Here is a 72089-nt window from a genome sequence, read left to right as displayed (position 1 = left end):
GTAGGTGGGATGTGATCCATTGCAGGTGTTACAGGAAGGAGGGGTGGCGAGGTGGGGTTGGGATAGTTTTTGAGGAAATGGGAAGCATTGCAATGGGGACAGGTAGGGTGGATTTTTAGTCAGAGGTCTGGTGGTCATTATACATTAAGCGGCACTGGCAGCGGTAGGACTGGGGAGGGGAATTGCAGGATTCAGCTGGTTGGCACCAGTGAACAATCAGGGCGCCCTGGGTGAGGAGGTGTTCAATGGAGGGGGCAGACTGAAAAGACCCAATTGAGATAAGTGGCACAGGAGGCATTGTGGATACACCTGGCAGAGTGGATTACAAGGTCTACATCTACATCTACATACAAACTCCGCAATCCACCATACAGTGCGTGGCGGAGGGTACCTCGTTCCAAAACTAGCATCTTCTCTCCATGTTCCACTCAAGAGTCATGGTGAGAGTTTAGTTCAGTGAGCACCTCATCCTCTGTGACCACTGGGTGAGCTTGGTGATCACAGTTGTGTAGGTTGGGGGCAACAAGGAGGCTGCAGCTGGTGAGGAGGGAAAGAGGAGGCAAAGGGTTTCAGGGATGCTTGGGGGCCAAACATGACTTGTCTGAGTATACAGAGGGGGTCCATATGAAAGGAAGCGACTTGATGAGGACTGAGACCATGTGGCGAATTAGTTGGGAGATGGGAGCACCTGGGGGATACTTTTGTATCTCCATGATGAGGGTACAGGTGTTTAGGTTGACAGGACAAGGGTGTGGAGGGCGGGAGCCAGGGTATGTGGTAGGAGGAGGAGTGGTATCCAAAGAGACAATGCTGGGAAGGGTGGTGACTTTTTGTTGGAAGTGGCAGGAGCAGAGTCGGCATTGACATGCTTCTGGGGTCTTTTGTAGAGGATAGGCTGGGGGAAGGGAAGAGGGATGGGGAAGAGAGGTAGGTGGCAGGCTGCAGATCCTGTAGGCATGGTGGAGTTGCTGGAAGGTGCGATCGACTCTGTGGTGGCAATTGTGGCCTGGTGTGATGTTATGTGGGAGGGGTAGGCAGATGGTAAAGTGATGAGGGGGGTGGGAGGGAGGAAGCCAACAACCTGATGGGTTGCATCAGAGGCGGCAGCAGAAACGTATGTGAGTGCATGAGCAGAAGTGGGAGCTGTTGGGTGTGAGGAGGCTGGGGGAAGTGAGTAGATTTGGGTGTAAACATCAGGGGAGGAGATGGGAGGTGAGTGGGGGCAGGTGAGGCGAGGTAAGTGGGGTTGGCAAGGGCCGACGCTCCAGGAAGTGATAGTGGATGTGGGGGAGGGGGAGGTGTAGATGACAGTGGACTGGGAAGGCTCATGATGGACAGCGATGGATGGACAGACGGATGGCGAAGGATGGCCAAATGGACGGAGACGGACGGACGGCGGCAGATGGATGGACGGACAGATGGACAGTGACAGACAGATAGCAGGGAGCGACCGACAGACAGCAAGCCGTAATGGACAGACAGTGGGCAGTGACGGACGGACAGCAGGCAGCAACGGATGAACAGTGGGTGGCAGCAGTGGCGGCGGCGAGCACCGGGCGGCGTCGGCGAGCACCTGGCGGCGGCGGCGAGTTCCGCGCGGTGGCGGTGAGCTCTGGGCGACGACTGACAGACAGACAGGCAGACGGACGGGTGACAATAGCAGCAGACGGCGGACGGAGTACGTCGGCGGCTGACGGACGGACGGACAACAGTGGCAGGTGGCGACATCAGTGGCAGACGGCAGGGGGCTCTTCCAAAAACGTCAACTGCACCCTGAGACTATCCCAGGCGGCTGAATGTTTCGATTTTTATGTTGTGGGACTCCATCCCACAGGATTTCTCCATCTTATACGTCATATAAAAGGGAGGATACTACATTTCGCAAGGGAATTTTGAGATATACTGACGAAAGAACATCGCTGTTTCACATTTTTTAAATTGAGGATTATATGGCAGGGTGTAGCTGTAGTTAATCTGTCACACCACCTCGTGCTATAGTCAGCAGCAGAGGCAGCCAGAAGTGAAGCTTAGGAATTCTGTTGGGAGCCATGGTTTTGCAGCTGGCCGGTTCTTCAGGTAGACAATACACTCATAGATGGCCGTGGGCTAGACTGGAGGTGACTGATGGTGACTGATCATTTTTCTTTTTTCATGTTGAGACGCCATGTTCAGGTAAGTTAATGAGTGTTACATTCAAAAAAATTGTACAATATATTTCCCATATTTCTGTTGGCTAAAATGCGACTTGGGACTCATACAGAGATACAGGCGTGTTTCATTGCCAAATCATGTTGCTACAGGAGTCCTGTATATTTCAATCTTTTTTTTTTTTTTTTTTTTTTTTGGTCATCAGTCTACTGACTGGTTTGATGCGGCCCGCCACGAATTCCTTTCCTGTGGTAACCTCTTCATCTCAGTAGCACTTGCAACCTACGTCCTCAATTATTTGCTTGACGTATTCCAATCTCTGTCTTCCTCTACAGTTTTGCCCTCTACAGCTCCCTCTAGTACCATGGAAGTCATTCCCTCATGTCTTAGCAGATGTCCTATCATCCTGTCCCTTCTCCTTATCAGTGTTTTCCACATATTCCTTTCCTCTCCGATTCTGCGTAGAACCTCCTCATTCCTTATCAGTCCACCTAATTTTCAACATTCGTCTATAGCACCACATCTCAAATGCTTCGATTCTCTTCTGTTCCGGTTTTCCCACAGTCCATGTTTCACTACCATACAATGCTGTACTCCAGACGTATATCCTCTGAAATTTCTTCCTCCAATTAAGGCCGGTATTTGATATTGGTAGATTTCTCTTGGCCAGAAATGCCTTTTTTGCCATAGCGAGTCTGCTTTTGATGTCCTCCTTGCTCCGTCCGTCATTGGTTATTTTACTGCCTAGATAGCAGAATTCTTTAACTTCACTGACTTCGTGACCATCAATCCTAATGTTAAGTTTCTCGCTGTTCTCATTTCTGCTACTTCTCATTACCTTCGTCTTTCTCCGATTTACTCTCAAACCATACTGTGTACTCATTAGACTGTTCATTTCGTTCAGCAGATCATTTAATTCTTCTTCACTTTCACTCAGGATAGCAATGTCATCAGCGAATCGTATCATTGATATCCTTTCACTTTGTATTTTAATTCCACTCCTGAACCTTTCTTCTATTTCCATCATTGCTTCCTCGATGTACAGATTGAAGAGTAAGGGCGAAAGGCTACAGCCTTGTCTTACACCCTTCTTAATACGAGCACTTCGTTCTTGATCGTCCACTCTTATTATTCCCTCTTGGTTGTTGTACATATTGTATATGACCTGTCTCTCCCTATAGCTTACCCCTACTTTTTTCAGAATCTCCAACAGCTTGCACCATTTTATGTTGTAGAACGTTTTTTCCAGGTCGACAAATCCTATGAAAGTGTCTTGATTTTTCTTTAGCCTTGCTTCCATTATTAGCCGTAACGCCAGAATTGCCTCTGTCGTTCCTTTACTTTTCCTAAAGCCAAACTGATCGTCACCTAGCGCATTCTCATTTTTCTTTTCCATTTTTTTGTATATTATTTTTGTAAGCAGCTTCGATGCGTGAGCTGTTAAGCTGATTGTGCGATAATTCTCGCACTTGTCAGCTCTTGCCGTCTTCGGAATTGTGTAGATGATGCTTTTCCGAAAGTCAGATGGTTTGTCGCCAGACTCATGTATTCTACACACCAACGTGAATAGTCGTTTTGTTGCCACTTCCCCCAATGATTTTAGAAATTCTGATGGAATGTTATTTATCCCTTCTGCCTTATTTGACCGTAAGTCCTCCAAAGCTCTTTTAAATTCCGATTCTAATACTGGATCCCCTATCTCTTCTAAATCGACTCCTGTTTCTTCTTCTATCATATCAGACAAATCTTCACCCTCATAGAGGCTTTCAATGTATTCTTTCCACCTATCTGCTCTCTCCTCTGAATTTAACAGTGGAATTCCCGTTACACTCTTAATGTTACCACCGTTGCTTTTAATGTCACCAAAGGTTGTTTTGACTTTCCTGTATGCTGAGTCTGTCCTTCCGACAATCATATCTTTTTCGATGTCTTCAGATTTTTCCTGCAGCCATTTCGTCTTAGCTTCCCTGCACTTCCTATTTATTTCATTCCTCAGCGACTTGTATTTCTGTATTCCTAATTTTCCCGGAACATGTTTGTACTTCCTCCTTTCATCAATCAACTGAAGTATTTCTTCTGTTACCCATGGTTTCTTCGCAGCTACCTTCTTTGTACCTATGTTTTCCTTCCCTTTTTAGAGATGTCCATTCCTCTTCAACTGTACTGTCTACTACGCTATTCCTTATTGCTGTATCTATAGCGTTAGAGAACTTCAAATGTATCTCGTCATTCCTTAGTACTTCCGTATCCCACTTCTTTGCGTATTGATTCTTCCTGACTAATGTCTTGAACTTCAGCCTACTCTTCATCGCTACTACATTGTGATCTGAGTCTATATCTGCTCCTGGGTACGCCTTACAGTCCAGTATCTGATTTCGGAATCTCTGTCTGACCATGATGTAATCTAATTGAAATCTTCCCGTATCTCCCGGCCTTTTCCAAGTATACCTCCTCCTCTTGTGATTCTTGAACAGGGTATTCGCTATTACTAGCTGAAACTTCTTACAGGACTCAATTAGTCTTTCTCCTCTTTCATTCCTCGTCCCAAGCCCATATTCTCCTGTAACCTTTTCTTCTACTCCTTCCCCTACAACTGCATTCCAGTCGCCCATGATTATTAGATTTTCGTCCCCCTTTACATACTGCATTACCCTTTCAATATCCTCATACACTTTCTCTATCTGTTCATCTTCATCTTCATCGTCGGCATGTATACCTGAACTATCGTTGTCGGTGTTGGTCTGCTGTCGATTCTGATTAGAACAACCCGGTCACTGAACTGTTCACAGTAACACACCCTCTGCGCTACCTTCCTATTCATAACGAATCCTACACCTGTTATACCATTTTCTGCTGCTGTTGATATTACCTGATACTCATCTGACCAGAAATACTTGTCTTCCTTCCACTTCACTTCACTGACCCCTACTATATCTAGATTAAGCCTTTGCATTTCCCTTTTCAGATTTTCTAATTTCCCTACCACGTTCAAGCTTCTGACATTCCACGCCCCGACTCGTAGAATGTTATCCTTTCGTTGATTATTCAATCTTTTTCTCATGATAACCTCCCCCTTGGCAGTCCCCTCCCGGAGATCCGAATGGACGACTATTCCGGAATCTTTTGCCAATGGAGAGATCATCATGACACTCCTTAAATTACAGGCCACATGTCCTGTGGATACACGTTACGTGTCTTTAATGCAGTGGTTTCCATTGCCTTCTGCATCCTCATGTCGTTGATCATTGCTGATTCTTCCGCCTTTAGGGGCAATTTCCCACCCCTAGGACAAGAGAGTGACCTGAACCTCTATCCGCTCCTCTGCCCTCTTTGACAAGGCCGTTGGCAGAATGAGGCTGACTTCTTATGCCGGAAATCTTCGGCCGCCAATGCTGATTCAATTTTACCAATCTTTTTTCCCTCCAACTCAGCCTCCAGATCGAATATGAGCGTGTTTGGCGTGCCAGGCTCCACTTTAAACTCCAAACCTATGCTCTACCCATCAATTTCGTCCATCTCGTTGCTTCCTTCTCTCCCATCGTCCCTCCTATGTCACAATCCACAATACCATCTCCCATACTTCCCATCCCACTGCCTGTTGCCCCAAGGCTCTGATCTTTCTCCTCTCCTCTATCTCTTACCTGCTGCAGATATGCCCAAACAACCCCCACCTGTTCACCTCCTCCAATTTACTGATGACACCGCCTTCCTGGCCCTTTAGCCTTCAATGTTCCCAATGTACCCTCCAAACCCACCTCGACCATTTCACCGTCTGGTGGCTCCTTATCAACCCTTCCAGATCATCAACATAGATCGTACCACCCGCTCCCTCCAGCTCCACGATTTTTACCTCATCACTGATGATCGTCCCATCCACCACACTGCTAACCTGAACCACCTTGGCCTCACCCTCGACCGTCACTTCACCTGGACTCCCCATCTCCTTACAATCCAACACAAAGCCCACAATAGACTCCACATCCTGAAACTCCTGTCGGCCAGACATGGGAACTGTATCGTTCCACCATCCTTTACACCTACAAACTCTTGATCTGCCCCATCCTTTTTTATGCTGACGTCACTTGGATTTCTGACGCTCCCAGATTCTACAAGGTCCTCCAAGTCCTTGAATGACATGCACTTTGCCTCGCATTCCATATCTGCCTCCCATTCCGCACATGGATCCTCTATGACCCCTTCACCTTCCCACATCTTTTGCTTTTTCTCGAACACATTCGCAGCCTGTACATCGTCCGCCAACTCAATTCCCCCCCCCCCCCCCCCCCCACCCACCTCCTGGTGTCTTCTATCCTCTCAATCCCTGACCTATTGCTGCACGTTTACCATTGTGTACCAACCTCCCTCCATCTCCACACCTTCCACCTCCTTTCCCATCGCAACTGCCAGCACCTACCCCTCCTGGATGATGAGCTATGTCCTGATATCTACCCCTCCTATCAACTCTATTCTCACTTTCCCTCCTACTCCTGCTCAGGGCTCCGTCTTCCCTCCTCTTCACTTCCCCTGAGTGGTTTTTTCCTGCCTCCTCTGCCCCTCTCCCTTTTCAGTGCACCACTTCTGTGTCTCTGGGCTTCCTCCTATCTTACCTTCCCTCTCCATCTACCACCCCATGTGTCTCTTGCTTCCTACGCCCTCTTCTTTTCTTTTCCTCCCACCCCCTGCAGTCCCCCTCACAGTACCTTCGTCACCCCTCTGTTTTCCCTCCTTTCAGGCCTCCTCTCCCAGGGCAGGTCCCTACAAGCTGTTTGTATTCTACATGTGTGTTCCATCGCTTACAGTGTTTTTTTTTAAGTGTCCCACTGTGGCCAACTTTTAACTTGTGCGTATGACTCCACTATACTATGTGCTCCACGACTCACCACCTGTGGTCTTTTAACATTATGTCGACTGTTTTAACTGTGTATATTTTAACCCCCATTTTCTCCACTTATTATGTTTTTATGTCACCTTTTCACTCCCTTTTTATGTATCGTTTCTTCTTTCTCTTTAACCATAGTGTCACTCAGATGAAAAGCAGCTGCTGCCAGCCCTACCACTGCCAATATGGGGTAGGGGAATGAAATCACAATAAATAAAAATGAGAAACGGGCGCAGTGCATTCAGTAAGATCTTCGAGTCCATCCTCTCCTGCTGTGTTCTTCACCATCTAACCAGCACCACCTCCTTTCCCTTACCCACTGCGGCTTTGGCCCTCCTTCTCAGCCGCCGAGGAGCCATTCAGTAAGGGAGCTGCCCAGATTGTCTCATAAATCGTTTATATGGAGTTGACAATTGATGGTTGCAGAGACGACATCACAGTGACAGACAGTCTCCGGAACCAGTTATGTTGGCCACTGATCCATCGTATATATGGCTCGTGATAGCCCTTTCAGCATCAACTAAGGCCTGAAGATGGCGCTTTGAAGCGCCAAATTTGGTAGTAGTAGCAGTAGTATGGTATTCTTACGGCAGGTCTTGTCATGGGTAAAGCGCCTTCCACTTTTGTCTGTCCATAGCCAGTCTTTTCATTTCTGAATATTTGCCTCCTTTGATTTGTCCAGCATTTGATATCTTCTTTTTCCTCTTCCCCTTTTCCCCTCCTACCATTCCTTCTATTCATTCCTTCAATAAATAGTCCTTCATCAAAAAATGTCCAATCAAGTTGCATTTTCTCTTTCTGCTGACTTTCAGCATGTTTCTTTCTTCTCGAACTCTTCTTAATACTTCTTCATTTCTTACTGGGTCTTCCCATTTCACTTTTTCCATTTTTCTCCATATCCACATCTCTAGTGCCTCCAAACGTCTTTCATTTTCCTTCCTCAATGTCCATGTCTCCGCACCATACAGTTCAACTCTCCATATGTAACATTTGGCAAGTCTTTTCCTCAGATCGTAGTTTAGTGGTCTGCAGAGTAATTTTTGTTTCCTCTTGAATCATTCTTTTGCCATTGCAATTCTTTACCTAATTTCTGTTGACCAATACACATCATCCATTATTCCACTGCCCATCCGCTCCCCCTATTTTCATATGAAATTTTCTCCCCTTTCCTCCAGTTACCATGCTTTTCGTTTTCTTGTTGTTAATCTTCATTCCGTATTGTTCTAATTTTGTGTCTAGATCATCTAACATTTGTTCCATCTCTCTTGCATGTTCTGCCATCAAAAACATGTCATCTACAAATCTTATACATTTCACTCTCAGACTCCCAATATAAACTCCTCTCCTTCCATCAAAACTTTCATTAATAATTTACTCCTGATAGATATTGAACAGTGCTGGTGATAAACAACAATCTTGTCTTAACCTCTTCCCAGTTCATTTTCTTCACTCATCACGTCTCCTATTCTTACTCTTGCTCTCTGGTTCAAACATAAATTTCTAATTAAGCGTGCATCCCTCCAGTCAACTCCATGTTTCCTTAGGCTTTCCATCAGTTTGTCCCACCTGACAAAGTCAAAAGCCTTCTCAGGGTCAATGAACACAACATACACATTCCTTTTCTTCTCCATGTACCTCTCCCCTATCACTCTCAGTAGCCCAGTACCATCTCTAGTTCCCATTCCACACCTGAAACCAAATTGTTCATCTCCTATTACGCAATTCAGCTTTCCATATAGCCTTCTGTTGAGCATCCACAGCAAGACTCACTGTTCTTTGTTCTTCACACTTTTTGCTGTTCTTTTTCTTTTCTATAGATGTTAAGATAATTTCTGTAAAGTCCTTTGATCATTTTTCTGTCATGTATATTTGATTACACAATTCAGTCCACTCTCTTTTCCATTCTTTCCCCAATGACTTTAACAGTTCTGGAGGAATCTCATCACTTCCCATTGCCTTTCCACTCTTCGTCTCCTTCATGGATGCTTCAATTCACTATTTAGTATTGCATTTCCTTTGTCATTATCTGCTACTTTATCTCCTTCTTCTATCCCAAGCTGTAGATCGCTTGGTCGGCTGTCTGCAGCGTATATCCATTCCATATATTCTTCCCATCTTCTCATTATTTCTTGGGGTTCATTCACCATTTTACCGTCTGCTGCCTCTACTTCCTTTAGTCTCTTGTTGTTTCTCTTTTCCCTCAATGTCAAATTCATTGCTTCTTTGTACATCAAATAACGTTTTTATTCTTTCTCTAATTTCTCTGTCTCGTCACAGTTTTCCGTCAGCCATTTCTACTTTGCTCTCTCTGTCTCCCTTTTTGATTCATTATTTAACCTCCTGTAGTTGCGCTTCCCTTCTTCTGTGTTTACAGTTTTTCATTTCCTACGGTAATCCACCTTGATTGTCATATCTGATGTTACCCATTGTTTCTTTACTTTTTTCCTCTCCTTGACTCAAATCGTTTCCTTAGAGTATTATTAGTTCTATATTTCAGAATACTTCAAGCATATGAATATTGAGAAGCAGTTTTCCTTTTTAATCTCATTTTTAAAACGATCCCATCTTCCTTCTGTGCATTCCGTTTCATGTCCTTGTGTCATGATTTCACAATATGCATTCTCTAATTTTTCACAATTGCCTTTGTCTTTCAGTTTCTCAAAGTTAATGTGTTCTCTCTTCTCTCCCATTCCAGGTTCTTTTCAATTTAACTAGAACCTCGGCTACTCCTAATATATGATCTGAATAAATATCTGCCCCTTTTGACACTCTTTGCAAAACAGGTAGCTACACAATAAATAAGATCATCAGGACGGCTGTAGGCGTTTCATTTTCTTACAATAGTGAACGGCCGTGGTCCCCCAGACCTGCAGTCAAAAGGATGGACATACAAAAAGTCAGGGAATAACTCCCATGGTGCTGGAAGGAGCGGTAGAGGGTAAACACTGTAGAGGAAGACACAGATTGGAAAACATTCAGCAAATAACTGATGACATAGGTTGCAAGTGCTACTCTGAGATGGAAAAGTTGGCAGAAGAGAGGAATTCATGGCAGGCCTGATCAGACCAGTTGGAACACTGATGAGCAAAACAAAAGAGTGCTCATAGAGGGAGACACTGTGATATGATAAGCAATGTGTGTTTGTTTGTATTCGTCATGTCAACTCTTTCGGGTGTCTGCAATGTACCGCCCCCAATAACGTTCACTGTACTTGTCCCACGAACTCTGGCACCGCGACGCAAACACGATAACCTCGACGGGGAATCAACGCGGTGCCGTAAAGCCGTCTGCCCCACAGGTCTCACTGGTTCTGCAGCCGGGAATTTATGATCGCAACGAATTTGACGATGTCTGTCGATGGCTTCCGCGAAACCCTGACGGTCAACAACGTCTGGAAGGACACGCGGAAAAACACACAGACGGATACTACGACAGTAAACAAGCGCTTATAAACAAACAGTTAATAGGCCACAACACAACAAGTAATTCTACGAATCAGAAATATCACTGGGCCAAACAAATTTCACTTAACATTGTGGCAAAACTTCTGTATACCTTGCTGCTTTCAAAGGCAATTTTCGGTTTGTAGGAAGCGTGAGTGGCGTAGCAATTCGAAGGAAGCTGCGATTTCGTTAATACTTCCATGGTCTTCGGAAACTAACTTTTATCTTCAATGGGCCTAACGTAATGCAGTAACAGAAGGATGGTTGTCACAACCTGGTGTAAAGGAAGGAGAGAAGGAAAATTTTCTATATCTGCATGACTACTTTTCAATTCACGCTTAATGCCAGATCTTTTCTGTCACTCAGAACTTTCGGTGCAAGACCAGATTTCTCTTATTTCATTGTAATGATATTTTCTTCCTTTGTAGACGGGCGTCAAAAAATGTTTTCGTATTCGGAGGTGAAAGTTGATGACTGAAATTTAGTGAAAATATCTCGCTGCAACGAAAAACGTCTCTGCTTTAATGGTTGCCCCTCCAACTAGCGCATCATATGCGTGATACTTTTTTCACTATTTCATGAACATACAAAACGGACTGGCCTTCTTTGAACTTTTCCCATTTCCTCTGTCAGTCCTGTCTGGTAAAGATTCCATATCGCACAGCGACGCCCCAGAAGAGGATGGACAGGCCTAGTGTACGCATTCTCTTTAGTAGACCTGTTGCAGCTTCTATATATTGTGGGCAGAAAAACGCGGCCTTTGGTTCGCTTCCCCGCAACATGACCCATGTGGTCGTTCCAATAGAACTTTTTCGTAATTGTAATCCTTAATGTATTTAGTTGTACTGAATTTGCACGATATCTAATGTAACCTAAATGGAACGTATTCGTTTTAGTACTGATGTGGATCAACTGCCACACCTTATTGCTTAGAACCAATTTCCGCTTTTCTAGCTATACACCATACAGATATCATGTCTAAATGATTCTCCGATGGTTTTGATCAACTAATGATTTTACTTGACGGTTTATATGCAAAAAATCTAAGAGAGCTGCTCAGATTGTCTCGTAGATCCTTTGTGTGGATTAGGAATATCAGAAGGCGTATAACACTTCTCGGCAACGCCAGATGTCACTTCTACCCGATGATTTTCCGTCGATAAATAGGTACTGTGAACTTTCTGAAGGAAATAATGAATCCAGTCGCACAAATGAACGATACCAGAAAGCACGCAATTTGTTTACAAGTCGCTTGGGTAGTTGAAAGCCTTCTGAAGATCTATATAGTTGAAAATGGAATCAATTTGAAATCCCATGCCGATGTATTCAGAATCGGAGCTCGCTGTTTATCGATAGATCGTTTTGTTCGATGTAATTCATGATGTTTGAACACAGTGCATGTTCCACAACCATACTGCATATCAACATTAGTAAGTTGGGTCTGTAACTCAGTGGATTCCTTCTATTTCCTTTCTTTGAGTATTGGTATGACCTGTGCAACTTTCCTGTCTTTGGGAGTTCGGATCTTTCTACGAGCCAGCCGTTGTACACGCTTGCTAAGCGTGGAGTTGTTATATCAGCATATTCTCAAAGGAACTTTTTAAAGGATATCATCTTTACACCAGTGAATATTATAAGTTTTTATTACACACTATTGCAATTTCGGCTTTAGACCATTATCAAGTGCTGATATTACGGCTTTAAGCCATGTCAGCATAATGTAAGCTGACACGTTTGTATGTCTTTTTTTTTTTTTTTTTTTTCTTTATTGTATTTCAATTCCCCATCGGGGCGGGCTGGCAGCAGCATATGCGCTGCTCTTCAGCCGAAAGACATAGAACAAAACAAGAGAAGACATTTAAAAACAGCAAAGGAGAGAAGAAGGCGAACATAGATATAAAAAGGGAGAACATCATGGAAGGCAATATACAAAAAACGGGGTGACTGTAAAATGGAGATAAAAAACAATTTAAAAGTAGCACACACAAAAAGCCACACACTGCGACGATTAAAAGAACACAAGGCACAGTATGACTGGAGCATAAAGGTGGTGACGGATGGCATAGCACACAGCGTAACACTGACGGCGAACCTCAAGGCAGTACACAATTAAAATCACACCTCTTGACGCACACGGGAAACAGCACGAAACACAACACTGACGTGGCACACTGATGATGAGCAATACAGAGGATCTGCCAGGTTCAAGGAGATGAGGGAGACCTGAAGAAGGGAGGGAGGGGAAGAGATGGGGGAGGGGAATGGGGGGCGCTCGGAAGAGGGCCAGGTAGGGAGGGATGTGGGAAGGAGAGAGGCAAGTATGGGGTGCAGGGTCTCAGGGGAGGGGGGGGATGGAGGAAAATCCGCTCTGGGAGAAGGAAGAAAGAGGAGAAGAGGGCCCTGGGGAGGGGGGGGGAACAAGGCCGGGTTATAGTTGGAAGGAAGGGTATATGTCACGGCGAAGTTCGTCATCTGGGAGGGGAAGGCGTTGGAAATTGCCCTGATGAAGGAGATGGAGGGTGTGGAGGTGGAGAGAGGGAGGGATACAGCGATAGAGGCGCGGCAACGGGCGGGGGGTGGAGAGGAAGGAGGAAACCAGAGGGTGGGGGGGATCAAGCCTGCGAACAATGTAAAGGATGCGGAGATGTTGGAGGAACAAGAGGAGGTGGGGGAAGGGGATCAGTTCATACAGGAGCCGTGTGGGGGAAGGAAGGCGGATACGGAAGGCAAGGCGGAGCGCATGGCGTTCAAGGATTTGGAGAGCCTTGTAAAAGCGGGTGGGGGCGGAGATCCAGGCGACGCTGGCATAACAGAGGATAGGACGGATGAGGGATTTGTAGGTGTGGAGGATGGTAGAAGGATGCAATCCCCATGTCCGGCCGGACAGGAGTTTCAGCAGGCGGAGGCGGGAATGGGCTTTCTGCTGGATGGTCAGGAGATGAGGGGTCCAGCTGAGGTGTCGGTCAAGGGTGAGGCCAAGGTATTTCAGGGTGGGGGTGAGTTGGATAGGACGACCATAAAGGGTGAGGTAGAAATCTTGGAGGCGAAAGGAGCGAGTGGTACGGCCCATGATGATTGCCTGGGTTTTGGAGGGGTTGAGACGGAGGAGCCACTGATTACACCAAGTGGTGAACTGGTTAAGGTGGGTTTGGAGGGTACGTTGAGACCGTTGAAGGGTAGGATAGAGAGCCAGGAAGGCGGTGTCATCAGCATATTGGAGAAGGTGAACTGGTGGGGGTGGCTTGGGCATATCAGCTGTATACAAGAGATAAAGGAGAGGGGAGAGGACAGAACCCTGGGGGACGCCAGCCATGGGATAAAAGATATGGGAGTTGGTGTTGTGGAGGGTGACATAGGAAGGACGGTGCGAGAGGAAGGAAGCGACCAGACGGACAAAATTGATAGGCAGGGCGTAGGTTTGGAGTTTAAAGAGGAGACCGGGATGCCATACACGGTCATAGGCATTTTGGAGGTCAAGGGAAACAAAAATGGCGGAGCGACGTGAGTTGAGCTGGAGGGACAGAAGGTGAACAAGGTTGAGGAGTTGGTCGTCAGCAGAGAAGGAGGGTCGGAAGCCACACTGGGTAAGGGGGAGGAGGTGGTGTTGAGCAAGGTGCCGATGGATACGGTGGGAGAGGATGGATTCAAGGACCTTACTGAAGACGGAGGTGAGGCAGATGGGACGATAGGAAGAGGCGGCAGAAGGGGGTTTGTTGGGTTTGAGGAAGAGGAGGACGCGGGAGGTCTTCCACAGGTCAGGGTAGAAGCCAGTAGAGAGGATGACATTATAGAGATGGGCGAGGACAGTTAGGAAGGAATAGGGGCTTTCTCGAAGGTGACGGTAGGTGACACAGTCGTTACCAGGGGCCGTGTTGCGTTTGGACTGGAGGAGAAGTTTAATGTCTTGTGCTGTGATGGGAGTGTTGACGTCGGAGGGGGGCAACTGCCCCAAGTACTGGAGACTAGGAGCAAGTGGAGCGACTGAGGTATCAGCACATGCCATGACGGTGGGGAAAAGAGAATAATCAAAGTGGGGATCATCGGGGATGGAGAAGACCTCGGAAAGGTGGGAAGCGAAGTGGTTGGCCTTACTGAGGTTGTCAGGAAGGGGGCGATCGTTATGGAGAAGGGGGTAGTGGGGAGCGGAAAGGGAACCAGTAAGACGATGGAAGGCAGACCAGTACTTGGAGGAGTTGATAGGGAGGGTGGCATTGAGTCGTGTGCAGGTCTGGCGCCAGTCCCGGCGTTTCGTTGCTGTAATAAGGTTCCGTACGTGTCGCTGTATTTGCCGGTGGCGTTGGAGTGTATCCCTGTCACGAGTGCGGAGGAAGGAGCGATAGAGGCGGCGGGATTCACGGAGGAGGAGGACAGCCCGCGGAGGGAGAGTGGGACGGTGTGGGTGGATGGTTTTAGTAGGAACATGGGCCTCCACGGCGTCAGTAATTACCGTCTGAAGGAAGGACGAGGCGCGGATGATGTCGTCAGGATGGCGATAGGTAAGAGGGTGGCTTTCGACCTGGGTGGAGATGGAGTCCCGGTAGGCATCCCAGTTGGCACGGCGATAGTCATGGACGACCTTGGGAGGGGGTGCAGGTTGCGGGGCCGGAGGGGGGCGGTTGGCAGACGTTATGGTGAGAAGGACAGGGAGGTGATCGCTACCTGTGGGGTCAAGGACGGCAACAGTGAGACGCCCAAGGAGGTTGGCGGAGGCAATGACAACATCGGGGGTGGTGTGACTTTCGGGTCGGGTGTGCTGGGGAATGGGAACAAGGTCACCCTGGATTGTGGAGAGGAACTTATGCCACCGCCGAAGGGCAGCAGGAGTGCGGCTATGGACGTTGAGGTCGGCGGCAATCACATAGGTGGAGAAGGTGCGGTCAATGTGTGAGATGAAGTCATAAGGAAGAGGAGCAGTGGAGCGGACATAGATGGTGGCACAGGTAATGGTGATGGAGGGGAAGAAGACGCTAAGGATAAGGTGTTCAGTGGGGTCATTGAGGAGAGGTTGTGGCCGGACGGGGATATGCTTAAGGTGGCCAATCGCGACTCCACCCTGCGCACGAGGACCAGGAGCATCAGTGCGGTGGAGGATATAGGGGGAGGTGCGGATAGAATGGTGGGGCTGGAGAAAGGTTTCGTTCAAGAGGAAGGTGTCGACCTGGTGGTGGGAGAGGGTGTGCATGAGGAGGTATTTGTTGGAGCGGAAGGAGCGAATGTTCTGGAAGAGGATGCGAGACTCGTGCCGCGCCATGACGGGAAGGAGGGGGGGGAAGAGAGGGAAGGGAAGAGACTTAAACTAGGGTGTCGAGGCGGGTGAAGGTGAAGTGGGCTTGGTTGTGGGAGTAAGTGGCGAAAGTGTTCAGGTGGAAAACAGAGCGAGCAGCAAGGGATATTTGTTGGAAGGTGTGCGGGCGCTGAAAAGGGTGAATGTTTTGGAGTACAACGGTAATGAACCGGATGATGTCCTCGGCCGTGGGGGGTGGACGGAGGGAATTGTTAGGATGGACAGGAGGATCGACAGGACGAACTGGGACTGTAAGTTCAGGGGTGGCTGGAGGGGGTTTAGCTTTACACTTGTGGGAGTATGTGGGATGGGGGCCATTGCAGGTATTACAGGAAGGAGGAGCAGCGAGGTTGGGGCAGTTCTTGAGAAAGTGGGAGGCCTTGCAATGGGGACAGGTGGGGGGGTTTTTGCAGTTGGGAGTCAGGTGGTCATTGTACATCAGGCACCGTTGGCAACGGTAGGATTGGGGAGGGGATTTGGAGGATTCAACAGGGTGGCGACGGTGGTAGATCAGGGCACCCTGGGTGAGGAGATGGTCTATGGACGGGGCTGACTCGGAGAATACCCGCATGAGGTAGGTGGGACCAGAGGCATTGTGGATACGGCGGGCAGAGCGGATTTCCAAGTCCGGGTGGGAGTTCAGTTCTACCAACACTTCATCCTCTGTGATCACCGGGCTGAGCTTGGTGATCACAGCAGTGTAGGTGGGGGGGCGACGGGGAGGCTGGGGCTGACGAGGAGTGGAAGCGGAAAGGAAGGGTGTCAGAGAGGCGTGGGGGCCAAACATAACTCGTGGGAGTTTTCGCAGGAGGTCTGTGTGAAATGATGGGGACGGGGACTTGATAAGGACTGAGTCCCTGCGGGGAATGAGTTGGGAGATGGGAGCACCAGGTAAGTACTTTCGTATTTCCTTGGTGAGGGTACGAGCGTCGAGGAACTTAGGATCGGGAGTGGACAGGACAAAGGTGTGGAGGGTGGGGGCCAAGGTAGGGGTGGCAGGAGGAGGGGTGGTGTCCATGGTGACGGCAGGGGGAGGGGGAGGTGGCGTTGATTTCTTGTGGGAAGTGGCGGGAGCAGAGTCGGTGAGGACGCGCTTTTGGGGTTTTTTGGAGACTGGAGGCTGGGAGGAGGGGAGAGGGACGGGGAGGAGAGGGAGGTGGCGGGTGGCAGATCCCTGTGGCGTAGTGGAGGCACCGGGAGAAGCAGCTGGTTCAGTGGCGGCGATGGTGGCTCGGCGCAACGTGATGCGTGCGGGAGATGCAGAAGATGAAGCGACGGGGTCGGTGAGAGAGGGGAAGCCAACCACCTGAGGGGCGGCAGCAGAGGCGGCAACAGAGGCGTACGTGAGGGCGGGGGTAGTAGTGGGAGCTGTTGAGGGTGTGGAGGCTGGAGGAAGGGTGTAGAGGTGTGGGTATACAGCAGGGGAGGAGATAGGGGGGTGGGTAAGTGGAGGAAGGGAAGGGGAGGTGGAAGGAGGGAGGCCAGAGGCGGCACTCCAGGAAGTGACTGTGGGAGAGGGGGAGGGGGAGGTGTAGATGACGGTGGAGGTGGGAGTACTCATTGCAGACGAACGGCGACGGACAGACGGACGTGCAGCAGGCGGCGTCGGCGTCGGCGATGGGCAGCGGCGAACAGCAGGCGGCGTCGGCGTCGGCGTCGGCGGCGAACAGACGGACGAACAGCAGGCGGCGGCGGCGGCGGCGGCGGCGGCGGCGGTTGCGACGACGGCGATGGACAGCCAGCAGGCGGACGGACGGACGGACGGACGGACGGACGAACGAACGAACGAACGAACAGCGACAGCAGCGGGCGGGCAGGCAGACAGACAGACAGACAGACAGACACACACACACACACAATCTTCGAAGACGGAGATTCCACCCTGAGAGTAGCCCAGGCTTTGCAATCTGACGCTTTCGAAGGAGGGGATCCAACCCTCTAGATGGTTTGTATGTCGTTGTCAATCTTGTTAAATACGATCGTGTCGTTGTTACACAGTGCGAGGACACGTATTCAAACACCGTAAAACAACATAATCTGTAAATGCACATGTTCGTTACATTTTCTTTTCAATGACATCTTTAGTTTTATATACAGTCTATAACCAATTAATAATGGTCATGGTCAACATACACCCTTGGAATTGTTTTGCATCCATCTGATGTCTCCAGGTCCCTTCCGCCAATACAACCTTCTTTTACGATTGTTAAACCAAGTATCTATAATGATTAATTTTTCGTCGTCTAGCAGATCTATTATCGCATGACGCAAAATCAACCCAACGAATTAAGAAGCAAAGGAATTGATCAACTGTACTTTCCTGACCACTAATTCTTTTACAATCAGTGATAGGTATGAACTTTCTCACATATTCTACGTCTGCATCTACATCTATGTGATTACTCTGCTATTCACAATAAAGTGCCTGGCAGAGGATTCAATGAATCACCACATTTTTCTGTATTGTGATGTAACATAACTTTTACTCTTAGCTATTTAACACCTATTCCGGTGGCTTACACCAAATCAGGTAGAACAGTGGTTCGCTCACTGTGCTCGCTTCTACAGATTACGGCTCAAATCTATGTCCGGTCATCCAGTTTACGGTTTTCCATCATTTTGCTGAAACGACAAGGGCAGATTCCCCGATGGTTCTTTTGAAAGGTCTCTGCCTCTTTCCTTCCTCATTCTTCCGAAATTCGAGTTTGCGCTCCATCTTTAATGACCTCGTTTTCGACGGAAGGGTAACAGTTGAGATAAGAATCGTTCTTCGACGGGTTTAGCAATGTTGGGGAATCAGTTTGTCTTTTTGTTGGTATCTCTAATAAGGAGGTTGTGAGTATCTAGCAACTTACCGAATTCTCTGTTGAACGTGTGTCTACAAGTCTTCACAGTAACAATTCAATGCCGCGCGGGATTAGTCGAGCGGTCTGGGGCGCTGCAGTCATGGACTGTGCGGCTGGTCCCGGCGGAGGTTCGAGTCCTCCTTCGGGCGTGGGTGTGAGTGTTTACCCTTAGGATAATTTAGGTTAAGTAGTGTGTAAGCTTAGGGACTGATGGCCTTAGCAGTTAAGTCCCATAAGATTTTTTTTTTAATGCAATTCAATACACAGCGCCTTCGCAGCCCACGTATGCCTTCGTCTGTTGGACAACTTCCGCCCACTCTTCTCTGCTGGCTGCCTTGGCTCTCCATCTTCTACCTCCCATTCTTAAGTCCTCGTCCACGTTGTCTAGCTATCTCGTCCTTGGTGTGCTCCTTATGTGGCGTCCAACTAGTTTTCCTTTGAAAACTTTCTTGATTGTGCTGCACTTCACCATTCTTTCTACATGTCCCAACCAACGTAGTCTGTTGCTCTTTATTTCTGCAGCGATATCTGGTTTGTTGTATAACTCTGTGATTTCCTTATTATTTCTGATTCACCAGTCACCTATCATTCACTGGCCCGAAGATTTTCCTAAGTATATTTCTTTCTCATCTCTCTAACAAATCCTCATCATTTTGGATCGCTGTCCAAGTCTCCAAAGCTTACATTATCACAGGTATCACTACTGTACGATACACTGTCAGCTTCAGATTCCTACTAAGGTTCTTGCTTTAAACACTTTAATCAGTGCGAAGTAGCTCCTGTTATGAGAGGTAATTCTTGCATGTATTTCCTCTATCATATCATTATTCCCAGTTACCGGTGACCCAAGACATTTGAAGTTCTCACAGCGTTCCAATTCTTTCCCATTCACAGTCATGCTTTTTTCTCCTTCACTATCCCTTTTCCTACATGTTAACATATACTTGGTCTTGATTGATTAATCTATCCTCAGTAAGAAATCGTTGTTGTGAGTAGACTGTCGCAGTTTACTGTGTGTATTATGTTGTATTTTTCTCTGTCGAGGCAGTGTGGATGGTTTGAGATTTGATGTTGCATATTATAATATAATATATATTGATGATATAATAACCACGTTTTCTGCCCTGGGAAGGCAGGTACTGAATTTACGAATGTAGCATATTTTCCGTTTCCTAGAAAGCCGGAAATAAGATTCTAATGTCATTCGTATTTGTTGAATGTTAAAATCATGCCGGCCAGTGTGGCCACGCGGTTAAAGGCGCTTCAGTCTGGAACCGCGCGACCGCTACGGTCGCAGGTTCGAATCCTGCCTCGGGCATGGATGTGTGTGATGTCCTTAGGTTAGTTAGGTTTAAGTAGTTCTAAGTTCTAGGGGACTCATGACCTCAGATGTTAAGTCCCATAGTGCTCAGAGCCATTTGAACCATTTTTTTGTTAAAATCATAAACAATTGTCAAAATGCACATGTTGCAAATTCCGCTGTCAGCTGTATTCCATTTAAGAGACTCCTACAAAATCCTCTGACGGACAGCTTATCTGTCTAGTCGACAGTCGCAATAAAGGTCACTAGGACGTGACAAGAAAAAGGAAGCCCTTGACGAAAGGCTATCAGTGTCTGAAGCAACAGCAGAAAAAGCGCTAATGTGTCCAATCAATAAAAAGGGCTTCCGAAACCGATAGTTTGTTGCTAGACACATTTGGCAGACAAACATTAGTTTCATTCGCACCTGTACTGTGCTGTCAGTTCATCTCTCTGGTAGATTAAAAGAATCTACAGAAAGTCAGAAGTTGAGTAATGGGACAGGATGGGATTGTGGAAAATATCAGAACAGCATTTTCAATAAACAGGGAAAAAGTTTGAACCTGAGGGCTATGTAAAAGTGGGCGGTGCCACAGGGTTTTGTTCTGGATCCGTTGCTTTTATTTGTATTTTCTAATGAATTTCCTCTAAAGATCAAAGATGACACAACAAATGTTTTCTTAGCAGACGATTTAAGTCTTATTGTTAAAGATGTGGAATGTAATACAGTATAAATGATGTACCGGTACTTATACTGTAGGTAATAGGATAGTCAGTAACAACAGCACTTGGTTCTCAGAGAACACATTGCCGCCCAAACAGTAGCAAAAGGAAATGGTACAGTTTATCAGACAGAACTTGTAAAAGCGCAAATTTGCTGTCCGAGCGTGGTCAAAGGGTCAGTGAAGGCGATAATTTTAAATTCTTAAGACTGATGGTAGATGAAATGCTACCTGGGATGTATCACTTACAAGTACTGCAGACATTGGATGCAGTTGTCCTGACAATAAAAATCATCTTCGTTGCCTCTCACTCTAGAACACGAAGGTTTAAGTATTATTCTTACTTTTACTATATTATCTCGTACGGTGTTATTTTTGGGGTTCCTTTGTGCAGTCATCAAGAATATTGTTAGCCTAGAATAGTGGAGTCAGACTGCTTTGCGGTGTTAGTTCCCAACCTTCGAGTGGGTTGTTGTTCAGGCATCTCGAAGTCCGAACTCTGCTGTACCTGAACACGTATTCCATCATGAGATTTGTTGTTATCATTCAGAAGAAAGTGCAACATTTATTCAGTGAATACTACACTGAAGAGCCAAAGAAACTGCCTAATGTGGTGTAGGGCCCTCGCGAGCACACAGAAGTGCCGCAACACGACGTAGCATGGATTCGACTAATGCCTCAAGTAGTGTTGGACGGAATTTACATCATGAATCCTACAAGGCTGTCCATATATCCGTAAGATTAAGAGGGGGTGGAGATATCACCTGAACAGCACGTTGCAAGGCATCCTAGATATGCTCAATAATGTTCATGTCTGGGGAGTTTGGTGGGTAGCGGAAGTGTTTAAACTCAGAAGAGCGTTCCTGGAGCCATTCTGTAGCAATTCTGGACGGGTGGGGTATCGCATAGTCCTGCTGGAATTGCCCAAATCCATCGGAATGCACAATGGACATGAATGGATGCTCACGTACGTACGACTGTCAGTGTCGTATCTACACGTATCTAGGCGTATCAGCGGTCCCATATCACTCCAACTGCGCACGCGCCTCAGCGTTACAGAACCTCCACCAGCTTTAACAGCCCTGCTGACATGCAGGGTCCATCGATTCATGAGGCTGTCTCCATATGCGTACATGTCCATGCGCCCGATGCAATTTGAAACGCGACTCGTCCGACCAGGCAACATGTTTACAGTTATCAACAGTCCAATGTCGGTGTTGACGGGCCCAGGGAAGGTGTAAAGCTCTGTGTCGTGCAGTCATAAAGGGTACACGAGAGCGCCTTCGACTCCGAAAGCCCCTATAGATGATGTTTCGTTGAACGGTTCGCACGCTGACACTTGTTGATGGCCCAGCATTGAAATCTGCAGGAATTTGCGGAATGGTTGCACTTCTGCCACGTTGAACGATTCTATTCAGTCGTCGTTGGTCCCGTTCTTGCAGAATCTTTTTCCGGCCGCAGCGAAGTCAGAGATTCGATGTTTTACCGGGATCCTGATATTCACAGTAAACTCGTGACGTAGGCGTACGGGAAAATCCCCACTTCATCGTTACCTCAGAGATGCTGAGTCCCATCGCTTGTGCGCGGATTATAACACTACCTTCAAACTCACTTAAATCTTGATAACCTGGAATTTTAGCAGCAGTAACCGATGTAACAACTGCGCAAGAGCCTTGTTATATAGAGGCGTTGCCGACCGCAGCGCCGTATTCTGCCTGATTACATGTCTCTGTATTTGAATACGCGCGCCTATACCAGTTTCTTTGGGGCTTCAGTGTAGATGGAAATAGGCTGTACACTGGGGTAACACTTCCTTATGCATTATAGAGAAAGGTATCCACAATTAAGTAGCTTTCATTTTCAATAGACATCAAGCAGAACTGAAAAAACTGAGTGATAAACTCCAAGTAATAAAACCCCAGTATAAAGATTGCCTTGGTGGCACACTCCTTCCATTCTGCACAGGTGTTCTCCGCAATATTTGATAACAATTTTCTTTGTAATGTATTGTAGCAGTAGCAGACTCTGTTTTCCTGCATTTTATTGTGCTGTTAATTAATTGTTGATAAATTTTGGAATCAAACGACATACTAACTAGTTTCAACACCAAAGACCTTAGCTTGCATGGTCAAACGAAGTTTGATAAATAAATGTAATCAATTAAGTCTCGCTAGAAAGGGAATGCAACCAGAAACACGTGATTGGTTTTACATCCCTTTGCATTCAACGAGAGAATTTTGTCAAACGCCAAAAAATTAAAGATGATGTGTATAAACAATAGAAATAATACTCTCAGGTTGTTCCAGTGTCAGTGGAAAAATACTGAACTTAACCAAACTTCTGAAATACCCATCAGTAAACGTAAGAAGTGACATTAAAATAAAATGAGCACATGAAATGTGGTTTGGAAATAAAATGGAAAACACTGTCGATCGTAGAAGTAATCACAAAGAGCATTACCGGATATAGTGAGACCCATTCTAGAGTAGTGCTTCGGTATTTGGAGTTCTTATAAAGAGAGAGTGCGAGCGAGGAAAGTGGATCCACTGAATAATCCCCATACGAAATTCTAGTTTGACGATTTCCAGAAAGGTGCTCCATTCTTTGGGGCTCTTACGAAGAACATCTGACGAAATGCATCGAAGAAATCCAGTAACGCTCCACCAGATCCGCAGTTTCGTTATAACCAAGATAAAATGTGTAACGAAGACCTTAAGAGTGCTTAAATTGAGATTTGAAGGATAGTGTAAGGGAAACTCTCAGAGAACATAAAGCGGAATTGTTAGAAGTATGCGCCCTTATGGGATTAAACCTCAGGCAATGAGCTACCAACTACGTCATCCGAACAAGCACTGATTCAGACCTTCAGCTCCTCACGATTCCCTCCCCTTAATTAAATCAGTTTCTTTGGCAGAAAGACGTAACCACTCAGGAGATACCATGATGCCTAAGTGCAGGAACCAGCTATTGGAGGCATTCTGTGTGATTTTATAGTCTTGATATTCCTTCCTAACTTCGATTCTTATCTCACAAAAAAATACGACAGATCCCTATGCACACACAATCTCTTCTCTCTCTCTCTCTCTCTCTCTCTCTCTCTCTCTCTCTCTCTCTCTCTCTCTCTCTCTCCAGCCGACCGCTGTGGCCGAGCGGTTCTAGGCGCTTCAGTCCGGAACCGCGTTGCTGCTACGGTCACAGGTTCGAATCCTGCCTCGGGCATGGATGTGTGTGATGTCCTTAGGTTACTTATGTTTAAGTAGTTTAAGTGTAGGGGACTGATGACCTCAGATGTTGAGTCCCATAGCGCTTAGAGCCATTTGAACCATTTTGTTTCTCTCTCTCTCTCTCTCTCTCTCTCTCTCTCTCTCACACACGCACACACACACACACATGCACAGGATGAACACAAACTGCAACTACAAATGCTTACGGGTTATTCGGGTTATTTTTTGAGTATGTTGCTGTAACGGATCCGTGGGCTCCTATGAATCGTTATAGTGTAATACACTTGCACTGTCATGAAGATAGTTGCAGTGGATTACAGATACGAAGATACTTGGTGGTTACAAATTAAACGAAATGCAACGTATTCTGTAAAGAGCCGTCGGAGACCACTGAACTTTTATATTAATACATCTCTGAAAACCATCTTGAATTCTGCCAGTAGAGTTTGCATTCATCCTGTATGAACGTATCATGTACTCACTTCTCTATAACCACATGTAGTCCCTTTCCCCGTACAGAACTGGCGGAAGCCACCCATTTACCGTCAACATGACACAGACTTTCCACAGTGGCAACATCAAAGTCGTGTATGAAGCAAATGACGACATGGCGAACTACACCTTACTCACATGAATTTCCATGTCATTATCGCGATGATGGAATCAGCTACCGCATAACAGATACGGGGGTTGCAAAAAGTACGAAAATACCGCGAGAAATGGATTGTTGAAGAATAATGCAGATGATAGGCAAGCCTGCATGATGCGCTGTTGTATTTGACCATGGATGGCACCTGTGCAGTGTCCTCAAGACGTTGTAAGGGTTCTACGTTGTTGTGAGTGCAGTATACCGGAGCTAAGTGAATTCGAACGTAGCCGAATTGTTCGTGCTCATTTGGTAGCTGCTTCCGTAATTAATTGTTTGATGTTCCAAGAGGCACTGTACCGAGGATTTGTACCGCAGACAGGAACGGCGGGAAAACATTATCCTCGAAGTCATAACGTGGACGTAAGTCTTTGATCGTGACACACAGTCATTGAAGAGGACTGCGACGAAAAAGAAGAGGACGATTGCTGTAAAGTCACAGCAAAACGGAATGTTACACTCGGAACACTGCCAGTGTAAAAAAAAAAAATAAACAAATTTAAAAAATAAAAAAAAAAACACGGAAGGAGCTCCATAAGCTGAGAATTTCAGGCCGACCTGCAATTCCAAAAGCACATATCAACGATGCAAACTCCCGTAACAGGAAAACGTGGTGCTCAAGCCATAAAACCAGGACTATGGAGCAATGGAAGGGAGTAATTTGGTCAGATGAGTCTTCTTTTAAACTATTTCAACTTCCGACCGAGATAACGTCCCAGAATTAAAAAGTGGAGGAATTTCGGCGATGATTTGGGCAGCCATATCGTCGTATTCCATGGGGCCTAAGGTTACCCTGCGAAGTCACTTTACTGCCTAGGACTCTGTGACCATGTTGACCGATCAGGTCCACCCCATGGTACAATATTTCTTGCGGAATGGTAATTTGTGTTCCAAGAAGAAAGAGCCATTACTCACACAGTTTTGATCGTCGGTGACTCGTTTTGCGACTGCAAGGATGTGTTGTCGCGTGTCACCTGGTCACCACAATCACCACAAAATATGTTCAAATGTGTGTGGATTCCTAAGGGACCTAACTGCTGAGGTCATCGGTCCCTAGACTTACGCACTACTTAAACTAACTTATGCTAAGACCAAAACACACAACCATGCCCGATGGAGGACTCGAACCAACGGCGCGTCGGGCCACCCAATCCGTGGCATGGAGCCTCAAACTGCACGGCCACACCGCGCAGCTTCACAGTCACCAGATCTCAACATTACTGAGCGTTTGCGGTCTACTTGCGTGCGTAATCACTGCCTTCCCGCATCGTGGTTACCTGAACGTGTCATTATTTTATAGGCAAAATGGTGTAAATGGTGTAATATTCCCTTGAAAATCACGTAGGATCCGCATTGATCAGTTCCGAGACGACTGGAAGGTACATCGAAAATGGTTCAAATGGCTCTGAGCACTATGGGACTGGAAGTAGGCTGTTTAGGTTTCCTTATTGGTAACGCCACATAGCGCTCTGTATGAAAATCACTGGCTGTACTGTGTGCAGTCTGTGGCTAGTTTGCATTGTTGTCTGCTATTGTAGTGTTGGGCAGCGGCAGCTGGATGTGAACAGCGCGTAGCGTTGCGCAGTTGGAGGTGAGCCGTCAGCAGTGGTGGATGTGGGGAAGTGAGATGGCGGATTTTTGAGAATGGATAATCTGGAGGTGTGTCCATCAGAAAGAGTAGATTTGTAAGAATGGATGTCACGAACTGCTATATATATTATGACCATTAAGGTAAATACATTTTTTGTTCTCTATTAAAATCTTTCATTTGCTAACTATGCATATCAGTAGTTAGTGCCTACCGTAGTTTGAATCTTTTATTTAGCTGGCAGTAGTGACGCTCACTGTTTTGCAGTAGTTCGAGTAACGAAGATTTTTGTGAGGTGAGTGATTTGTGTAACGTATAGGTTAATGTTAGTCAGGGCCATTCTTTTGTGGGGATTACTGAAAGTCAGATTGTGTTGCGCCAAAAATATTGTGTGTCAATTTAAGCACAGTCATGTATAATTTTTCAATGGGGACGTTTCATATGTCGACCCTTAGCCGAGGATACCTCACTGGAATCTTCTGATTTTTTTCTTGTAGTTTGTGTAATTAGTGTAGCTTTAGTTTATTGCTAGCACGTAATTGTAGAGAGAATCTACTTTGTAGTTGCAGTCTTTCATTGTTGTACAGTAAAACAGTTGTGGCATGCATGTAAATTTGCACCAAGTATTTCGCAGCTGCACTTGCAATTAACTAGATATTTTTTTCAGTGCTATGTGTATGTGTTCTCTTATTTTTGGTCTTCAAATTGTGCTTTTCTGTGTTATTGTGTGAAATATTGTGACAATAATGGCGTGTGAAAAATGTAACACTAGGCTCCAAAGTAAACTGAGAAATAATAGTGACGACGATTGTAGCTTATCAGCACCACTGTGTAATGAAATAACAGACATTCAAAGTAGTAATTTGGTAACTGTGCATAGGGAAATGGAGCGGGCGGAAAATAATGCTGTAGACAGTGAAACAAGTAGTGAACAGGGAAGCATTATCGATCGATTGGAATCCGAAATGACAGAACACAATATTGCAAATACTGTAGACTTAGGTTTTGGGTCCTCACCGTTTTCTCAAATAAGTCAAGACACATTTTCTGCTCGTCAAAATGTAAATGTTGCCGGTGCAAATGCACTGCCGAAAAGCATAGAGGAACAGATTCCAGACACTAATTCAATATTATTGCAATTAATGCAGCAAATGAAACAAAATCAGAGACAAACACAGAAACAGTTAGACACAATGAAACGTCCCCATTGAAAAATTATGCATGACTGTGCTTAAACTGACACACAATATTTTTGGCGCAACGCAATCTGACTTTCAGTAATCCCCACAAAAGAATGGCCCTGACTAACATTAACCTATACGTTTCACAAATCACTTACCTCACAAAAATCTCCGTTACTCGAAGTACTGCGAAACAGCGAGCGCCACTACTGCCAGCTAAATAAAAGATTCAAACTACGGTAGGCACCAACTACTGATAGGCATAGTTAGCAAATGAAAGACTATAATAGAGAACAAAAAATGTATTTATTTTAATAGACATAATATATATAGCAGTTCATGACATCCATTCTTACAAATCTACTGTTTCTGATGGACACACCTCCAGATTATCCATTCTCAAAATCCGCCATCTCACTTCCCCACATCCACCACTGCTGGCGGCTCACCTCCAACTGCGCAACGCTATGCGCTGTTAACATCCAGCTGCCCAACACTACAATGGCAGACAACAATGCAAACTAGCCACAGACTGCACACAGCACAGCCAGTGATTTTCATACAGAGCGCTATGTGGCGTTACCAATAAGAAAACCTAAACAGCCTACTTACATAGCCCCCATGCTCCCCACAAAAAATTTTACAAATTGTTTTGGGCAGTGGCCAATACAGATTTGAAAAAATTTTTCATAATTACAATAACAAAGAAATCAAATGAACACACTTACTGATACAATGTTGGTCAAAAGCTAAAATTTTCTCACAGTCCATAAAGACAGTCCTGATCGTTCATCGCAGTAAAATAGCAGTGTTTTTCTCAAAGTCTGAGCAGTAGAAGAAAATGCACACGGAAGTAATGGATTTCCATGCAGTCTTGAAGAAGTAGTGTTGTCTTTCCAACGAAAAGACAGTGCTGACTCTTGACATGCAGACAGGTAATGGGCCACAACAGACCAACCCCCTGCAGAGTCAGTCGAAGTTTTGAAGAATATTGGTAGGTAGGTCATCACAGAGTAGACCCACTGTAGTCCTGGTAGAGATTACGGTATTGGTGAGCCATCAAAGATGCAGACCCACTATAGTCCTTGTAGAGACAGCCAGCAGCCATCTGTTGCAGCTGTGCAGTTGCACAATCACCATCAAAGAGTCTTGCGTACAATATAGCAAGTCCATAAACGACCACTTGTGCACTCACAAAATTTTTGGAATTGTCCTTAGAACCAGCAATGCTGTTATCCAGTCCCTTGTCGAATTATTAACACACGTGCGAACACTAACAGTCCCTACTTCTCACATATTGTCCATATACTATGACCAACAGAAACATGTGCAGTAAAATGTAACTTACAAGTTACTTAATTTGATGAACTGGTGTCAATTACAATTTTATAACATAAGAATACAATAACGAAGATACAAAATACATCATTAAAGAACATAACAATACAGGTAACGTTTGTGGTAATGCAGGCTTTACAGAAGAATCGAAATAACATATACATCAGTGTTAAAGGAACTATGATATAAGTAAATACATAAAAGATCAGAATAACTTTTGAAACATCAACTTCACACCTGAGCATTAAAACAAATCTGAATAAATAATGTCTAAACATCTTTACAAAGTAAATAACATAGTTTTTGAAAAATTTTACAACATAAATCTTATTAGCTAAACACTTAAAGACAGGAAAAAGACAAATACGCAAGGGTACATAAACACATAGCGGAATAATACAAAAGGAAAGACAGAGTTCGTTTTCAGTGTGACATTTGATACTGCAGTCCAACCCAAAACTTCGTTCTGTAGATCTTTCCCCTTATTTCAACATTTGTTTCCACCAAAAAAAATCCTATCCAAGCATGTTTTCTGTATTCTGTTCATATCCTCTTTCAAAATTCTTTTTTGGCCAAACCATTGTCTTATAGCTTCCCAATGCATTTCTTCCAATTCATCACAACTCGTTCTCACATATAGCCTACCCCATCTTAAGCTAACTTAAATCTACTGAGCTCAGATGCTAAACTAAGGGACGGGGCAATGCAGCAGCACAAAACAATTAACACAAACAGCAATGACAAAAAAATGTAAATTGGCAAAGCAAGCTACAGTAAATCTAAATTACCAAGCAAATGCAACATTACAACTAATATGAGCCAATGTGCAGCAACAAGAAAAATAAATCAGTAGTAAAACTAGCTTAACAGAGCAATACAAAGTGAAATTTAGTAGCACTATGCCTGGCAAACAGCAGCAGCAAATGCAATAACTTATATCTAAACATGAAAAGCTCAAGCAGGAAAAATACACTCCTGGAAATTGAAATAAGAACACCGTGAATTCATTGTCCCAGGAAGGGGAAACTTTATTGACACATTCCTGGGGTCAGATACATCACATGATCACACTGACAGAACCACAGGCACATAGACACAGGCAACAGAGCATTCACAATGTCGGAACTAGTGCAGTGTATATCCACCTTTCGCAGCAATGCAGGCTGCTATTCTCCCATGGAGACGATCGTAGAGATGCTGGATGTAGTCCTGTGGAACGGCTTGCCATGCCATTTCCACCTGGCGCCTCAGTTGGACCGGCGTTCGTGCTGGACGTGCAGACCGCGTGAGACGACGCTTCATCCAGTCCCAAACATGCTCAATGGGGGACAGATCCGGAGATCTTGCTGGCCAGGGTAGTTGACTTACACCTTCTAGAGCACGTTGGGTGGCACGGGATACATGCGGACGTGCATTGTCCTGTTGGAACAGCAAGTTCCCTTGCCGGTCTAGGAATGGTAGAACGATGGGTTCGATGACGGTTTGGATGTACCGTGCACTATTCAGTGTCCCCTCGACAATCACCAGTGGTGTACGGCCAGTGTAGGAGATCGCTCCCCACACCATGATGCTGGGTGTTGGCCCTGTGTGCCTCGGTCGTATGCAGTCCTGATTGTGGCGCTCACCTGCACGGCGCCAAACACGCATACGACCATCATTGGCACCAAGGCAGAAGCGACTCTCATCGCTGAAGACGACACGTCTCCATTCGTCCCTCCATTCACGCCTGTCGCGACACCACTGGAGGCGGGCTGCACGATGTTGGGGCGTGAGCGGAAGACGGCCTAACGGTGTGCGGGATCGTAGCCCAGCTTCATGGAGACGGTTGCGAATAGTCCTCGCCGATACCCCAGGAGCAACAGTGTCCCTAATTTGCTGGGAAGTGGCGGTGCGGTCCCCTACGGCATTGCGTAGGATCCTACGGTCTTGGCGTGCATCCGTGCGTCGCTGCAGTCCGGTCCCAGGTCGACGGGCACGTGCACCTTCCGCCGACCACTGGCGACAACATCGATGTACTGTGGAGACCTCACGCCCCACGTGTTGAGCAATTCGGCGGTACGTCCACCCGGCCTCCCGCATGCCCACTACACGCCCTCGCTCAAAGTCCGTCAACTGCACATACGGTTCACGTCCACGCTGTCGCGGCATGCTGCCAGTGTTAAAGACTGCGATGGAGCTCCGTATGCCACGGCAAACTGGCTGACACTGACGGCGGCGGTGCACAAATGCTGCGCAGCTAGCGCCATTCGACGGCCAACACCGCGGTTCCTGGTGTGTCCGCTGTGCCGTGCGTGTGATCATTGCTTGTACAGCCCCCTCGCAGTGTCCGGAGCAAGTATGGTGGGTCTGACACACCGGTGTCAATGTGTTCTTTTTTCCATTTCCAGGAGTGTATTACAGTAAAAATGGCCATGTTTAATACCTATGTCACATCTTAACACTAGAGTGATGCATCACCTTGACTTACTCTAGCAGATAAGTTATCAACCTGTTAAAAAATTAATTTTGCAATTCCTGTGAAGGGAAATGTCTATTTCTGCTCTCTTTTCTGAGAAAGTACATCATAAAATTATTCTTTACTGGGTCTGGAGACAGAAAATAGTGATATTAGTACATCTATTAAATTTTATTTTAACCAATGCTGCTGCAGCTAGAAACTTGAAATTAAACAAAATGAGCAAACGCTCATAGATGTAAAATGTTTCTCATCATTTCATTAGGCATTTTAGTAAATATTATAAATTAAAAGCTCCACAGTATAATCATATGTTTTCAAGTTTGAACGTGTCGTATTTGCGATGCTTTCTACAAAGAAATGTCAATAGCGAGGATAATGGCCTCTTTTTTTGTTTCTCCACCTGTGCCTCTGAAAGGCACACACTAATGGCAATTTTCCAGGCGATTGTCGCGCAGCTGGGTGCCCACGATGCATTACGTGAAGGTGGTCACTTAACTTTCTTACCGAAATATTTACGGCAGCAGTAACAGTCTCATATAAAAATTTCACAGGTCGAGAATTTGCCTTACAAATGTGTAGAAACAAAATCCTATCAATATAACAGCTATGTAAGTAGGCTGTTTAGGTTTTCTTATTGATAACACCACATAGTGCTCTGTATGAAAATCACTGGCTGTGCTGTGTGCAGTCTGTGGCTAGTTTGCATTGTGGTCTGCCATTGTAGTATTGGGCAGCTGGATGTTAACAGCGCGTAGCGTTGCGCAGTTGGAGTTGAGGCACCAGCAGTGGTGGATGTGGGGAAGTGAGATAGCGGATTTTGAGAATGGATAATCTGGAGGTGTGTCCATCAGAAACAGTAGATTTGTAAGAATGGATGTCATGAACTGCTATATATATTATGACTATTAAGGTAAATACATTTTTTGTTCTCTATGAAAATCTTTCATTTGCTAACTATTCCTATCAGTAGTTAGTGCCTTCCATAGTTTGAATCTTTTATTTAGCTGGCAGTAGTGGCGCTCGCTGTTTTGCAGTGATTTTTGTGAGGTGAGTGATTTGTGAAACGTATAGGTTAATGTTAGTCAGGGCTATTCTTTTGTGGGGATTACTGAAAGTTAGATTGCGTTGCGCCAAAAATATTGTGTGTCAGTTTAAGCACAGTCATGTATAATTTTTCGATGGGGACGTTTCGGGACTTAACTTCTGAGGTCATCAGTCTCCTAGACCTTAGAACTACTTAAACCTAACTAACCCAAAGACATCACACACATTCATGCCCGAGGCAGGATTCGAACCTGCGACCGTAGCGGTCGCACGGTTCCAGACTGTAGCTACTTCGATCGCCAATGGACTGCCCACAACGTATTAGGCATGATAATGTGTTCTTTGTGTTTCCATTTTTTTCGACCCTCGTACATGTTCACTTCAGTCACTCGACGTTTAGAAGCATTCACTTACAAGAAATATTTTACGATACTTTTTTTAAGTATCGAAATGCTTGCAATTGGTTTTATACTTGGTTTTCTCAGTTTTATTGAAATACTGTAGTTACTTAACGTAATTTCTTGGACAGAAGGTCCCATTAACGAAGTTCACACATTAGGTAGAATTGTTATTCACTTTACGTACATCCAGTGCAATCTGCAATTTTCCACATTTACTTCAATTGTTGCACTGGAGTGATAGTTTAAATTTTCTTTGAAATAAAACACTCAGTTCCGCAATAATGTTTCACACCAATGGATGCTGCGTTTCTTTCTCTTGAGTATAGGAAAGGATCCCTGCTTGGAACACATTAGGTTAGGGGGGGGGGGGGGGGGCGGGGGGGTAGGACGTCAAACGGGTCGACTTGGAGCAGGAGAGGCATCACAGGACATTTTAATTTCTACTGTCTATAGTTTTGAAATAAATTCATTAAACTTTGAAAGCATGATCATGAGGGATTCAGGATTCATACTCATAGCAGTGGAAGCTCAAAAACGTAAAAAATACATTTTTTACATGTGAAATTTCATAATTTTTTCACTTACTGCTGGCTGCATTTGTTGCTATAGGTACACTTTTCTTCCTAAGTAAGAGAGATTCTTCGATGAATTTTGCACAGCATGCAAACTATAGTTACATTTGTATGAAACTAGATTTTATTTAATTTATGAAAAAATGAATGAACTATTACATTTTAAACTTGATGTTTAGAAAAAACTCAAATTTTATAGTTAATTATCTCAATTCTCACCACAGTTTTTAATAGATTTGGAAAATTCTACCGTTTCATACACCTGTACGTAGTGCTTGTATGCTGTGCAAAACTCATCGAAGAATCTCCCTTACTTAGAAAGAAAACTGTACCTACAGAAACAAATGTAGCCAGTAGTAAGTGAAAAAATGACGAAATTTCACATGTAAAAAAAGGTATTTAGCTACGTTTTTGAACTTCCACTGCTATGGGTGTGAGTCCTCAATGCTTCCTGGTCATGATGACAAAGTTTTATGAATTATATTTGTAAAAGTATAGACAGTAGAAATTAAAACGTCCTGTGGTGCCTCTCCCGCTCCAAGTCGGCCCGTTTGACGTCCTACCCCCCTTAAATGAGTCGTTTTGCGTTTAAAACCCAATTAAATGGTTATTGAATAAAACACACAAAAACTTGTCAACCCAGCTCATATACAGAACTATGGACGGTTAATTTCAGTATTGTAGTCGTGGGAACAGTTGCTGGAGATTTAGGTGCTTAGAAGGCACGCACTGTTTTGCAACGACATAGATTATTACTTGTCTTTGTGGCGTCGAATTATGCCACTTATACCAGCGCAATTATGACTTTGGCTTTCCTGGGGATCTGCGTCGGTCTAAGCCCCAGTTCTTTCCCATCCAGGAACCAGCACTCGTTGCAGACATAATTTTATATCTCCTCTAAAGCGTTGCACACCTTAGCACTTCCCCTTAACTCACGTCTATTAAGTAGATAACAATTTGCTTAAACAATACTGCGGAATACAGCGCGCATCAGCTTTCGTTACGTGCCTCCACAGCGTCTTGCGCCTATCTGAGCCCGCTCTGTTTCTCCCCTCTCCTACCTACTTCCGTTAGCAGCAAAATATATCCACCTTTTCCGACCTTCCAGAACGTCGGTAGGTCCCTACTGGTTTTCACCTATATTTAACTTTAGCCCTGAGCTGGTGTTGACTTCACTTTACAAACAATTATATATAGTTAAATAAAAGATAGTTATTGTTACTTACAGAACATTATAAACATTTGTTAATTGCATATAAACATTAAACTTCACATAGTCAAAGAATATTGTCGTCTGAAGACACTCTTATACACTACATAGTGAACAAATCTCATTCTTTGCTTCATAAGTGCAAATTCTCTCGACTCTCAAAAGGTCAGTAGTGTTACACTACATCCTCAATTACTTTCTGGATATATTCCAACCTCTGTCTTCCTCTACAGCTCCCACCTATACGATGGAAGTCATTCTTTGATACTTTAACAGACGCCCTACCATTCTGTACCTTCTTCTTGTCAGTGTTTTCCACATAATTCCTTTCTAATTCTGCGCAGAACCTCAATTCTTACCTTATCAGTCCATATAATTTTCAACACTGGACTATAGAGGACCGAAAAATCGTGGTGTAGTGAGATGATATTTTGGTAGGTAAGAGCTGACAGTAATATTCGAGTGTGGCGTAGACCCCAACAAGCCAAGGACTCATGCTGTCAATGACGAACTGTGCACACAGATGTTGGCTCCATAGTGCTGTGGGCTGCGTTTACATGGAATGGACTTGCTCCTGTGGTCCAACTGAACCGATCATTGGCAGGAAGTGGTTAAGTTCGGGTACTTGGAGACCATTTCCAGACATTCATGGGCTTCATGGTTGCAAAGAACGAGGGAAGTAGTGAATGACACCTGGCCACAATTGTTCGCGACTGGTTTGAAAACATTTCGGACAGTAAGGCGACTGATTTAGTCACCCAGATCGCCCGACAAACGTCCCACCAACAGTTCTGGGAAATGCTCGAGAGGTCAGTTCGTGCGCAAAATTTTGCACTGACAGTTATGGACGGCTTTAGCAGCAGCATGGGTCAGTATTTCCGCGGAGGACTTCCAACGACTTGTAGAGTCCGTGTCATTTCGACCTGTCGCACTATGCCAGGCAAGAGGAGGTGCGACATGACGTTAGGAGGTAACCCACGACGTTGGTCACATCAGTGTATGTATGTCGTTTATTCAAGTGTAGGGTGTTCATACCTCCCCTCACCAGCTCGCCACCTCGCCCCCTACCCCTCCGCTACCCTCACCGCTCATTTCACAAAAGGAATCAAATAAATAGTAAAAAGAGGTGCATTGCAACTGTACGACTTAGTTGTGGCGAAAAGTATTGCAGACGTGCGTGGTAATTCCCGAGCAAATAACAAAGCCCGATGCCCTTAGAGATCTGGTTGAATCGCATCTGTCAACCCAGTGGTATGTTTTCAGGAAGAGCTGGCTTCGTGAACCCCCCCCCCCCCTTCCTCCACCTCGCCACCCACCCCCTCGCCAGAGCCCCGGCGTCGTGGAGGGGCGTCGCGGCGGTATATAGGGCGTCCCGACGCCGACTCCTGCTGTCGACGCACCACGTCATCATCAGCACCGCTCACCGCTCACCATGAAGCTCGCTCTCGCACTCTGTGCCGCGTTCCTCCTCGTCGTCCTGCTCCAGGCCGAGCAGGGTGCGTCCTACACTTGTTGTTGTATTTTATACGTCGAATTCCGTAGGACCACATCCTTTATTGTATAATTATATGATAGCGGAACAAACACTTGTAGCAGTCACTTCTGTAAAATATCTGGGAGTATGCGTGCGGAACGATTCGAAGTGGAATGATCATATAAAATTAATTGTTGGTAAGGCGTGTGTCAGGTTGAGAGTCACTTGGAGAGTCCTTAGAAAATGTAGTCCATCAACAAAGGAGGCGGCTTACAAAACACTCGTTCGACATATATTTGAGTATTGCTCATCAGTGTGGGATCCGTACCAGGTCGGGTTGACAGAGGAGATAGAGAAGATCCAAAGAAGAGCGGCGCGTTTCGTCACAGGGTTATTTGGTAAGCGTGATAGCGTTACGGAGATGTTTAGCAAACTCAAGTGGCAGACTCTGCAAGAGAGGCGCTTTGCATCGCGGTGTAGCTTGCTATCCAGGTTTCGAGAGGGTGCGTTTCTGGATGAGGTCTCGAATATATTGCTTCCCCCTACTTATACCTCCCGAGGAGATCACGAATGTAAAATTAGAGAGATTCGAGCGCCCACGGAGGATTTCCGGCAGTCGTTCTTCCCGCGAACCATACGCGACTGGAACAGGAAAGGGAAGTAAAGTGCCCTCCGCCACACACCGTTGGGTGGCTTCAATTCAAATGGCTCTGAGCACTATGGGACTCAACTGCTGTGGTCGTAAGTCCCCTAGAACTTAGAACTACTTAAACCTAACTAACTTACGGACATCACACACATCCACGCCCGAGGCAGGATTCGAACCTGCGATCGTAGCGGTCGTGCGGTTCCAGACTGTAGTGCCTTTAACCGCTCGGCCACTCTGGCCGGCCGTTGGGTGGCTTGCGGAGTTTAAATGTAGATGTAGAGGTAGATGTAGGAGCAAATCTCCCAGGTCATGGAAAGTGTCAGTATCTGAAATTATAACATAATATCAGTAACAGATAAAATAAAATGTTGATGAAGATAAAAAAAGACAAGCACAAGTTTATGTAAACGCAATCAACAATATAACACGACAATTAGCTTAATTTTTCAACGAACTCCTCGACGGAATACAATGAGTGACACATGACGAAACTCTTCAGTTTCCAATCGAAAGGGCATGAATGACTCTAAGATTTTTGAATTCTTGTGGTAGCTGGTTGAAAATGGATGTACCAGTATACTGCACGCCTTTTTGTGCAAGAGTCAAGGAAGTGCGATCCAAACGCAGACTGGGTTTTTGCCTAGTATTAACTGAGTGAAAGCTGCTAATTCTTGGGATAAGCTGATATTGTTAACAAGAAACGAGAGGCCAATGTCAGAATACCCAGCCTATTGAACAGGGGTCCACAAGAGGTTCGCGAACTTATACCAATTATTGCCCGAACCGCCCATTTCTGAGCCAAAAATATCCTTTGAGAAGAGAAGAATTACCCCAAAATACCTAATACCATGCGACATAATCTAACGAATATGAGCAAAGTAGACTATTTTTCGTGTCGAACTACATTACTGGCCATTAAAATTGCTACACCAAGAAAAAATGCAGACGATAAACGTGTATTCATTGGACAAATATATTATACTGGAACTGACATGTGATTACATTTTCACGAAATTTGGGTGCATAGATCCTGAGAAATCAGTACCCAGAGCAACCATCTCAGGCCATAATAACGGCCTTGATACGCGTGGGCATTGAGTCAAACAGAGCTTGGATGGCGTGTACAGGTACAGCTGCCCATACAGCTTCAACACGATACCACAGTTCATCAAGAGTAGTGCCTGGCGTATTGTGACAAGCCAATTGTTCGGTTACCATTGACCAGACGTTTTCAGTTGGTGAGAGATCTGGAGTATGTGCTGGCCAGGGCAGCAGTCGAACATTTTCTGTATCCGGAAAGGCCCGTACAGGACCTGCAACAGGCGGTCGTGCATTATCCTGCTGAAATGTAGGGTTTCGCAGGGTTCGAATGAAGAGTAGAGCCACGGGTCGTAACATACCTGAAATGTAACGTCCACTGTTTAGAGTGCCGCCAATGCGAACAAGAGGTGACCGAGACGTGTAACCAATGGCACCCCATACCATCACACCGTGTGATACGCCGGTATGGCGATGACGAATACACGCGTCCAATGTGCGTTCACCGCGATGTCGCCAAACACGGATGCGACCATCATGATGCTGTAAACAGAACCTGGATTCATCCGAAAAAATGACGTTTTGACATTTGTGCACTCAGGTTCGTCGTTGAGTACACCATCGCAGGCGCTCCTGTCTGTGATGCAGCGTCAAAGGTAACCGCAGCCATGGTCTCCGAGCTGATAGTCCACGCTGCTGCAAACGTCGTCAAACTGTTCGTGCAAAAATTTATTGTCTTGCAAAAGTCCGCATCTGTTGACTCAGGGATCGAGACGTGGTTGCACGAGCCGTTACAGCCATGCGGATAAGATGCCTGTCATCTCGATTGCTAGTGATACGGGGATCCAGTACGGCATTCCGTATTACCCTCCTGAACCCACCGATTCCATATTCTGCTAACAGTCATTGGATCTCGACCAACGCGAGCAGCAATGTCGCAACAGGATAAACCGCAATCGCGATAGGCTACAATCCGACCTTTATCAAAGTCGGAGACGTGATGGTACGCATTTCTCCTCCTTACACGAGGCATTCCAACAACGTCGGCCAATTGCTGTTTGTGTATGAGAAATCGGTTGGAAACTTTCCTCATGTCAGCACGTTGTAGGTGTCGCCACCGGCGCCAACGTTGTGTGAATGCTCTGAAAAACTAATCTTTTGCATATCACAGCATCTTCTTCCTGTCGGTTAAATTTCGCGTCTGTAGCACGTCATCTTCATGGTGTAGCAATTTTAATGGCCAGTAGTGTATCACTTGCTTCAGATGCCGTTCGAATAGTAAAAATGGCAGCATTAAGTCCTTGAACAACATCCCGAAAGTGGCTTTTCGATGACATTTTACTATATGAACAACTAGAAATTTGAAATATTCAGTTTCACTAATCATATGCCCAATCTGTTCAACACATTTAGGCAGAGCCTAAGACTGGTTCAAATCAGAGGCCTCTCTGAGGGTCTCATTCTTCAGCTTAATGTAAAGGGTTTCACCAATAGGAACAGGACTTAAACAGTACATGTTGTTGTTGCAGTTGTTGTGGTTTTCAGCCCGGAGACTGATTCGATACAGCTCTCCCCGCAACGCTATCCTGTGAAAGTCCCTACATTTCAGAATAACTACTCCTACCCATATCCACCTACCTTCTATATTTGTGCATTGGTCTTCTTCTGTAATTTTACCTCCCACACCCTTCGCCGTTGCCAGTTTAAACATTCCTTGATGTCTTCATGGCATGTTCTATCAAACTTGTCTTTCTTTCGTTGTGCCACTAACTGTTTCGTCCCTGATTCTGAGCTATATTTATTACTTACAGATATGTGTTGTCTGGTCTTTCGTGTCTGCCTAGTAAGCAGGAGACCCGGTTTCGAATTACGGTCAATCGCAAATTTTCAAACTTCCCCGGTGGTTTAAATCAGTTTCTCACTCGCAGACAATGTCTGTAATTCCTTTGTGTCTTAATTCATTACTTACTCCATAACACTGCGTTTCATAGGTTAGTTTTCAGCCCCTTCACTTGTTCAAATGGGAACATGCTTTAGATTTGCAACTGACGTTTCCTTCTTCCGCCCAAAAGTACCACAGGTAACCTAAAATGACGTTATAAACATCTTATCCTTTTTCTGGAACCATTTCGGACAATATTATAAGAGCTAGCCGCTACCCAGGGCATGACATCTTTAAGTTTCTATTCTGGTGCACTTTTTGTGTGCAGCACAGTCCAAATTTTCAGATTGCATGCTATAATCACATGGTTACCAGGGTTTACACCTTAAATTTCAGTGCAACGTATTTGCAAAATGCTGTTTGTGTTCCGCCGTGCTATACGGGGACTGGAAATGGTTCATGAGTGAGAACGTAAGTGTGGGCGTTGTAGTTGTCTGTAAATATCACTACGCTTTCATCACAGCGGTTCTTGCTGATTACTTTCACGTCGACTTTCATTACTATGTGTGTGCGATGTTGCTTCAAAACGTGTTTAGTCTGATGAGAACGATTTGTACACTACGACCATCTCGTAATAGGCTCTTTATATATCGTTTTAAATATACTGAACACATATTTCCTATTCGAAGACGTTATGAGGTAGTTGTCTACTAGTGTCAAATTTTTCTCCGAATTTTATACAATTTTGTGCCCGTTAACACAATCGAAGTATTCCTCTTCGTCCACAACCTATGTTTTTCTTAAGTCTTCCTTACACCACTAAGCGTATCTGCGAAGGCTGGTGCCGTAAGGGCTAATCAACAACAGTGAATATCCCCTCGCATTGTTTCATGACCGAGCCCGAACCTTGCACGTAGCGATAGTCTGTAGTCTATACGACCCTTAGATTTTTTTTCTTCCGCCCAATGTAGGTTCGTTAAGCTTTCGGAAGTCAGACTCAATATTCTGAAAGCACACATAAAACGTTACCGATAATCAGGGTCGGCTTCAGGCCCCGTCAACAGAAATCGTTCCTTGGAGTGTCAAACTGACAGGCGCGGCAGATGGGTGGTATCAAAGATTAAGTCGCTTGTGTGTAAAAATATTACCAAAGCGACCCTACTGTTAATTGCTGCAGTCAGTTTATTTTCTTTAACAATCGGTATAGAATCACGTCACATACGTTCTGTTCCTGCAAGTAAACAGGATACACCTACTAATGGGTTATTTAAAACCATACTCATGGTTACCACCTGTCTTTCGAAATATATATATATATATATATATATATATATATATATATATAAAACCCTATATATATATATATATATACAGGGTTATTACAAATAATTGAAGCGATTTCACAGCTCTACAATAACTTTATTATTTGAGATATTTTCACAATGCTTTGCACACACATACAAAAACTCAAAAAGTTTTTTTAGGCATTCACAAATGTTCGATATGTGCCCCTTTAGTGATTCGGCAGACATCAAGCCGATAATCAAGTTCCTCCCACACTCGGCGCAGCATGTCCCCATCAATGAGTTCGAAAGCATCGTTGATGCGAGCTCGCAGTTCTGGCACGTTTCTTCGTAGAGGAGGTTTAAACACTGAATCTTTCACATAACCCCACAGAAAGAAATCGCATGGGGTTAAGTCGGAAGAGCGTGGAGGCCATGACATGAATTGCTGATCATCATCTCCACCACGACCGATCCATCGGTTTTCCAATCTCCTGTTTAAGAAATGCCGAACATCATGATGGACGTGCGGTGGAGCACCATCCTGTTGAAAGATGAAGTCAGTCTCCAGTTGTGGCATGAGCCAATTTTCCAGCATGTCCAGATACACGTGTCCTGTAACGTTTTTTTCGCAGAAGAAAAAGGGGCCGTAAACTTTAAACCATGAGTTTGCACAAAACACGTTAACTTTTGGTGAATTGCGAATTTTCTGCACGAATGCGTGAGGATTCTCTACCGCCCAGATTCGCATATTGTGTCTGTTCACTTCACCATTAAGAAAAAATGTTGCTTCATCACTGAAAACAAGTTTCGCACTGAACGCATCCTCTTCCATGAGCTGTTGCAACCGCGCCGAATATTCAAAGCGTTTGACTTTATCATCGGGTGTCAGGGCTTGTAGCAATTGTAAACGGTAAGGCTTCTGCTTTAGCCTTTTCCGTAAGATTTTCCAAACCGGCGGCTGTGGTACGTTTAGCTCCCTGCTTGCTTTATTCGTCGACTTCCGCGGGCTACGCGTGAAACTTGCCCGCACGCGTTCAACCGTTTCTTCGCTCACTGCAGGCCGACCCGTTGTTTCCCATACAGAGGCATCCAGAAGCTTTAAACTGCGCATACCATCGCCGAATGGAGTTAGCAGTTGGTGGATCTTTGTTGAACTTCGTCCTGAAGTGTCTTTGCATTGTTATGACTGACTGATGTGAGTGCATTTCAAGCACGACATACGCTTTCTCGGCTCCTGTCGCCATTTTGTCTCACTGCGCTCTCCAGCGCTCTGGCGGCAGAAACCTGAAGTGCGGCTTCAGCCGAACAAACCTTTATTAGTTTTTCTATGTATCTGTAGTGTGTCGTGACTATATGTCAATGAATGGAACTACAGTGAATTTATGAAATCGCTTCAATCATTTGTAATAGCCCTATATATATATATATATATATATATATATATATATATATATATATATATATATATATATATATGTGTGTGTGTGTGTGTGTGAACCAGAGTATGCAGGAACATCGAGCTACTTGCAGCCCAATACAGTAAGAGACTTTTCAATAAAAGACAGTGTCTGGCAACTTGCTGGCTTTATATACTGGATCACATCAGTCGTAATGTAAGAGGGAGCACCCAGTGTTGACTGAAGCCATCCTGCCTAACGCACTTGCACTGTACCAATCGTATTGTCAGAGAACGCAAACAATGTTGACTGAAACCTTACAGTTTCCCAGAGAGACACACAGTGACAATGTTTCGTTGTTGCACTGGAGATCTGTGTCGGGCACACGTGAAAAAGGTCAGAAATACCAGTTTCTGGTCATATCTGTCAAGTGCTCTGTGTGTCACTGAGAGACATATTTGCAAAGAAAATTACTGCCAGCAACAGCAATCACGCAGCAACGCCGTCCGTGATAACGCAGCTGAACGTCAGAGATAAAATATATTGCCGCGGGATGTAGCTAATGAAACAGATAATCGTGGCCGGTCAATCTACGTAAACGTCCATGTGTGTGCGTCGTGCGTCGTGCGCACTCGCTTGTGAGTGTGTTTTTGTGTGGAAAGAGAGAGTGAAATGGGGGGGGGGGGGGGGGTATAACAGAAAGAAACAAATAGGAGAAAGGAAAGTTAAGCTAGAGGGAGGACGGAACTAAAATATGGACACGAGAAAATAAGAAAGAATTATAAATAGCGATGAGGCCGGTGTAGACATAAAGTTTAAAATTTTCTCCCTTGAACGACATCATTTTACTTATTATTTTTCCCTTCTTTCTTTTCTTTTCATGTTACTCTTCTTAGTATTAACATCTAGTTCATTATGAGGTCGCTGTACGTTGAATATCGTTACCTACATACTGTGGTAACGGCGTAATATTTGTAGGAAGTGATACAATTGCTCTATGATACAAGCTCATGGTATTTATTATCCCGCCGTCTACCTATCTCGTTAAAATAAACCCGTAAAAGCGGTGCCACTGTAAGGCGATGAATGCTGGATACAGTGCCTGAATCTCACAACGTTGTTCTGGACAAGTTATGGCAATTATTCTACAATTTTCCTTTAAGAGTGCAAAACTTAAAAATGACGAGGCACTTTAATTAAGTCAAAATTTGTATAGATTAAGCCCACAACTCAGAAAAACTGCTTTATACATGTAGAAGACGCTACATTATGTAGTTCCCGAACTTTCTTTCACCTTTCATGAATTCATGAATTCAGCACCTACCTCCCTTCCTCGACACCTAGGTCAACTATTTCGAGAAGGCTTATTGCAACTCAGTCTGGTGGTTTTGTCGCCAAGGATGGCTTTTTGCGGCACAAAAAAAGTTTCGGCTCTTCGTTAGGAAAAGAAGATTTCTATTTTTATTTGAATTTCCAGAGTTTCCCTTTTTAATTTGCTAATCCGATCTCCATTTTCATCCCCTCTTTTTCCCAATCTCTGTTCATCATCTCCATCCCCTCTCTTTGCCCACCTCCTGCAAGCCCCCCCCCCCCCTCCACCACTTTCTGTCGATCCCCCCCCCCTTTCTTTTTGCCCATGTCCTCCTCTTCATTATACAATACACGCGAAACGAAGTCTAAATTAAGAAACTGTGAGGTTACATCCATTCGACAGGGCACGCAGATACGTCTTCACTGGATTACTGTTCAGGCTAAAAAGAGAGGAGATACGATATGTTTCAAGACGTTCGCAAAAGGCCCTATTTGTGCAGGTTACATTGCATTTTTCAACATCCATTCGTGTTTTGGTCAGTGAGCGTCATGCGCTTCAAATGTCCATGTACCTTAAAGGATGATGGGATCCATTCTGAGAACATAGGTCTGCGGGTAATGGTTACACGAGCATGTACGTGAGGGGAGTTTGCCTTAGGGGCTCACAAACCATGTTGGAGTTGTTGCTGACAGCCGGTAGGCACAGCCTGTGAATAATTGCTTTCACCTGAGTCGAATGTGAGTCATGAGGTCGCAGTCCTATCCACTGAAGTGAGTTCTGTGTTCATCGAGTTTCAAGATTTTAAACATGGCTGAAACAGCAACTGTTGAAATTCTTCACGATAAAGGATGACAGCCAAAACAGTTGCAGGATAAAGATTTATTAAAATTCTTGACCAAGGTTTCGGTATATATAAATATACCTTCATCAGAAGTAAAAAATCCTCAACAGGAAGACACTTTCATTAGCAAAACCTTAGCATCGGAAATGAGAAACACTAAAGCTTAAGTAGCAGTGAAATTACCAGAGTAATACAGGCACAAAATCTTTTAGTTACTTACTAAAATTACATCATGCAATGGAGATTAATAAAACAATTGTTTTCGCCAACCAAAATGTTACAGTTGTTTTCGCTAGTATGTATTTCACCGCCTCCGTTACGCGAGATTCTCGCGCATTACACTAGTGCCCTCTCTCGTTAGATGTGTTCCATAGCACAAGCTTCACCTGTTTGGCACTAGGACACAGGTAAGTTGGTTCCATATTTTCTATTTTACATAAATGTTTTTAAATGGTCTGAAATGTTTTAGTTATTAAGATAGAAGGTTTGAATTAGCACAACTTTTAATAATTTTGATGCGCTTATGTAGGTATCCATGGATTTTAACATGCGCGAGTGCCTGGCATACACAAGTGCCCTCTCTCGGCGAAACCATCTGCCCTAGTGCTTTCACACTCTCGTCTCGATAGTTCATAGGTTAAGTACTGGTGCTAAACTGTTCGCATTGGCTCTGTGCCCATAATCATGTTGTACAAATGGAGAAAATGTCTTAATTATTGACGACGCCTTTGGCACAATTGTTTTATTAATCTCCATTGCATGATGTAATTTTAGTAAGTAACTAAAAGATCTTGTGCCTGTATTACTCTGGTAATTCCACTGTTACTTAAGTTGTAGTGTTTCTCATTTCCAACTCCCTGCCCACCCACAAACTCCTCTTCCTCCACACCCTCCGTCATCACCGCGTGGATGTCTTCGTCCTAAATGAAACCTTCCTTCAACCCCGTATCTCCATCTCCACAGCTGCTTACACCCTTCACCGCACTGATAACCTGTACCCTCTGGCGCGTGGCGGAGTTGTTATAGGCCAGCTCAAGAACCTCTCTGTCCGGCCCCAACCTCTCCTTAACAATCCTGCCGAGCATCTCATCCTCAGCCTCTTCTTCCCCACCCTTACTGTCACCTGTGCCACCATTTGTTTCCGCCCTTGCACCCCCATTCCGTACGATTTCCTGGCACACATTGACAGCACCTTCTCCACCTACGTGATTGCCACCAACCTCAATATCCACAGCCTTGATCCTGCCGACCTCCAGTGGTGGCATCAGTTTCTCACCACCCTCCACGGAGACCTGGTTCCCCTGCCTCAGCACACCCGACCCGAAACCAACACCACTCCCGATGTAGTCCTCGCCTCTCCCAACCTCCTTGGGCACATCACTGCAGATGTCCTTGACCTCATTGGCAGTGACCATACTGTTCTCACTATCTCTAATGGTCGCCATCCCCGCAACACTCCTCGCTCAGACATCCCTCCTACACTTGTCCATGATTACTCCCGTGCCAACTGGGATGCGTGCCAGGACTCCATTCACACCCAGGTTGATGACCACGACCTTACCCTCCAATCTCCTGATGACATCTCTTGCACTCCTGCCTTCCTGCACCAGACCTTGTCTGACGCCATCGCCACCCATATCCCCACCAAAGCCATCCACCCTCACTGCCCCGCCCTGCCTCCACAGGCTGTCCTTCTCCTTCGAGAGTCCCGCCGCCTCTAACGTTCTTTTCTCTACACTCATGACCGGAATACACTTACCCGCCACCGGCAATTACAATGACACATCCGCAACCTGCTTACTGCGAAGAAACGCCGTGCCTGGCGCCAGACATGTACACAACTCAACACCAGGCTCCCCATAAACTCTTCCAAGTATTGGTCTGCTTTCCACCACCCTACGCAGAACCGCCCTACCCCCAGTGCCATCTCCTCCTTGATGACCATCCCTTTCCTGACAACATCAGTAAAGCCAACCACTTTGCCTCTCACCTCTCAGGTGTTTTTTCCATCCCAGATGATCCCCACTTTGATTATTCCCTCTTCCCTGATGTCATGGACCTTATGAATACCTCTTTTCCTTCCCTTGCTCCTAGCTTCCAGTACTTGGGCCACACACCACCATCTGTATTTTACACTCCCATCACTACACAGGACATCAGCCTCACACTCCACACTAAACGCAACATTGCTCCCGGTCACGACTGCATTACCTACCACCACCTCAAACACTGCCCTCTTTCAGTCCTTGCCACCCTCTACAATGTCATCCTTGTCACTGGCTTCCATCCCAACCTGTGGAAAACCTCTCATATCCTGATGTTCTCCAAACCCAACAAGCCTCCATCTAATGCCTCTTCCTATCTGTCTCACATCGGTGTTCAGCAAGCTCTTGGAATCCATCCTTTCCCAGTGCATCCATCATCACCTCCGCCAAAACCATCTCCTCCACAACACCCAATGTGGCTTTCGACCATCCTTCTCTGCTGATGACCAACTCCTCCGCCTCACTCATCCCCTCTCCCTCCAGCTTCACTCTCGTCGCTCCGCCATTTTTGTCTCCCTCGACCTCGGAAAGGCCTATGACCGGTCTCCTGTTTAAACTCGAAACCCACGCCCTTCCTGTCAACTACATCCGTCTGATGGCCTCCTTCCTCTCCTGCTGCCCCTCCTATGTTACCATCCATAATGCCAATTCCCACACCTTCTACCCTCTGCAGGTGTGCCCTAGGGCTCTGTTCTCTCCCCTCTCCTCTATCTTCTGTACACGGCAGATATGCCACAAACCCCCGCCCCTCCAGTACATCTCTTGCAATATGCCCATGACACCGCATTCCTCGCCCTCGCTCCTACCCTCCAACAGTCCCAACGCCTTCTCCAGAATCACTTTGACCTTTTTGCCCCATGGTGGCTCCTGAAAATCAATCCTTCCAAGACCCAGGCAATCATCGTAGGTCATACCACTTGTTCCTTCTGGCTCCTGGATTTCTCCCTTACCGTCTGCGCCCGTCCTGTCCGCCTCACCCCCATCCTCACCTACCTTGGCCTCACCATTGACCGTCACCTCACCTGGATCCCTCATCTCTGCACCATCCAATCCAAAGCCCACAACTGCCTCTGACTCCTCAGACTCCTGCCTGGCTGGACATGGGGGTTGCACCCCTCTACCATACTCCACACCTACAAATCCTTAATCCATCACATCCTCTGTTATGCCAGTCCCGCCTGGATATCTGCCCACTCCAAATTCTATAAGTCCCTCCAGATCCTTGAGCGTCATGCACTCTGCCTCACCTTCCGTATACGCCTCCCGTCCCCCACAGGGATCCTCTATGACCTCATTCCTTTCCCCCATCTGCTCCTGTACTCTACACCTTCCGCCTCCTTGATCCCCCTCACCCCCTGGTTGCTCCTCTCCTCTCCTGTCCCCACCTCCTGCCATGCCTTCACTGTTGTATCCCCCCTACCCTCCATCTCTACACCCTCCATCTCCTTTCCCTAGGTGGCTAACATCAACTCCCCCTCCCGGATGATGCCCTCCCTACCTCCATCTCTCCCTCCTATCAACACTGCTCCCCGCCCCCTCCTTTCCTCTGTCCTTTCCGTGGGCTCCCTCTTCCCCCCTTCTGTCCTGTTTTCTCCCCACTAAACCTCTCCCTACCTTCCTTCTCCCCCCTCCCTGAGTCCTTTTGTATTCCCCTCCTCTGCCTACCCCACTCCCTGTCGCGTCTGCCCAGTGCCCCCCACCCCTCTTATGGGTCCTCATCCTCCATCAGCTCCTTTCCTGGCTCCCCCCTTCGCTTTTACTCTCCTTCCCCCCTTTTTTATGTTTCCATCATCTGTCCAGTTTCCTCCCATCTGCTCTCGGCCGTGGTATGTCACATTTGCCAACTTTTTAGTGCAGTGTTCCAGTGACTGTTCAGTGTTGTTCGTCTTTCTCGTGTTGCGAACAGAAACCATGCTGTCGCTAGGTGTGAACTTTTGTCTGTTGCGAACAGAAACCAGACTGTCGCCGTATTTTTTAATTGTCTGTCTATTGTTTTACCTGTCTGCTTCGTATGTATTTTATTAGAATCATCATCCCTCTGTTCTTTGTTTTAAGTTCCACGACTTTTTTCGCCATGTTACTCTTTAAGTCTCCGATTTTATCGCCTGTTTTTATTATTTATTCTCTTCATCTTTTTAAAAATTCTGTAGGCTGAAGAGCGGCATACTAAGCTGCTGCCAGCCCGCCCCCTTCGGGGGGAATTGAAATTCAATAAAGGAAAAAAGAAATATTTCTGATGCTAAGGTTTTGCTAATGAAAGTGTCTACCTGTTCAGGATTTTTTACTTCTGATGAAGGTATATTTATATATGCCGAAACCTTGATCAAGAATTTTAATAAATCTTTATCCTGCAACTGTTTTGTCTGACATCCTTTATCGTGAATTCATCGAGTTTGTAATTTCAACAAGTCTCTTCCACTTTATAGACTTCTCATTTCAATGCTACTTTATTCTCTGAAAGTTAGCTGTGTTATTTGGAAATTGATAAACGCTTCTACAAAAGTATTTTCTCTGAAAGGAGGGGGAGGGGCTCCCGGCCCTCCCCCACCCCCTCCCCAATTGGATCTGCATTGATGTGAGACAGAGTATAGATATTAACTTATAAATTAGTTGTCATATGGAATGGATAGTCCATCTGTGATTCACAACCTAAGAACAATCATATTTTGAATTTTTCCAGAATGTACACCTGGCCAGACAAAGAAACAAGACTGCAACATTTTTGACTAAAGTTCAGTCTTGATCACACCATTTACGTTTCAGTGATATAGGTAATGGTTTCGGTTATTTTTACATAACCATCATCAGACCCATAGCTCCCTTAGGATGGAAGGCGGAGCTCTCCTCAGCTACTACCGAAACCATTACCTATATCACTGAAACATAAATGGTGTGATCAAGACTGAACTTTAGTCAAAATATAAGACTGCAGCACCTGTACTTGCACCCCCACTGGAGTCTGGGCCTGTACACGCAAGGGCTGTCAGCCCGTTAAGAGACGTGAGTTTGTGTCCTCTTTCTGTTTGACACTTCGCTTCGAAATGCAATGCACTTAGTGCTATGACATTTCATGCCTTTATATAGTACACGCATATTTTTGCAGAGCTTCAGCAGTCAAATAGGAAGCTAAACCCCGAGTGTTACTTGTACTGTGCTCTTGTGCCTCTTCTTTACATCTTATCTACTATCCGTTGTATTATTTATAATTCGATCACAGTAGAATTTTAGACTCATAAGTGCCTCCGGGTGTTAAAGTCGCTGTATAAATTAAATATGTTCGCTACTTTAAGAGCCCCGACACTGTTGTCAAGGGATAGTGAATAAAACTTCACATAGAAATGTTTGGTGATTTATTCTTACAGAGATTTTCTGCGAGCCGGAACGTCGTGCAGGGTCAAATGCCATACGTGTCCCTGAAAGAAGGACCGGAAATAGTCAGCTTTATCCTTCAAGGCCTGTCCTTAAGACAAAATAAAAAAGGTAAATTTACACACTGTTAGCCATATCTAACTCAGTTACACCCTATTACTTATAATCCGTCTTGATTGCAAAAATGTTTATTCACAAGACCGGTTTCGGTTCCTCTAGAACCATCTTCAGATCTCCTATAACCGACATTGTAGCGAATGCGGTATCCCTGCAGACATTGTGTCTGTTTATGCTGAGTTACATCCCTTACGTATCAAAATTTCTATGAAAAGTTCTGGAATTTATCAGTTTTTGTCTGATTTTTACCCTTGGGGTGACATTCAATATATGACACCTTCTTTTACACCTTCACACTTGTCATGAGCTAAGGACTGGAATAACAGAAATTATTTAATGACACTAACCGGTAGTAGGTATCGGTTTCATATGATGTAGACAGGTTCGAAAACGTTTCAGACGAAATTTTATAGCGTTCTGCTTCAAATGTTTACTACTGTAATAGAGATACATGCAGCCACCACAGAACCTTATCGTTTACTCTCATATAATTTTCGAAACAGCCCTTGAAATATTTGTTAATTTTGATAAACATTGGCAATAGGTACTCTAAGGCGCCAATGTGTCAGACGACGGATATCGAGTAGACAGGCGGGATTTTCCTATACCCTTTATCAGCCTTCAGCACTTTGCTTGGACGTTCCACAACTCGATCAGAACGTCTAGAATTGAATATTACTGTTGCTTCAGTCCTGTTTTTGTTGTGCTTTGATGAAAATCTCGCTGCCGATGAAAAAGACTATGAAGGCATGGTAGGACGGATGAGTGGTTTCAATGAAAGAAACACAGAAAAATTTTGGGAACGTTAGGTGTCGTAAACTGACATACGCCTAGGAGAGCGGTATGCTGACTTCATGCCTCTCTATATCCGCATACGGTGACGCCTGTGCGCTGAGGATGACATGGCGGCCAGTCAGTACCGTTGAGCCTTCATGGCCTATTCGGATGGAGTTTAATTTAGTGTGGGAACGTTGGCTACAGCAGTTGTAGAATTCAAGTTTAAATTATTAACTACAGTTCAATGCACAAACTAAACAATGTTCTCTGAACTAAGTCGAAAGAAAACTAATCTTCTGTCTTGATGTACTATTAGAAAAAAAGTTCCAAACTAACCGTACTTAGTAAATCTCTAGGCTGTCTTTGTCCATACACGATAATTCTATTCACTTTTTTGTTTCTACTGAAGAGTAACCACTGTCTGCCTATCGGGCACTGTTTCTAGCTGACTCGCATCGACAGGGGGCGTGATTCTCGCGGGCAGCATGATTGGTTTGCGCGCAGCGATGTTCCTGGTGCGATCGGATGTCGACGGTGCTTCTGGTACCTACTGTCACAAACTCTTCTTGTATGGTATCGCAGTACACAACGGTTTCCAAGCCTTTTAACTGAGTTGGTAACAGAGACTTCGATAGTTCCCAAAGAATGATATCGCAAAGTTTCATCGCGTAATCATAAAGATCACAAACCTTGCCATCCAACATCGTGCTTGCAGTTCAATGATTTAGAACAGCACTCTGGAACTATGTCTCTAAGGAGGTGCACCATTTTTGCAATCAAATAACTGTCTTTGGACTAAGACATGGTCGATAATTTAAGCAGATCAAAACAGGCAGTTCGTTTGTTTCGTCCTTCAATGAATTGGAAGAGCTCAGAAAATTGATCCTTGCTTGCTGTCGGAAAGATGATGTCTTCAATTCCTTCTGACCTCATTTTTTTTCTGTGGCATAAGGAGCGCCAAAGTGGGGTTCCTTAAGCCTCGTAAGATCAAATGAGAAACTACTTGATCAGGAGCGAAACTGACACGCAAGCCTTCGAAATGGCATCAAAAATAAAGTCTCGTACACGCTGAGAGCCGCAGGACAACTGTTAATTTTAGAAATGATTCAAAAGCCAAGATAGCTTAAATACTGTTTACTGGATAACCGGTTCCAACACACTAAAGGTGCCATCATCGGATCTGATGTAGATTAGCATTTATAAACTTTTTGGATATAACGATACATGAGGCAGACCAGCTGATATAAAATCATTGTCACAAAAATTTATATCAACTGATCTGCCTCGTGTATCGTTATATCCAAATGATTTATAAATGTTAATCTACATACAGATCCGATGATGGCACCATTAGTGTGTTGAAACCGGTTATCCAGTAAACAGTATTTAAGCGATTTTTCCTTATGAACCACTTCTAGAACAGAGTGATCGCTCCACTACGCACTATGTGCTCACCGCAAAACTGTTTATTTATTTTTCCAGTGCATTGAAGGATATTCGCGGGAATGAGTGCATGTAGCAAGTAAATATTCCCTGTCGATGAGTTGGACGCAGTCATACTTCTCACATTGACTATTACTGTCAACGAAACGCAAGAATCCTTGGTTCGACTATTCCATCCTTGGGATGAGGCAGGCCCTTCCTTCCAGGGCAGCTCAGAGGAGCTTCCTTCTATGAAGTTTGGAGCACCTGACAGAGGTGGAAAGCGGCTCCATAGTTGGTCTCCATTTGGATACCTGCTCTTAATCTGCTTGTTCCTTCGTCAATACTATATGGACCAAATATTTTCCTTATTAATTTTCCTTCTCTCTTTTGAGTTTCTTCAGTGTTTCTGTTTCCGATTAAAATTAGTGTTATAACCCCATACAGACACTCTGGTTTCATGCTTGTTTTGTAGTGTGACATTTTTGTGTATTTTGAGCAGCATTTTTGCCGTAGAGATCTTTTTAAGTTTGTAAACTGTTTTGTGACAATTGATATTGCTATCACTCTTTCCCGCCGGCCGAAATGGCCGTGCGGTTCTAGGCGCTGCAGTCTGGAACCGCGAGACCACTACGGTCGCAGGTTCGAATCCTGCCTCGGGCATGGATGTGTGTGATCTCCTTAGGTTAGTTAGGTTTAACTAGTTCTACGTTCTAGGGGACTAATGACCTCAGAAGTTGAGTCCCATAGTGCTCAGAGCCATTTGAACCAATCACTCTTTCCCATGCCAGTTTCGCCTAAATATTTGAACTGAGAGACTCTCTCGATTTTTTGGTATTCATTTTTTATAGTTTTCGGTACCAGGCTGTTGCTAGAAATGTAGTTTCTTTCTTTTTATTGTAATTGGAGCCTCACACTTACTCTTGTTTCTTTAAGAACTTATATTTGTATTTGTGTTGTTTGAATTATCTGATACAGAATCGCCATATATAGTATGAGACGTAGAAAACGACGCACCAGGAAAGAATTACCCGAATGGGATCGAAATCGGTCCTGTGATGTAATGTACAGACAAACAAATGAATAGAGATTTACTGAAGAGAATGAGTTTCACAAATTTAGCAAATCAGGAACACGTTGGTCCGCTTCTCACCCTTAAGCCGTCGGCGCACGGGCTGTGGTGTCGAACGCCAACGCCGAGCGTGCTGAGTTTAACGTGCTGCTGAACGCTCAGGAACGATGCGACTTGTGCATACGGTACGTGGGCACCAGCGTGGTATAAGCGATCACAATGCACTCCAGCGGCAGTTGCGGGCTGTTTCTAGCTCGTAAACCACACTGTTTAGTAAACGGGTGGGCGTAAAATTCCCACATTAACTCTATCAAAACGGATATTTCCTCCATCTTCCATAGGCTAGTCATGTTGTTATATATGTAATATACACAAACAAAAACTTCAATATCCATTTACATGTTTTAAGACGAAAAGGAAAGTACCACGTCCAATAAGTAAGGACACAGGCATATAAAAGTTCTATTACAAAACAGTGCGATACAAATTTGCAATAGTTCTCCACATAAGATAAGCATTATTTCACAATTCCCACATTTTAGTAAAATCCTAAGGTCATTCTTATTTGATCACTGTTCCTACCCAGTAGCAGAATTTTTGCAACATGTGAATTATGAAACGTTAAAGAAAAAGGAGCAAAATATCTTTATACAAGTAGCTCAAGCTGTCCTGTAGATTAAGCCAATCGAACAAACTCACTCCTCATAAAAAGGTAAACATATATTAACATAAAATCAATTACTACAGTATATACTTACATGAAACTAATAATGCATCAGAACCTATTACACGAATGTTAGGGGAAAAAACAATCAGATGTGGCGAGACGCGAATCATCGGCATTTCATGCAAGCCAGTAGTGGTCGGTAACGCTACTCACTGTGCGAAACCGGCAACAAATTTCGTATAGCCATATCTAGTGTATTGCCAGTTGATAAAAGCCTTAATCGTAGTTATGTTACTAATTGAAATTTAATTATAACAAATTGTACCAAGAAAAATGCATTTTTGGTGGATCCTCAGTGTGTCGTTGCCTTCAAATGGCATACTCCCATAACAAGCAAAGTACAGTAATACTTTCGCCACGAATAAGATGTTTCTCATTATTTTTCTGCAACGAATCACACAGCGTTTTCACGTGTTTTCGAGTGATTCTCAATTTTCTGGTGCTCAGAAACGGCATATATACGTACAGGGGCCGGCGGGAGTGGCCGACCGGTTATAGGAGCTACGGCCTGTAACCGGGCGACCGCCTTGCCTCAGGCATGGGTGTGTGTGATGTCCTTAGGTTAGTTAGGTTTAAGTAGTTCTAATTTCTAGGGAACTGATGACCTCATAAGTTGAGCCCCATAGTGCTCAGAGCCATTTGAACCATATACGTACAGGTTTGAAATGAATGCCAATATGGCGCCTCAAAACTCTGTGCTGCAGGGAGATGGCGTGCTTATGACGTAGGTGGCGTTGTGCCATCTGATTGGTCAACGCTCAGACGCACGCTCAGAATATCTGGCCTGCTAGATATTGCCCTGCACGTTCGGGAAGACTCCCGAACGTGCTATTCCACGCATGACGTCAGAAACTCGGCACGCTCAACGGTCGGATGCACGGTCCGTGTGCCAACGGCTTTACGCAAGCAGTTATCCGGCTTGGTACAGATCGAAAGAGTTGTTGGATGTCCTACTGCGGGACATCGTATCGAATTCTGCCCATTTGGCGGTTAGATCGTCAAAATCTCGAGCTGGTTGGAGAGCCCTGCCCACAACTTTCCAAACGTTCTGAATAGTGGAGACCGAGCGAGGTGGCGCAGTGGTTAGAACACTGGACTCGTATTCGGGAGAACGACGGTTCAATCCCGTGTCCGATCATCTCGATTTAGGTTTTCCGTGATTTCCCTAAATCGCTCCAGGCAAATGCCAGAATGGTTCCTTCGCAAGGGCACGGCCGACTTCCTTCCACGTCCTTCCCTAATCTGGTGAGACCGATGACCTCGCTGTTTGGCCTCTTCCCCCATACAGCCCAATAGAGGAGAGATCTGGCGACATTGCCTGCCAAGGAATGGTTTGGAAACACGCAAAGAAGCAGTAGAAACTCTCTCCATGTGTGGGCGGGTATTATGTTGCTGAAATGTAATCCCAGGATGACTTGCCAGGAAGGCCAAGCTAACAGTGCGTAAGATATCGCGACACGCCGCTGTGATAGGGGTGTTGCGGATGACAACCAAATGACTCTTGCTGTGAAACGTAATGGCACCACAGACAGTCACTTCCGTGTGTCGAAGCGTCAGTCCCCTAGACTTAGAACTACTTGAACCTAACTAACCTAAGGACATTACACACATCCATGCCCGAGGCAGGATTCGAACCTGCGACAGTAGCAGCAACGCGGTTCTGGACACAAGCGCCTATAACCGCTCGCCCACAGTGGCCGGCGGACCAGGCAACAAGCGAGGTCTACGAGAAAGACAGGCCACGGCACGTAAATCACGAAGGTGGGCCTAGCTCGTCGAACGCAGCAGACAAACTGCGTTTCTACACCTGTTTACTCGTAACTAGTGTCTATGTACAATCGAGAATTGCATCTTCTACTGGAATCCACTATTATGGTATCTTGTAGTTATTAATCCTACAATGATAGGGAGTCCATAAGCCTACTAATAATTTGTTGTGGCTGTAGTGGGGTACAATACAGTTAAAATCATACCAAAATGATTATCAATTGCATAAGACACCACATCATCTATGAAATGAGGACTGTTACGTAGAAGATACTAAATGCTATAAACAAACCGTTACCATTTATGTCGAGAATTGATTTTAAATCTTGTTGTACGACTAGTAATCAGAATGACTTCATAAGAGCAGATTCCAGTAATAGATTTAATTCTCGTTAGTACGTACACACCCAGCTGCGAAGTAAAAGGTTCAGAAAGGCATTTTGCCCGTTGAGTTAAGGGAGCGAGCTAGCTCAGGCCTACCTTCGTGACGTACGTGCCGCAGCCTGTCTTTCTCGTGGGCCTCGGGCGACAAACGTGTGACATAATGGAGACTGGAAGAAATTCCGTGGCATGTACGTCACAGCACGTGACATTGCATGTCTTACGAGTGCCAGCAACCACTTTCAGCGGGGAGCAATAATTATTGAACGCTCACTTACATGCATGCAAGCTGTCGATAGCACACGACAAAGTTAAGGCCTTTAGTGGGTACCGTCTCATTTACACACTGATTTTCTGTGGGCCGTGCACGGAGCTGAGCGTTCATGGAGCGTGCCCGACAAGCCGACTGGTGTGTCGCCACAAGTTCGTTGAATGTTTCTCATGGGCCCCGTGAAGACTGCCAGTGGGAAATTCGCAACAACTTCCAATTTTAAATTGTCGATCAGAGATCTGTTGATTAAGTTAGATTGGCTACCACTATCTGAAACGCATTGAGTATACTTACGCCTATGAGCGACGTTACATACACACAGGCTATTTGGAGGTAAGTGAAAGCCAAACATCTGTATTCACACTTTCTGGTGAACTGTGGTCAACTGGACTAACCGAAGAAGCAAAATGTTTCTAATTGCTGCTGACTGACTGTTGATGGCTTTTCTTGCAATAGAAACAGAATACTTTTCCATTCTTTCTGCAGTCTTTAACTACACTACTGGCCATTAAAATCGCTACACCACGAAGATGACGTGCTACAGACGCGAAATTTAACCGACAGGAAGAAGATGCTGTGATGTGCAAATGATTGGCTTTTCAGAGCATACACACAAGGCTGGCGCCGGTGGCGACACCTACAGTCAGGTTGCTATCCCACTACCGTTCAAGGCATCCCGAGTCACATCTTCGCTGGTCGGCGGAGCTCAATTTGAAGCGAGACTCAACGCTGAAGATTTCAGGCCGAAGACGTGTGTGGAGACGCCCGGACAGTGTTCGAATAAAGTCTGCTGACTGTCGCCCGACATCCAAGGGTGACGGCCAGTGGTACCATTTTTTTCATAGCAGGACTCCTCTGGTTGTCTTTCTCTGCAATCTTACAGCGCAGCGGTACGTCGGTATTCTACGCGCCGTCTTGTGCCGTTCATGGGAAGCCATTTTGGGCTTACATTTCAACAAGATAAAGCTCGCCCGTACACGTCGAGTGTGTGTTGCTTGTCTTCGTGCTTTCCAAATCATACTTTGGTTAGCAAGGTCGCCGGATCTCTGCGGATAGAGCTGCGTTGGAGAGTTATGGTCAGGATCCTCCAAACAACTCCGGATTTTGACGATCTAACGCGCCAACTGGACGGAATTCGGTATGACATCCCACAGGAGAATATCACGTCAATCAGTGCCGAGCCGGATACCTAACACTGCGCCGGGGTCCTCACTCTAAGACTCTCGCAATTTTTCGTTTATCGTTCTGGATGGAAGTTGGCCTTCTGCAGGCACAAACATCATTTTCCCAACTTTGTGATTCAAGGGTTTTCAGTTGAAGATTGTCAAATTTGTTAGTATAAAACAGACTACGAATTTTAGTTTGAAAATGAACAGGGCTTAGAGGAAAGAGCAGTTCTTTTCCGATTTTTTCCTTGTAAGAAAATAGAGGGTTTAGGGTTCTAACAACCCTTCCACAATAAAGGTCAAAAATTAATGTTGATTGTGGTGTTGCTCAAGCTGCTAAATACTGCATTTTCTGGCATCAACAAAGTTGTATTATGTGGCAGGTGTCATTAGAGCACAGTCAATAAAGTCTTTTCATGAAATAATGCATAAAATAGGCACTCATCTTTTCGTGTTTCCCACGAAATCATGTTTGTGATATCACGGCTCAATCGTCGAAAATCTAGGTGGTGATGATTCCAAGCTCGGATGCAAAGAGGCCTAGGTGTTATTCTAAAATATTCAAAAGTTTTGTAGATGCGCTTCACAAACCATTCTTGAAGATTAAACCTTTTAAAGTTAGCACAATGGTGATGTAAAAAAGTAATCAGCACTCCGAATTTAAGTTACACTTCTTTTCTATTGCTTTTGTTGCAATATCACGTAACACACAAAACATCACTTCACAATATAAAACATACTTGAAAAACATCTTCCTCACTGTTAAAGTTCACATTTTATAAACTGACTACAATTTGCGTCTTTTCAACATGACGTCCAAGACTTGACTCTCCCAAGGTCCGACTCTCTAATCACTGCTGACGCGCCCAAAATTCAGAGTTACAAGTACGTCAAAGATCATAGTGACAAAAGAAAGAATACACATAAGAATAACATCATTGCAATATAAACATATCGATGTATCAAAGTACCTCTACATTAATGAAATCAAATCTGAATGTTGTCTCAGAAATATGTTAACTACTTTGCGGAAATACAGTAGAATATTGCTGGTATCGAGAGGTTGAGTTGAGCTGCCGTAATGGATACGTAATTCAAGTACCATTACAAGCTTTGGAATTCAGTCCACAGTCAGATCTAGGATTTAGTTTTCTGTGATGATGTTTTGGGTAGTAAATTTTAAACATCCAAAGGTAAATGGCCTCGCTCCGTTAAAGGAAGGAAGATTCAGCTTTCAAGAGACGAGATCTTTCAGTTAATTGAAATTACTTTTATTTTGTAGTAACTTATGTGGATTAATAGCCACAATCTTTAAATCACGTACACAGATACGTCGTTTGAAATTGTTTCCATAGGAAAAGGAGCTGGTGCACATGAAAGCACTTTTGGAGATGGAAGGATAGGCTTTACGGGGAGTGAAAAGACCCAAAGAGAACAAGAAATCCCACGAAAGACGAGGTTCCGGGTTTACTCCTCGTCAGCATGTACTTTTAATGTTTCAGAAAGTGTCTGGAACATTTCCCAGAAAAAACGTGTAGTCTAATCAACAATACTTTCTAGTCAATACAAAACACTGAGACCACGGAAACCCTACCTCCGTGCTAGCTCATTCAGCCAGTATTAATCTAACTGAAATAGCTCTTGCATTTTCACGAAGAGGGATTTGTCTTTACAACGTTTCAAGGACTGAGAATAGAGGCCGGAAAAATCTTCCTCCAGGAACGCCATCATTCCGATGACGTACTGAGATATAACTGTCAAAACGTACTTAGTTAAGTGACGAGAATAACACAACTTGATTTTGTTCAGTAAAACCGTCCGAGTGTGCTCTCTCTCTCTCTCTCTCTCTCTCTCTCTCACACACACACACACACACACACACACACACACGCACACAAAGGTTAAGTGTCACACACGCAGGCTGCTGATAAACTCTTTCTAAACCTTCATAAATCCACAGACAAAGCCCCACTTCATTAAATCAGCTTTCTGGTTTACTGTTTCGATATCTATCGTGGAGGTACCTACCCAATAACCCGAGCAACACACTTGAATTTACAGTTGCAGCACTGGAGCAGCTCTTGAACAGGGCTCTTGCAACAGCAATAACGACTAAAATTATGGAAGCTTTTGACAGCATTCCGAAATACTTGACACGTCAAGAGGATGTAACATAGGAGAGAAATATCCCATAGTATGAGGCTAGGCTGAATTAAAAGAAGTAAGTTGAACTATGCAGCTCAGCTAATGGTGTTTTTTTTTCCTCGCAGGGGTTCCTTCCGAATCCAGGCTGTTGCTGAAGAATATCAGCAGTTAGTAACACCTGTAGTGGCACCAGCGAAGTATGCCTTCTACTGTTCTCGAGACCATTTCAGCATGTCATGCAGCTTCTGTGAAGTCCATCTCCACAGGAAACATTTACTTTAATTTGAAATTTTTCTGTTTCATTTTGTAAATAGCAAAAAAATTCATAAGCACCTACTGTGTTATCTTGTTATTTCTGACCAACATGTACAGTACCTTCTTCTCAAAACCTGTGATTCATTTCTTTCGAATGTTAAAGACATGTAAAATTTTGCAGTTTACGAAACGAGAAAAACATAATGTCAGCGAGTCACAATTGGATACTGTCACCCACCGCATGCAAATAACTGTAATAGTTTGTAGGGATATGAAATGGAACGATCACAGAGATTCAGTCGAAGGTAAATCAGATGTCAGGTTACGGTTCGTCGGTAGAACGCTGTAAAAGTGCAAAGGAGTTGGTCTAAGTGTACAGTTATTTTTGAAAGACAGGGCTAGCTATTTTTCTGAACATCAATGCACTCGACCGGGATTTCGAATTAACAAGGAACCCTGATTTAAATTATGCACGGCGGAAACGCTCTTTGAACGAACCTGATTACACATGGAGTGGTTTAAATTATCTGAACGTAACACCATCTTACAACTATATTATTGCATTTCATTGCCTTTTCCATTACTCTCTTCATGAGGAGCTGTTGTTCGAAGGGGGAGAGGAACTAACTTCAGATAGAATTAATCTTCAGAAATCGATTTTATAAATTCACAATATTTATTATTGGTTACGACAACCCACATTGTTTGGAAAAGACAGCAAAAAACAGGTAAAGTACAGGGTGCTTCAAAAATATACGTATTACAAAATATTACTTTGTCCAAACTATCGATCGCTGCGCCTCGGCTCGGCTATTGGAGAAACGAATACATAGTCTAGTTTATATTAATAGCCGCCAGATTTCAATTGTCTTTTGTTTTGCTTGGTAACCTTCATATGTTTAAAATGGCTACTCCACAGCAGATATCGTTTCGTGTTCTCCATTTTGGGAAGTACAATTCCGTGATTACAGTAAAAAGACGTTTCAGGTAGAGGTACCGAATTGATCCTCCAAGTGGGTGGAACATTCGCAGATAGTATCGACCGTTTCTAGACACAGGATGTGTATGTGAAGTAAAGAGTCCTGGCCGCCTTCGTATTCCTGAAGAAAATGTTGCACGAATTCAAACTGCTTTCCAACGTAGTCTTTCAAAATCAACTCGTCGTGCTAGTCGGGAGTTAAAACTGCCTTCAACGACAGTTTGGCGTGTTTTGAGACGTCGGTTGGTTATGAAGCCGTATAAGTTACAGCTGTTACAAGCTCTGCATCCTGATGACAAACGCAAACGCGTGGCATTTTCTAACGAGATTCTTGATGCTATTTACAATGTAAACACTTTCGCATAACGCATCGTGCACAGTGATGAAACGGCTTTCCATGTTAGTGGTCAGGTAGACAAACACAAGGGGCCTAAAGAACCCACATGCAGTCATTGAACGTATACGAAATTCATCCAAAGTCAATGTGTTTTGTGCTATATCCCGATCATCTGTTTATGGCCCATTCTTCTTTGATGGAAACACGGTTAACGGGCAGCAGTATGTCTCTATGTTACAAAAGTGGCTGTTTCCGAGGCTGTACGAAGACAACTTCATATTTTACCAAGACGGGGCACCCCCTTACTGGAGTCGCGAAGTGCGTGAATATCTCAATTCAACTCTACCGAACTGCTGGATTGGTCGTCAAGTAGCTGTCGACTCAGCGTGTCTCAGCAGGGCTCCACGGTCGCCGGATTTGACACCCTCTGACCACCACTCCCACAGAACCTGGAAGAGTTGAAGAACCGGATCTGTACCGCCATAATATCAGTGACGATGGACGTTCTTGCCCCAGTATGGGAGTATCGAATGATAGTGTTCGTGTCGCTGATGGAGGACATATTGAACATCTGTATTCTGACCTTGAGAGGTTCGTAAATACACTCCTGGAAATGGAAAAAAGAACACATTGACACCTGTGTGGCAGACCCATCATACTTGCTCCGGAAACTGCGAGAGGGCTGTACAAGCAATGATCACACGCACGGCACAGCGGACACACCAGGAACCGCGGTGTTGGCCGTCGAATGGCGCTAGCTGCGCAGCATTTGTGCACCGCCGCCGTCAGTGTCAGCCAGTTTGCCGTGGCATACGGAGCTCCATCGCAGTCTTTAACACTGGTAGCATGCCGCGACAGCGTGGACGTGAACCGTATGTGCAGTTGACGGACTTTGAGCGAGGGCGTATAGTGGGCATGCGGGAGGCCGGGTGGACGTACCGCCGAATTGCTCAACACGCGGGGCGTGAGGTCTCCACAGTACATCGATGTTGTCGCCAGTGGTCGGCGGAAGGTGCACGTGCCCGTCGACCTGGGACCGGACCGCAGCGACGCACGGATGCACGCCAAGACCGTAGAATCCTACGCAGTGCCGTAGGGGACCGCACCGCCACTTCCCAGCAAATTAGGGACACTGTTGCTCCTGGGGTATCGGCGAGGACCATTCGCAACCGTCTCCATGAAGCTGGGCTACGGTCCCGCACACCGTTAGGCCGTCTTCCGCTCACGCCCCAACATCGTGCAGCCCGCCTCCAGTGGCGTCGCGACAGGCGTGAATGGAGGGACGAATGGAGACGTGTCGTCTTCAGCGATGAGAGTCGCTTCTGCCTTGGTGCCAATGATGGTCGTATGCGTGTTTGGCGCCGTGCAGGTGAGCGCCACAATCAGGACTGCATACGACCGAGGCACACAGGGCCAACACCCGGCATCATGGTGTGGGGAGCGATCTCCTACACTGGCCGTACACCACTGGTGATCGTCGAGGGGACACTGAATAGTGCACGGTACATCCAAACCGTCATCGAACCCATCGTTCTACCATTCGTAGACCGGCAAGGGAACCTGCTGTCCCAACAGGACAATGCACGTCCGCATGTATCCCGTGCCACCCAACGTGCTCTAAAAGGTGTAAGTCAACTACCCTGGCCAGCAAGATCTCCGGATCTGTCCCCCATTGAGCATGTTTGGGACTGGATGAAGCGTTGTCTCACGCGGTCTGCACGTCCAGCACGAACGCTGGTCCAACTGAGGCGCCAGGTGGAAATGGCATGGCAAGCCGTTCCACAGGACTACATCCAGCATCTCTACGATCGTCTCCATGGGAGAATAGCAGCCTGCATTGCTGCGAAAGGTGGATATACACTGTACTAGTGCCGACATTGTGCATGCTCTGTTGCCTGTGTCTATGTGCCTGTGGTTCTGTCAGTGTGATCATGTGATGTATCTGACCCCAGGAATGTGTCAATAAAGTTTCCCCTTCCTGGGACAATGAATTCACGGTGTTCTTATTTCAATTTCCAGGAGTGTATGTGTGTAAAGTATTGAAGTTTAATAAATATATGTATTCGAAATACGTATATTCTTCTTGAAACACCCTGTGTTGTAATCTCCTAACGATAATTACTAGAGAAAACGTAGTTGCAAAGAAGAAAACAGCTTATGAGTTTTATGAGAAGGTTAGGAGCAGAGTGGTAGGATACACGTTCAGGTAATCAGGTATTTATATGCTACCTTTTTCACACTCGATCCAAAAAGACATGAAATATTATATTCTTCCATCACTGTAACTACTTGGACGGACTGAGGAGACCACCAGTTTCGAAAAAAAGTCTTCCCATCGACACCTGGCAGTGAAGCTACACATGCAGTCGTCCTTGAAATACATTGGTGCAAAAAAATCCCAATGTCAAAAAACAAAATTTCGGGAATACAATTGTCTACGTAACATACTTTGCTGCAACATCACAGGTCAATGTAAGTGCAAGATAAGCCATTGCAAATGTGAAATTCTGGTAGACTAATAACTGATGTGACCACTAGATTGCTGAAAGCAAACATTCAAAGATGCCGGACGTAAGTTCGTGGGATGGAGTTCCATACCTGTTTTACTTGGTCGGTCAATATAGGGACGGTTGATGCTGGTTGCGGATGACGCTGGAGCTGTCGTCCAATGGTGTCCCACATGTCCTCCATTGGAGACAGATTTGCCGATAGCAAGGCCAAGGCAACATGTAGACACTCTGTGGAGTATGTTGGGTTACAACAGCGGTATGCGTGATAGAGTTGTCCCGCTGGAAAACACCCTCTGGAACGCTGTTCATGAATGGCAACACAATAGATAGAATCATCCGATTTACGTACAAATTAGTCAGGTTGCGTGGGATAGCCACGAGAGTGCTCCTACTGCCATACTAAATCGCACCCCAGGCCACAACTCCAGGTGTAGGCCCAATGTGTTTAGCACGCAGACAGGTTGATTTCAGGCCCTCAACTGATCTCCAGCTAACCAACACACGGCCAACAGTGACACCGAGGCAGAACCAACTTTCGTCATACAACACAACGGACTTCCACCCAGCCCTCTAATGAGCTCTCGCTGAAATCGCACCTATACGCCGAACACAATGGTCTTTTCTCTAAGCAGTGCCTCCTGGCCGTCCGGAGCCCGATGTTCACGTGACCGTACCGTACATTCTCGTGGCCACCAATACCAGCATTCACATATAGTGGCTACATACCTTTCTACAATATCGCAGAGTGAACATCCAGCTCCTCGTAGCCCTGTGAGATGACCTCGTTCAAACTCAGTTGGGTGTTGGCAGCTTAAAGACATTCTTGTCTAACATCAGCTAACCACGTCCAGCCTTAAAGCTAACTAACGATCACGACCATTACAACGTGTATTTAAAGCAAATCGGATTTTCATCGTGATAGTGACGTTACTAGCGCCACTCTTAACGCGATGTCGTGAAATTTTGGTAAACGTCATCTTTCAGATGTAGAAACACGCCTGCCAACCGCTTATGTGGTACAAATAATAAATTTCCCCATATTTGTGACAGTTTGCTGCACTTGATTGAGAACGACACCCATATGTAGCGAATCAAGTGCTTCTCTACGTCTAATGCAATGGGTGCACGTAATATCAGGAGCTTCGCCACGGATACGTGCTTGTGAACCACTGTAACGACCCGACACCATCAGTACACGCAGCAACACGGTGAACCCAGTCTTTTGATTTTCTGTCATGAAGGTATTCACTATGACGAATAAATATTTGCCTCTCGTGCTTACATTTATATGCTTAAAACAGGAATATCTTCCATTATTTCTTGACATTTTTTACCAACAAACCGCACACAGTAAATCGAAGAAGTAAGATGGCGGTAAAAAAAGGCATGCGAAAATCGAGTTCCTTGAAAAACGTAAAAAAAAGGATGAGTCTTTATGTATTGCGAAGAAAGAAGTATTGTGTTTCGACCTGTAAAATGTTGTTGCTGCCGGCCAGTGTGGCCGTGCGGTTCTAGGAGCTTCAGTCTGAAACCGCGTGACCGCTACGGTCGCAGGTTCGAATCCTGCCTAGGGCATGGATGTGTGTGATGTCGTTAGGTTAGTTAGGTTTAAGTAGTTCTAAGTTCTAGGGGACTGATGACCACAGATGTTAAGTCCCATAGTGCTCAGATCCATTTGAACCATTTTGTTACTGCTGCGAAGTTAACGTAAAAAACGCTGACGGAATCACCACAAGATCAAAATGAAGTAAAAAAAACTGTGGCTAGTGTAAGTTCAGTGACATCCATACGTAACGTTGCGATGACTTTCGTCTCGTTTTAACTACAATAAACAGTGAAATCGATGAACTTAAAAGGACAGTAGCCTTATAGGAGAAACAGCTGCAAATCACGGTTGCAAAACTCAAGAAACAGATGATCGACTCCACCTCAAGGAAATATTGGCTACCAGTGATATAAGCAAAGTAAGAACGACAGTGGAAACTTGGACAAAACTTCGAAATACAAAATTAAGTGCATCAAATAGCTATACCGACAAAAGTACTTCTACAAACAATGCCACTCAGAAGCATATGAGTCCAGAAAATAATTAAAAAGAGCAGGAGCAGTGCACCGTAAATTTATCGCGCTTCTTAACTAGTAAACAATGAAATGTGATTAAAAAATCAGTCAACAGTCTGAATTCGACGGTATGAAGTATGCAAAAAGAACGAAAAGTTTTAATTTTTGCCGAAAATCGTGAATATCAGAGAGTTGCATAAGTGGCAGATACGCAAACTAACGTAAGTGGCCAGTACTTTATCAGGCGAGGAGTAGGCGTCGAAGAAGTGACAGAAACCATAGGGAAATAGTGTGAAAATCTTGACTCAAAAGACTGTGTCGTGATTTTTGTAGGTACATATAATGTTGCCAGGTAGTGAACTCGTCACAGTTCTTGAAAGTGTACTACTCATACTAGTTGACACAAATGTAGCTTTTGTAAATCAATCACAACAGATACGTTCTACCTCCTTGGTCATGTGTACATAAACTAATAGGAAGAGTAAACAAAGAGACACATGAGGTATGTAAAACACTTATGTATGTGAACTAAAGAAATGTAAGCAAGTTAGACAGATCCATGTATACCAGCCAAGGCCTTTATATAGATCACAGCGGGAAATAGTTTTTGGTTGAAGAAATCTGTCTGTTAGTAAACTTGAGTCATAAGAGACGTAGTATAGAACCAGTCCAAAGTAATTTCGACAAAAGGCCATAAAGAAGGATGCAATGTCTATAAAGAGAGCTAACGACATTTGTTTATGGAAGTAGACTGCATCAGAAAAAAATGTGATGCAGAACTAATCTGGAAATACACACTAAAGGTTTTTCACAAAAATGTACAGTCATTAAGAAACAAAGTTGATGAAATGAATATACTTGTGAGGTAAAGGGCGAATTGTGGGGCTCTGGAAATATGCTAAGTTAGGAGTTGGAGTGGCCGAACTGGGGCCACTCTGCAGGCTGTAGCTTGTCGGCGGGCACGTGGTGACAAACATTAGCCAGGATCCAGCAACCGCATGGCTGGGAATTCCGTAGTGATGCTGTGTCGATGAAGGAGACATGCCAGGAGTGCCAAAGATGGTGGACTTTGTGAACCCTTAATGGCAGACATTTCACAGTTTGTATAGAAATTAATAGTAACCAGATGAATCACGATACCTCAAAAAGGAACATGTACATTACCAGTATTTGCACGATGATTCTGACGTTGTAATCAAATTTTCAGTATCTTTATTAGTTTACAGTTTAGTATCTGACTGCAAATTATACAAGTAACACCCAGCAACAAATTTCCAAAATATAAATGGTTCATCCGATTTTGTCGATCGACGTGGATTTAGAAAGCTATTAGTGTAAACCTAAAGTGGTATAAATTACTGGCATGTAAACTGAATAGTACCTGAGTTATTGGAGGTCAAAGTGGCTGATTACCATCAACCATGTCAGGCCATAAGTTCTCCACAGTGACACGAAAAAAAAAAAAAAAACCGGTGGCAGCATGCTTATAAATACACTCCTGGAAATGGAAAAAAGAACACATTGACACCGGTGTGTCAGACCCACCATACTTGCTCCGGACACTGCGAGAGGGTTGTACAAGCAATGATCACACGCACGGCACAGCAGACACACCAGGAACCGCGGTGTTGGCCGTCGAATGGCGCTAGCTGCGCAGCATTTGTGCACCGCCGCCGTCAGTGTCAGCCAGTTTGCCGTGGCATACGGAGCTCCATCGCAGTCTTTAACACTGGTAGCATGCCGCGACAGCGTGGACGTGAACCGTATGTGCAGTTGACGGACTTTGAGCGAGGGCGTATAGTGGGCATGCGGGAGGCCGGGTGGACGTACCGCCGAATTGCTCAACACGTGGAGCGTGAGGTCTCCACAGTACATCGATGTTGTCCCCAGTGGTCGGCGGAAGGTGCACGTGCCCGTCGACCTGGGACCGGACCGCTGCGACGCACGGATGCACGCCAAGACCGTAGGATCCTACCCAGTGCCATAGGGGACCGCACCGCCACTTCCCAGCAAATTAGGGACACTGTTGCTCCTGGGGTATCGGCGAGGACCATTCGCAACCGTCTCCATGAAGCTGGGCTGCGGTCCCGCACACCGTTAGGCCGTCTTCCGCTCACGCCCCAACATCGTGCAGCCCGCCTCCAGTGGTGTCGCGACAGGCGTGAATGGAGGGACGAATGGAGACGTGTCGTCTTCAGCGATGAGAGTCGCCTCTGCCTTGGTGCCAATGATGGTCGTATGCGTGTTTGGCGCCGTGCAGGTGAGCGCCACAATCAGGACTGCATACGACCGAGGCACACAGGGCCAACACCCGGCATCATGGTGTGGGGAGCGATCTCCTACACTGGCCGTACACCACTGGTGATCGTCGAGGGGACACTGAATAGTGCACGGTACATCCAAACCGTCATCGAACCCATCGTTCTACCATTCCTAGACCGGCAAGGGAACTTGCTGTTCCAACAGGACAATGCACGTCCGCATGTATCCCGTGCCACCCAACGTGCTCTAGAAGGTGTAAGTCAACTACCCTGGCCAGCAAGATCTCCGGATCTGTCCCCCATTGAGCATGTTTGGGACTGGATGAAGCGTCGTCTCACGCGGTCTGCACGTCCAGCACGAACGCTGGTCCAACTGAGGCGCCAGGTGGAAATGGGATGGCAAGCCGTTCCACAGGACTACATCCAGCATATCTACGATCGTCTACATGGGAGAATAGCAGCCTGCATTGCTGCGAAAGGTGGATATACACTGTACTAGTGCCGACATTGTGCATGCTCTGTTGCCTGTGTCTATGTGCCTGTGGTTCCGTCAGTGTGATCATGTGATGTATCTGACCCCAGGAATGTGTCAATAAAGTTTCCCCTTCCTGGGACAATGAATTCACGGTGTTCTTATTTCAATTTCCAGGAGTGTTTATTTATTCGTCTATGTCTTTGTTTATATCCTATATATACTATTCATGAAGAAATTGGTCAAATATTTGCTGTGTTTCGAAAGCACAGAGACATTTGGCTACAGGCCTACTTTGTTTCTATTCTTTTGATATGTGTTTATTTAATTGTTTATGTATTTAATAATGTGTATTAGAGCGTGTTTATGGTCCAGCCATAGGAATATTTATTTAATTTCAAGTTATTTAAATGTAAATCCAGTATTTCGAATGTGTTTCAAAATGTTTGGGAGTGTGCGTTGACTTGGAGACATGACGGGAGCCCTACCGCCAATCGCAGCGCTCGTTAATGAGGGAGGCGATTACCAAAGTGAATGAAGGAGCCGTTCTGGATAGGACGACGGTATGGGAGTGGACACGAGAGAGTTCGGAAGAGTGTGGGACGAGGGACAGTACCGCACGATGGACGTTCGGTCGTAGGAAAGACTTGGAGAGTGTGGGGTGGTTTTCACGTGATCACGGGAGATAGAAATACTTCGGAGTGCTGACTTGTGAACGTGTGAGATTTCCATGGTTTCTACAGTGAAGACGAAGTATGCGATTAGAAGTGAATGTCTCGTGAGCTACTTTGTCGCTCATAATTATGTCAAGTAGGAATCTATTGTTTCCATGTTATTCAACTTATATTTTATTTAATTGCTGGACCATCGACACCAATAATTGTTTTGCAGAAATATACTGCATTCTCAAAAGTACTACTATCATTTAAAGTCGTTAAAATAGCACCTGCATATTTTATTTAATTGCAATCCTTCATTTATAAATTTCTACATTACATTCGCAATTGCCGAGTGATAGGAAAATTTGACCATTCGGTTCATGTTTATGTTCATATTGTATACTGTAGAATCAGCAGTATTTGTTTTGTCATGTGGCAACTATGTATCGCAGCCCCTAGACAACGCAACCAGCCAAAACTTTTAATATTTCAACTCTGAGTCTGAGGGTATGTAGTTGAGGGCCACACATCCCATCATTTCACTTTGTATTTGAAAGCCCGCATACCCCTCAGCTTTATGTTTGTGTGAACACTGGTTATGAAATGAATATTTTCTTCACTTAAAAATATTAGATTTTAACCTTGCTATGTGCATTTGTAGAATGTAATCAAAACGTGAGGGAACTTGTATATAAGTAAAAGAAAATGTGGATTATAAAAGTATAGCCTCCGTATGCAACTAGGTTGTGAAAGGGACATTAAAACCTCAGCTGTTGAGTTTGTGCCCTAAAAAACTATAATTTTGTGTGTGTGCAGGTCTCTTGTTAGCAACATAGGTATTTTAAATTCTTTCTCATTTTTAAAAAAAATTGACCTTGACTTAGGCAAGCTCAAGACAACTGGAAAAATTATGGTACTGTGTAGACATTTTAATTCTGATTTTATGAGCCATTGTCTTCACAGTGAAAAGTTCTTAAATGAAAGTCTACAATCTATGTGTAACTATCAGCTCTCCAACACGTGTAATAAAAACTACTGTCACTCTCCTTGATCAGGTATATGTAAACACAGGTAAGTGCACATCAGAAAACTTTGATACTTGCTATAGTGTCCTCCTTCCGCAGTTACTACCCTTATCAGTAAATCGCATTTCAACCAGTGTGCGAAATATGATACATAAAAGGAATTATAAAACTTCCTCGTAGATTAAATGACCAAGACTCAAACTCGAGACCTTTGACTCTTGGAGGCAAGTGCTCTACCACTTGAGCTACGCAAGCGTGATTCACGACTTCTCCTCACAGCTTTATTTTCTCCAGTATCTCGTGTCTTACCTTCCAAACATCACATAAGCTAACCTGTGAACCTTGCAGAACTAGCACTGGTGGAAGAAAGGATATTGCGGAGACAAGTCTTAGCTACAGCTTGGGGGAAGTTTCCAGAGCGAAATTTTCACTCTGCAGCAGATTGAGCACTGATATGTCTCGGTTCTCGCTCCAGCACACAGTTTTAATCTGCCAGTGGGTTACGTATCAGACCACACTCCACTGCAGAACGAAAATTTCATTCTGAAATGGAGTTATAGTCAGAAAAATATTGAACACATACAGTATCTAAGCAGTGAACAATCTTGGAGAGGAGTGTATGATACCTCTCTTAACAATGAACAGATGGGAATTTTCTTGAAAATTTGCAAGCATAACTCTGATATTGCTTTTCCAAAACGGAAAGTGATTTTCAGATTCACAGACAGATTCAAATACTGGATTATACGAAGGATTTTAGTATCTTATAAAAAGAAGAAGGAACTTTCCTGCTCTCAAAAACTGGCAGTATTTTAGAATGCTGTAATTATTTCCAAAAAGTACATGTTACTTACGAAATGTGTCATAAGAGGCAAAAATTAAGGAAAATGAGAAATATATGATGAAGTCACCAATAAAACTAAGTCCATGTGGAAGACTGGGCAGTATATTATGGGGAAGAACACAACTCACAAAAATAGATATTGCATGATGGCAAAAAGGTCACTGATCCTAGAGCAGTTGCAAACAACATCAATTCCTATTATGCAATTGTAGTTGGAAACTTAGTGACGTAAAAGATTGGGAACCCACCCAGTATAGCCTTGAAAGAATTTCCATCTACACTCCTGGAAATGGAAAAAAGAACACATTGACACAGGTGTGTCAGACCCACCATACTTGCTCCGGACACTGCGAGAGGGCTGTACAAGCAATGATCACACGCACGGCACAGCGGACACACCAGGAACCGCGGTGTTGGCCGTCGAATGGCGCTAGCTGCGCAGCATTTGTGCACCGCCGCCGTCAGTGTCAGCCAGTTTGCCGTGGCATACGGAGCTCCATCGCAGTCTTTAACACAGGTAGCATGCCGCGACAGCGTGGACGTGAACCGTATGTGCAGTTGACGGACTTTGAGCGAGGGCGTATAGTGGGCATTCTGGAGGCCGGGTGGACGTACCGCCGAATTGCTCAACACGTGGGGCGTGAGGTCTCCACAGTACATCGATGTTGTCGCCAGTGGTCGGCGGAAGGTGCACGTGCCCGTCGACCAGGGACCGGACCGAAGCGACGCACGGATGCACGCCAAGACCGTAGGATCCTACGCAGTGCCGTAGGGGACCGCACCGCCACTTCCCAGCAAATTAGGGACACTGTTGCTCCTGGGGTATCGGCGAGGACCATTCGCAACCGTCTCCATGAAGCTGGGCTACGGTCCCGCACACCGTTAGGCCGTCTTCCGCTCACGCCCCAACATCGTGCAGCCCGCCTCCAGTGGTGTCGCGACAGGCGTGAATGGAGGGACGAATGGAGACGTGTCGTCTTCAGCGATGAGAGTCGCTTCTGCCTTGGTGCCAATGATGGTCGTATGCGTGTTTGGCGCCGTGCAGGTGAGCGCCACAATCAGGACTGCATACGACCGAGGCACACAGGGCCAACACCCGGCATCATGGTGTGGGGAGCGATCTGCTACACTGGCCGTACACCACTGGTGGTCGTCGAGGGGACACTGAATAGTGCACGGTACATCCAAACCGTCATCGAACCCATCGTTCTACCATTCCTAGACCGGCAAGGGAACTTGCTGTTCCAACAGGACAATGCACGTC

This window comes from Schistocerca americana, chromosome 8, assembly GCF_021461395.2.
Source record: "Schistocerca americana isolate TAMUIC-IGC-003095 chromosome 8, iqSchAmer2.1, whole genome shotgun sequence".
Taxonomy (NCBI): Eukaryota; Metazoa; Arthropoda; class Insecta; order Orthoptera; family Acrididae; genus Schistocerca; species Schistocerca americana.
This window is presented reverse-complemented; position numbering follows the sequence as displayed.